The sequence below is a fragment of the Gossypium hirsutum genome, chromosome A02 (assembly GCF_007990345.1).
Source record: "Gossypium hirsutum isolate 1008001.06 chromosome A02, Gossypium_hirsutum_v2.1, whole genome shotgun sequence".
Taxonomy (NCBI): Eukaryota; Viridiplantae; Streptophyta; class Magnoliopsida; order Malvales; family Malvaceae; genus Gossypium; species Gossypium hirsutum.
In genome coordinates, this window is record NC_053425.1 from 69,394,397 (window position 1) to 69,466,485 (window position 72,089).

Below are 72,089 nucleotides of genomic sequence, written 5' to 3' on the forward strand. Positions count from 1 at the left end.
TTTCGATAACTATTATTCCTATGCTTCTTTTCATCCTTTTGCTCTTTTGTTCATTGTTACCTATCGAACAGTAGTATAGTTAGGGTGAGATCGGAATATCGTATACACGAGGACTAAAAGTACTAGTAGTTACTCTCTTTTTATTATCAAGCTTAAGAATTTAAGGGTGTTTTTAAACTAACTAATTTTCTAATTTATCTAAGACCACGACAGAGGTGAAAGTTGGAAAATACTTTAGGAAAACCAATTGAGAAGACAATACCCAAGAAAGAATCCACCTAGACTTCACTTATTACCTTTGACTTAGACGATTTATTCACTTGACTTATTCCATAGAAATCCCTAATTTATGTTAATATCTCTCTCGAGACTAAGAAAAACTAACTCTAGGTTGATTAATTGAAATCCTTTTCTAATTAAAACCCCTATTGTCGCATTAACTCGATCTATGGATTCTCTTATTAGATTTGACTCTAATCCAGCAGATTTATGTCGTCCTATCTCTAGGATTGCATTCAACTCCGCTTAATTATGAATAATCTACTCTTAAACAGGGACTTTTGCTCCACTGAATAAGCACATCAAAAACCTGGATTAATATCTTGAAATATTAAAGCAAGAATTAAAACTCATAATTAAGAATAAGAACAAGTATTTATCACATAAATCAAAGCATAATAAGATTCGTCATAGGGTTCATCTCCCATAGGTATTTAGGGAGTTTAGTTCATAACAATAATGGAAAACATCTCAAAGTTTAGAAAACAACAAAACATAAAGAACGCAAGAACTTCTAGGAAATTGGATGGAAATCTTCAGTCTTGATGTAGATCCTGGCTCTGAGGTTATTCCAATGGCTAGTCGCGAGTATTTTCTGCCTCCAACTCTGTGTGTCACTCTCATCCTCTTCTAAGGTCTTTATATAGACTTTTGAATGCCCAAATTAGCCCAAAATAAGCCTTTTTCGAGTAGAACTAGACTTGGGCTCGACAGGGACACGGTCGTGTGCCACGCCCGTGTGCAGATGCTCTCGCCGTGTGCAATTCTGACTTGGATTAATGTCGACATGACCATGACACACGGGCATGTGGTCTACCCGTGTGCCACACACGGACATGTGGATTACCCGTGTGGAACTGCCTAGGCCATGTGAAACATTGATTTAGGCCCAATTTGTCCGTTTTTGGCCCATTTCTCGCTCTTTTTGTTGTCCTAAGCTTGCCTGAGTATAACACATGAATTTAAAGGATTAGGAGTATCGAATTCAATAAAATCAAGGAAAAAATCATCCATAAATATGCCAAGCATGGGGTAAAAATATGTATATATTACGGTTTATCAAATATCCCTACACTTAAGCATTTGCTTGTCCTCAAGCAAAATCCTCAACTCACAATTAAACTAAATACTTCTCAACTGATAATTCTCATCAATAATGTTCGAAATAATTCATAAGTAATCATAAATTAAGAGCTTAACCATAAGAACATCAAAGTTTCAAACAATCCAAATTGAGCATTTTAATCCTAAAATCATAGGCATCCCCTTTTATCTAAGTAGTTATCTTTAATTCCAATTTGGCAAAGGTTGAAATCCTCATTAAAGGTTCACTGAAATTATTCAAAGTGTTTAAGGTTTAACAGATAAGCACTCAATAGTCAAACATGAAAAGTTATTACCATAAGCTGGCATGAAAATCAAATCTCCACCACTATAAATGAGATGATACACAAATCAAAAGGTCTTTAGTAGGGTTGTAATAGGGCTTGGGTTAAAGGTGTGGATAAAGGCTGAAAAAGAAGGTTAGACTCGAGATTAATTTAAATAAATTACCAAACTTAGAAAAATGAAGCTCATTGCTGGATTACAAGAAGGTGCCAGAATTTGGACTATCTAAAGCAAAAAATGTAAGCTTCTTTTTCATAACATAACAACTTTAACTCATCCAAGCTCTTTAGAATATGTAACTACATGAATATAGATATATATATTTTTAAGAATAAGAATAATAATTGAAAATACATAATAAGAAATAATTCAGCAACTGGAATGAACAAAAAAAGAAAAAAAAGTAACTAATCAAATTAAATCTCGATAAAAAAGGGAGTCAACAAAAAGGTAAAAATTCTTAATGAATCAGAAAGGGTTAAGTTATGGGTTAATATTAAGGGAAGAATTCAAGAAATAATAGCTAAGGCTCAAATGGGTTCACTAGGGGTCAATTATGTGGGTAGGCTTTTTATGGGGTAGATGGTTAAAACCTAAGTGCCTTTATCATTTTCGTATATCAAATCAGAGGTGTGGTCTCGACATGTATAATCAATGCAAGTTCTAAAATAACAAATCAATGTTGACACACTCATAACCAATAAAATCAGTGAGCAAGAAAGATATATGCTCTAAAAGGCTCAAAACCTCATGAAAACTATAGGTATTTGATGTCGATCCTATAAATTCAAAACTTCAAGATAATACCTCAATTCAGGGAAACAACCTAGCAATTTTATTTCTCAAAAGCCAATTCATCATGCTTGATTCCCTAATGTCTTAAAATTTAAACAGTCAAAGCATAATTACCTATGATTTAATTCAAAACATATCAATAAAAGTCATAAATCAATTAGAATTCACTCTAATAATGATATGAGAAAATTATTTGAGAATAAGATAAAAATTCAGGGATTTTCAGATATTCACATAAATATTCTCCCCACACTTAAGATGTACATTGTCCTCAATGTACAAAGATAGATAATAGCAATATAAGTATAATATCAGAAGAGAGGGAGAGAAACGAAACTGCCCTAAATTTTTGGATGTAATCCTTGAAAGAGCGGAAACTGGTTTAGAGGCATTTGAAAGTGATGTGTAGATAGAGGTGAAGGTGGTGAAAGAGGTTGGGTTCCACAATCGCAGTGTCCAACGTAGAGGTTATCGTGGTGGTCGGTGTCATGGTGGCTATGGTCGTGGTCGAGCAGGACATTGCAGTCATGGATGATTGTATGTTTATGCCTTGGTAGTACCCATCGACTGAACCTTTTGAAACTGCGATGCCATCCATAATTTTTAAGGGAATTATATGTATATGGTTATTAAGGTTAGTAATAATGAAATAACTAGATAAAATAAAACTCAAATTATACAAATAAAAGTCTTGTAAGTAATTGATTGTAACACCCCTATCCCGTAACCGTCACCGGAATAGGTAAGGGGCATTACCGGACTTGTAACTCATGTCAGAACAGTAAAATTTTGAACTTTTTCTTGAAATAAAGATCATTCATTTAAATAAGTACTAACCACAGCCAGGGATAAAATTTAAACTTCTCTAAGTAAACATTCAAAAGATGCCATTTTCGCATGGCTTATATACATTAACCAAAAATATTCTTCCGCCACTAGTCTATTCTATACATGCCATAAGATAATCCAAAACGTAGCAGTACCAAACAATGGATAGTGATAGTGTGACTAGTTGTTGATGATCCCCGAGCCTGTAGCTTCCAAATGAGATCTATAAAACAGAGGAAATAGAGTAAACAGAGTAAGCATTACAATGCTTAGTAAGTTTTAAGCAGTGTCAACAGATAACAATCAAATTATAACATAGTTGTTCGTATTTTTATTTCACTCTTCCTTCGGGCATACCATCCCTTTACCGAATATGCACATCTCATCATATACAATAGGCAGATAAACTTTCACATAAAAGTGAGCTCATGTGACATAGATATATCGTATGATTTCACATAACCTCTCACACTGATCCGATGTCACATAATCATAGGAATAGTCTCATAGATTGCTCTCGTATGCATCACATAACTACCTTATGATTTAGTGCAAATCAAGCTCACATATAAACTTGGAGTACATACCTGTTTAACCTTTCGCATTGAATATATTTATAAGCAATTCTTATTACGAAGTCTTATAGCTTTAACCTCTACTCGGATTATCGGTAAGACCTTTAGCTCAGACGAAATCTCCACACGAAGTTATCGGGTCTTACCCGGACAAAATCTCCACACGTAGTCATCGGGTCTTTAGAGCTCGAATATAGTACGAGCACGAAGCTTACGGACATTAATCAGTGATAATATTCTCGCATAAAGCCTGCGGGGTTTTAACCCGGATATAGTACTGACACAAATGCCCTTCGGGACTTATCACATTTATACACTTTCACATCCATCACGTTGGCCACTCGGCCCTGTCACATATATACACTTTCACATTCATCACATCGGACATTAGGCCTTATCACATATATACACTTTCACATTCATCACATCGGCCATTAGGCCTTATCACATATATACACTTTCACATTCATCACATCGGCTATTAGGCCTTATCACATATATACACTTTCACATTCATCACATCGGCCATTAGGCCTTATCACATATATATACACTTTCACATTCATCACATCGGCCATTAGGCCTTATCACATATATATACACTTTCACATTCATCACATTGGCCATTCGGCCTTATCACATATATACACTTTCACATTTATTTAAATATACTTCACATATCACATATACTATCATGTACACACTTTGTCTTGGCCGAATCTACATTAATCATTTCCCAATGAATAATTCAATTTTACGCCATACTATCATTTCATATTTGAATACTCATAAGCTTACAATATCATGATTTAGAATTCAAGTATGGGTTTAATCAATAGCTTATGAGCAACTAAAACAAGTTTTATCCATGTTTACAACAAAATCACATATTCACTACGAGCTGTTTTCCTGAGCAATGGTCACTAAATTATTTATAACCAGAGCTACAAAACTCCAAATAACTTGCCGTTAATTTTTCCTAAATATAGACTCGTATATCTTCCATCCATAAAATTTCCAGAATTTTAGGTTTGGCCAATCAATACCAGATTTTTCTTAAAGTTTCCCCTGTTTCACTGTTTGACTAATCTGACCACTCTTCACTACGAATCAAATTTCTCATTTTACAGAATTTAAAATGTGTTGTATTTGATTTCATTTGAAACTAGACTCATTAAGGAGTCTAAGCATATAAATTTTATCTTATAACCATTTTCTTACAATTTATAATGATTTTCTAAAAACAGAACAGAGGATTACAGTGTCATTCTGCACTGTCTCACACAACTTTAAATATCTCATTATCGGAAATTAATTTTCTTACAGGGTTTCTTTTATAAGAAACTAGACTAATTAAGCTTTAATTTCATAATTTATTCAGCCTCTAATTCAACTCCAACAATTTATGGTGATTTTCTGAATTCTTGTTACTGCTGCTGTCCTAAGCAGGTTTATCACAAATTTACTCTTCTGACATATTCTTTTAGCACTTCATAATATCATATCCATTTGGCAACATATCATATCAATAACTTACCTATACTTCATAATAGCCATTAGGCTATATGCATAAAAATTTACAATAGAGTTATGATTCTTTTAATATGTGCTTAACATATCATACTCAATCACATTATAGGCTTTAATACTTAAAACTTACCTCGATCGCTAATGTACGTCAATTCCGACTATTCGACCAATTTCCCTTCTTCCACGATCCGACTTTGTTTCCTTGAGTTCTTGAGCTAATGAACCAAATTTAAACTTATCACATCACTATTGTGTAAAACCACATTCGATTATATTATAATTCGGTTAGCAAGAAATACACTTATTCCTTATAACATTTAGCTTCAATTTCTAAAATAATTAACTAAAGCCGAAATACCATGTAAGGGTTCCAAATATGTAGCATTTGTCTTATTTACAAGTATCTATGTCAAAAACCCTTATTAATAACTTACAAACTATTTTATTAGTATCATTATTCACAATCTTGTTCGGTAATACGCATATAAGCATATAAGCATGTCTCTCATCTTTCCTCGAGTAGCCGAATGCCCAAAATCTTTTATAACCACAAACATAATTTTCTTACTTCTCATCATGGCCGAATACTAACCATGCCTTAAGCTCTTTCTCTTTCCATTTTTTAGTACTTTATACCTCATCTAAGAACTATTTCAAAGCTAAAACTCCAACATCCAAAATTTAACACATAAAATCCTTAATTATTACATGGTTCTATTAATTGTAAGCTCTATTTCAATATTTAAGCATGAATTACAAATTTTGGACATCATTGCATAATTCCAAGCAAGTTGCCAAATGCAACCTTACTAAATTTTCATGGATTCAAATCATGGATTCAATATACCATTACCATGAAATCAACAACCAAAAATTCATAGACAATTTAGGAAAATCACATTACAAATCTCAAATTCAAGCAAAGACCATGGCCGAAATGCACATATAACCACATAACAAAAAAATATTGAACCTTTGGTTGCCTAACTAGCTTAACATCCATCCCAAAAACATCAAATTTCCATCAAATTTTAATCAAGAAACTCACCTCCTGAAGAATATCAAAGTGCCGAATGGTTTTAGACTTTTCTCCCCTCTCTTATTTGATTTTTGGCTAAAAAGAACACAAAAGAGCTACCTTGTTCTTTTCACCAAATTCTTTTATTATTTAATTCACCATTATAATAACATTCCACTAAGCTTTATTTTACAATTAAAATACAAAAAAAAAACAATAATTCCATTCAAAGCATGGCCGGCCACTAACCTTAGAAAATGGATATTTGACATGCAACTCCATTTATTTTATTACTAACTTTATTTTATTGTTTCCTCCCATGATGCACCAACACAACATGTCTATGACATGTTTTTAGCCATAACATCTTGTCCACCCATGCTCATGGCCGGCCACTACATATTAGGGGGGAAAAATTGACGTGCAAGTCCTCCCTTTTGATTACATGCACTATTAGGTCCTTGTAGATTAGCCTATCACATTTCAAAAATGTCACCCATAAGTCCTTTTGACTAAATTCACATGCAATTTACTGAATCGAAGCCTAAAACTTTCACACCTTCATAATCACATATTTTAGACAATAAATATCACATTCAAATAATTTGTTGACTCGGTTTAGCGGTCCCGAAACCGCTTTCCGACTAGGGTCATTTTAGGGCTGTCACAACTCTCCCCCACTTAAGAAATTTTCGTCCCCGAAAATTTCTACCGATGCATAGTTTAGGATAACGTCCTCTTATTGAATTATATCCACAAAGACATTAGCTCATTGATAGCAATTGTAATTCATTATTGATTTCGCATCGATCTATAAAATCATTTTCTTATCTTAAAACAAATATATAAACATTTCTACAAGTATGCACATATATCTCATTTTCTTGATTTGATAAGTAATAATCACTTAATTTAATTCACAAATGCATTTCAAACACATATTAAGCACATATTAACATGTATAATTCACATCATCAACCCACATATTTGTAACCCACATTTTCATTCATGAATAAGCTGTAACCTAACCGAAAGTACACATATACTCAAACATCCCAATAAATATCCTTTATAACTTTATCACATCTCAATATTCAACTTAACTCATTTCCAAAAGAAAAGTCAACTTCCACGTACCTAAACATTTAGTTCATTTAGCACATTCAATCATAGTTAACGTTACCCGTATACAGTCGAATAGGTATAAAGCCTAATATAATACACTGGCATGAGATTTATTCTAGCGCATAACTCGTATATCCAAAATTATCAACATTCATCAAAAATTCTTTCAAACTTTCGAATGTCGAAACTTAATCAAAATAATTTCTTGAACAAGATTAACAAAATAGTGTCCATTCAACAATAGCACATGTAGCTCTTACAATGCCATATCGAGCGATGCCATGTCCCAGACATGGTCTTACACACTATCTCAAATCAATGCCTTCGTCCCAAACGAGGTCTTACATGAATTCCACTTCACACACTTAGTGCCCACTGACCGATCTCGCACTCATAGTGCTCGGTTAAAGGAATTCGCACACACACAGTACCTCTAATCATTCACATACATAGTGCTCTTATTCATTCGTTAATACACATTGATATGACTTAACCAAGTCTATAAACATCATGTATGTACACTTTTAAACATATCATCTCATTTAAATTTGAATTCGTATAGTAATGAGCACTTAAACTTTGCTCAAATTACCGGCACGAAGCCTACTAGGCACGAAGGCCCGAATACACGTCACCAGCATGATTACTCTTCGGGACCTAGCCCGGATATAACACCAGCACAAATGCTCTTCGGGGTTTAGCACGGATATATCACTAGCACGAATGCTCTTCGGAACTTAGTCCGGATACATCACTAGCACGAATGCTCTTCGAGACTTAGCCCGGATACATCACTAGCACGAATGCTCTTCGGGACTTAGCCCGGATACATCACTAGCACGAATGCTCTTCGGAACTTAGTCCGGATACATCACTAGCACGAATGCTCTTTTGAACTTAGTCCGGATACATCACTAGCACGAATGCTCTTTGGGACTTAGCCCAGATACATCACTAGCACGAATGCTCTTCGGAACTTAGTCCGGATACATCACTAGCACGAATGCTCTTCGAGACTTAGCCCGAATACATCACTAGCACGAATGCTCTTCGGGACTTAGCCCGGATACATCACTAGCACGAATGCTCTTCGGAACTTAGTCCGGATACATCACTAGCACGAATGCTCTTCGGAACTTAATGCTCTTCGGGACTTAGCCCGGATACATCACTAGCACGAATGCTCTTCGGAACTTAGTCTGGATACATCACTAGCACGAATGCTCTTTGGAACTTAGTCCGGATACATCACTCTCAATTCTCATGTACATATACACATATAGCAATACACATTAGTATATCATTTACATTACTTGAATACAAACACAACATGCTTATCGACCATTCAACTTCCAGTTCCATAGCCACATACAAAAATCACATTTATAGTCATAACACTCTTTCAAAATTGCATCACTTATACCCTTATAATTCAATCCAAATCGAAATTCAAATACGAGTACATGATACGTACCTGATCAACTTAATAATTTAGGCATATCTAAGTGAAGTTATATCGCAAATTCTCATAGTCAGAAGCTTGCTACAGCTCGATCGGGATCAAGATTCATTGCAATACAGCAAACACATTTTAATAGCCAAAAATCATCACACTATCATTTTATCACTTTATGGCATGTATAAATAGACTCACGCGTGCTACGTTAGTCCTAGAATCGACTAAACCGTAGCTCTGATACCAATAAAATGTAACACCCCTATCCCGTAACCGTCGCCGGAATAGGTAAGGGGCATTACCGGACTTGTAACTCATGTCAGAACAGTAAAATTTTGAACTTTTTCTTGAAATAAAGATCATTCATTTAAATAAGTACTAACCACAGCCAGGGATAAAATTTAAACTTCTCTAAGTAAACATTCAAAAGATGCCATTTTCGCATGGCTTATATACATTAACCAAAAATATTCTTCCGCCACTAGTCTATTCTATACATGCCATAAGATAATCCAAAACGTAGCAGTACCAAACAATGGATAGTGATAGTGTGACTAGTTGCTGATGATCCCCGAGCCTGTAGCTTCCAAATAAGATCTATAAAACAGAGGAAATAGAGTAAACGGAGTAAGCATTACAATGCTTAGTAAGTTTTAAGCAGTGTCAACAGATAACAATCAAATTATAACATAGTTGTTCGTATTTTTATTTCACTCTTCCTTCGGGCATACCATCCCTTTACCGAATATGCACATCTCATCATATACAATAGGCAGATAAACTTTCACATAAAAGTGAGCTCATGTGACATAGATATATCGTATGATTTCACATAACCTCTCACACTGATCCGATGTCACATAATCATAGGAATAGTCTCATAGATTGCTCTCGTATGCATCACATAACTACCTTATGATTTAGTGCAAATCAAGCTCACATATAAACTTGGAGTACATACCTGTTTAACCTTTCGCATTGAATATATTTATAAGCAATTCTTATTACGAAGTCTTATAGCTTTAACCTCTACTCGGATTATCGGTAAGACCTTTAGCTCAGACGAAATCTCCACACGAAGTTATCGGGTCTTACCCGGACAAAATCTCCACACGTAATCATCGGGTCTTTAGAGCTCGGATATAGTACGAGCACGAAGCTTACGGACATTAATCAGTGATAATATTCTCGCATAAAGCCTGCGGGGTTTTAACCCGGATATAGTACTGACACAAATGCCCTTCGGGACTTATCACATTTATACACTTTCACATCCATCACGTTGGCCACTCGGCCCTGTCACATATATACACTTTCACATTCATCACATCGGCCATTAGGCCTTATCACATATATACTCTTTCACATTCATCACATCGGCTATTAGGCCTTATCACATATATACACTTTCACATTCATCACATCGGCCATTAGGCCTTATCACATATATATACACTTTCACATTCATCACATCGGCCATTAGGCCTTATCACATATATATACACTTTCACATTCATCACATTGGCCATTCGGCCTTATCACATATATACACTTTCACATTTATTCAAATATACTTCACATATCACATATACTATCATGTACACACTTTGTCTTGGCCGAATCTACATTAATCATTTCCCAATGAATAATTCAATTTTACGCCATACTATCATTTCATATTTGAATACTCATAAGCTTACAATATCATGATTTAGAATTCAAGTATGGGTTTAATCAATAGCTTATGAGCAACTAAAACAAGTTTTATCCATGTTTACAACAAAATCACATATTCACTACGAGCTGTTTTCCTGAGCAATGGTCACTAAATTATTTATAACCAGAGCTACAAAACTCCAAATCACTTGCCGTTAATTTTTCCTGAATATAGACTCGTATATCTTCCATCCATAAAATTTCCAGAATTTTAGGTTTGGCCAATCAATACCATATTTTTCTTAAAGTTTCCCCTGTTTCACTATTTGACTAATCTGACCACTCTTCACTACGAATCAAATTTATCATTTTACAGAATTCAAAATGTGTTGTATTTGATTTCATTTGAAACTAGACTCATTAAGGAGTCTAAGCATATAAATTTTATCTTATAACCATTTTTGTACAATTTATAATGATTTTGTAAAAACAGAACAGAGGATTACAGTGTCATTCTGCACTGTCTCACACAACTTTAAATATCTCATTATCAGAAATTAATTTTCTTACACGTTTTCTTTTATAAGAAACTAGACTCATTAAGCTTTAATTTCATAATTTATTCAGCCTCTAATTCAACTCCAACAATTTATGGTGATTTTCTAAATTCATGTTACTGCTGCTGTCCTAAGCAGGTTTATCACAAATTTACTCTTCTGACATATTCTTTTAGCACTTCATAATATCATATCCATTTGGCAACATATCATATCAATAACTTACCTATACTTCATAATAGCCATTAGGATATATGCATAAAAATTTACAATAGAGTTATGATTCTTTTAATATGTGCTTAACATATCATACTCAATCACATTATAGGCTTTAATACTTAAAATTTACCTGGATCGCTAATGTACGTCAATTCCGACTATTCGACCAATTTCCCTTCTTCCACGATCCGACTTTGTTTCCTTGAGTTCTTGAGCTAATGAACCAAATTTAAACTTATCACATCACTATTGTGTAAAACCACATTCGATTATATTATAATTCGGTTAGCAAGAAATACACTTATTCCTTATAACATTTAGCTTCAATTTCTAAAATAATTAACTAAAGCCGAAATACCATGTAAGGGTTCCAAATATGTAGCATTTGTCTTATTTACAAGTATCTATGTCAAAAACCCTTATTAATAACTTACAAACTATTTTATTAGTATCATTATTCACAATCTTGTTCGGTAATACGCATATAAGCATATAAGCATGTCTCTCATCTTTCCTCGAGTAGCCGAATGCCCAAAATCTTTTATAACCACAAACATAATTTTCTTACTTCTTGTAACACCCCGTACCCGAGACCGTTGCTGGAGTCAGACACAAGGGGTTCACAGACTAAGTTCGCTTACTATTGCAGTCCATTTTAAAATTTTTCCAGGCAGTCGGCTAACTGCGTCACTGTCACCTTAAAAATCATATCTTGAGTTTCACAACTCGAAAATCAGTTTCGTGATTTTTCCCTGAAACTAGACTCATATGCCCATCTAACTATTTTTTTCTAGAATTTTTGGTTGGGCCAATTAATACAGTTTATTAGTCAAAGTCTCCCATGTTACAGGGATCGACTACACTGACCTTTGCGCATTACGACTTGGATATCTCCCTGCACAGAGCTTCAATACTGATGCCGTTTGTTTCTCTAGAAACTAGACTCAGAGAGGAATCTATACATATATGGAATGACTCCTAATTATCTCTGGTTAATTTGTAATGAATTTCCAAATTCGGAACAGGGAGTCCAGAACCCGTTCTGGCCCTGTTACACGAGAACCTGAATATCTCTTAACATACTGTCCATATGATCGTTTCGTTACTTTCCTATGAAAATAGATTCATTAAGGTTCGTTTAAATAATTTATTCATTATTTAACTCCAATCCTACTATTTTTAGTGATTTTCCAAATCTACATCACTGCTGCTGCCAGCATCTGCCTTTAAGGTAGACTTTACCTACTTCATAGTTTCCATGATTCAACTAGCCCTTTTAGCATAAATAGCACAAATTATGATAGTGATTAACCATTCCATACCAAATGATTATAACATTATGCTCAAACATATATAAGCCATTTTCGCATGGCTATATACATTAACCAAAATATTCCTCCGCCACTAGTCTATTTTATACATGCCATAAGATAATCCAAAACATAGCAGTACCAAACAGTGGATAGTGATAGTGTGACTAGTTGCTGACGATCCCCGAGCCTGTAGCTTCGCAATGAGATCTATAAAACAGAGGAAGCAGAGTAAACGGAGTAAGCATTACAATGCTTAGTAAGTTTTAAGCAGTGTCAACAGATAACAATCAAATTATAACATAGTTGTTCGTATTTTTATTTCACTCTTCCTTCGGGCATACCATCCCTTTACCGAATACGCACATCTCATAGATTGCTCTCGTATGCATCACATAACTACCTTATGATTTAGTGCAAATCAAGCTCACATATAAACTTGGAGTACATACCTGTTTAACCTTTCGCATTGAATATATTTATAAGCAATTCTTATTACGAAGTCTTACCCGAACATAATCTCCACACGAAGTTATCGGGTCTTACCCGGACAAAATCCCCACACGTAGTCATCGGGTCTTTAGAGCTCGGATATAGTACGAGCACGAAGCTTACGGACATTAATCAGTGATAATATTCTCGCATAAAGCCTGCGGGGTTTTAACCCGGATATAGTACTGACACAAATGCCCTTCGGGACTTATCACATTTATACACTTTCACATCCATCACGTTGGCCACTCGGCCCTGTCACATATATATACTTTCACATTCATCACATCGGCCATTAGGCCTTATCACATATATACACTTTCACATTCATCACATCGGCCATTAGGCCCTATCACATATATATACACTTTCACATTCATCACATCGGCCATTAGGCCTTATCTCCTATATACACTTTCACATTCATCACATCGGCCATTAGGCCTTATCACGTATATACACTTTCACATTCATCACATCGGCCATTAGGCCTTATCACATATATATACACTTTCACATTCATCACATCAGCCATTAGGCCTTATCACATATATATACTTTCACGTTCATCACATCGGCCATTAGGCCTTATCACGTATATACACTTTCACATTCATCACATCGGCCATTAGGCCTTATCACATATATATACACTTTCACATTCATCACATCGGCCATTAGGCCTTATCACATATATACACTTTCACGTTCATCACATCGGCCATTAGGCCTTACTATCATTTCATATTCGAATACTCATAAACTTACAATACCACGATTTAGAATTCAAGTATGGGTTTAATCAATAGCTTATGAGCAACTAAAACAAGTTTATCAAGGTTCACAACATAATCTCAAATTCAGCACAACCTGTTTTTCCTGAGCAATAGTCACTAAATTATTTATAACTGGAGCTACAAAACTCCAAATCACTTTCCGTTAATTTTTCCTGAATATAGACTCGTATATCTTCCATCCATAAAATTTCCATAATTTTAGGTTTGGCCAATCAATACCAGATTTTTCTTAAAGTTTCCCCTGTTTCACTGTTTGACTAATCTGACCACTCTTCACTACGAATCAAATTTCTCATTTTAAAGAATTCAAAATGTGTTGTATTTGATTTCATTTGAAACTAGACTCATTAAGGAGTCTAAGCATATAAATTTTATCTTATAACCATTTTTGTACAATTTATAATGATTTTCTAAAAACAGAACAGAGGATTACAGTGTCATTCTGCGCTGTCTCACACAAATTTAAGTATCTCATTATCGGAAATTCCTTTGCTTACACGGTTTCTTTTATAAGAAACTAGACTCATTAAGATTTAATTTCATGTCTCAATCAGCCTCTAATTCAAGTCCATGAATTTATGGTGATTTTCTAAAGTCATGTTACTGCTGCTGTCCGAAGCAGACTATTTCAAATTACCCTTAAATTCCCAAGCTCAAACACTTAAGAACTTACCATTTGAGCTTAGAACATATCATGGCCACATCTTATCTTATTAAATCAACTCATCATGTCCTATTATAATTGAATTTACTTAACGTTTAAACACTTAAAACTTACCTTGGATGTTGTTGAACGATTTCGGCGGCTATTCGATCACTTTTTCCTTTCCTTTATCCAACTTTGGTCCTCTAAGCTCTTGAGCTTAATTGAGTAAATAAAGTATATCAACTTCATATACTTCACTTAATCAAAGCAAGAAATACAATTATCCTCACTATCTCACACATATACGTTCAGTCAATCATTACTATGTTACAAGTCAAGCCTAACTTAGGCTAGATCGAACATATATAATCTTTTAACTCAATTTACGAATCAAGGCATATTAGTTATCAAAGGTTGACCATGATACACATAGTGAGCTCCATTTTTTTAACTCACATTCAGCACATAAAAACATACACAAAATTTTCCACACAAGCTAGTATTTTAGCAATTAATATGACACAAGTTAAACCAAAAGTTTACAATAACATTACAAGGTACATACATAGGGTCCATATACATGTTTATTTTAAAACACCACCCTTTAAACCCTCTAGCTCTACTTACAAAAGACTCTCATAACTAAAATCCATAAGTAAGTCATCCAATTCAACCATTTCAATAAGTATTTTATACCAAATCTAATAACTAAATGTTATTAATGAGATTCATACCAAGACCGAATATTCATTAACAACCAAAGCATATATTCAACAATTTAACAATGTGTTTAACCTCCATGGCCGAATAGATCCTTTCTATTCCATTTAACTACCATAAATTTAAAATATTTAAATCAAGTTCATGAGTTTCTAATTTCATTACTTCAACCATTCAAAGCCTATCTAATTTCTCAAATAGATTTCTAATACAAGAATTAAGCCAACCTACTAATCTTGACACCCACATTCGGCAAGTGACCACACACACTCTCATAACCGAATTTCCATACTACTAAAACCTCTATACACATATTCCCCTTATTCATCTTCAATTTAAGCTCCCAACTCATAAAACATAAGGAATAGAAATCATCTTCTAAGTTTCCTACCTTAACCGCATGCCCAAATCACCACAAGGATCAAAATTCACATATGGGCTCAATCAAAGACCTATCCATCAACTAAAATTTCATAAAATCTCAAAGAATTTACCTAAAACTTACCTTAATTAAGCAAGTAGAAGACCGAATGCCTAGCTTCTTCCCTCCTCCTCTCAATCCGGCCAAGAAGAACCAAAGAACACAACTTGTTTCCTTTCCTCCTTAGAACATTCGGCCAAAGATGTTCAAGGATGAACACTTTTTTTTCTTTGTTTCCTTTCTTCCATTCACGGCAAAGGGGGGGCATGGATGAGACCATTTTTTTTCATCACTCCACCTTTTTGCATTACTTTAATCCTAACCCCTTTTTTTTTATTCTTTCTAACATAACTCACTAACACAACATGTTTGCAACATGTTTCCACCCATAGCATGGCCGGCCACTATGCTTTAATTTTGGGTAATTTGACATGCAAACCCATCATTTCACAACATTCATTATTAGGCCACTTTACATTTGCCTAGCACATTTCCAAATTTTCTCACATAAGTCCTATTTGATAAAATTCACTTACTATTAACAAAATTCAAACATGAAATTTTCACACATGCATATGTACATATAATGAGCATCAACTATGACGGTTAATTATCTTTATAACTCGGTTTAGTGGTCCCGAAACCTCTTTCCGACTAGGGTCACTTTAGGGGTGTTACACTTCTCATCATGGCCGAATACTAACCATGCCTTAAGCTCTTTCTCTTTCCATTTTTTAGTACTTTATAACTCATCTAACAACTATTTCAAAGCTAAAACTCCAACTTCCAAAATTTAACACATAAAATCCTTAATTATTACATGGTTCTATTAATTGTAAGCTCTATTTCAATATTTAAGCATGAATTACAAATTTTGGACATCATTTCATAATTCCAAGCAAGTTGCCAAATGCAACCTTACTAAATTTTCATGGATTCAAATCATGGATTCAATATACCATTACCATGAAATCAACAACAAAAAATTCATAGACAATTTAGGAAAATCACATTACAAATCTCAAATTCAAGCAAAGACCATGGCCGAAATGCACATATAACCACATAACAAAAAAATATTGAACCTTTGGTTGCCTAACTAGCTTAACATCCATCCCAAAAACATCAAATTTCCATCAAATTTTAATCAAGAAACTCACCTCCTGAAGAATATCAAAGTGCCGAATGGTTTTAGACTTTTCTCCCCTCTCTTATTTGATTTTTGGCTAAAAAGAACACAAAAGAGCTACCTTGTTCTTTTCACCAAATTCTTTTATTATTTAATTCACCATTATAATAACATTCCACTAAGCTTTATTTTACAATTAAAATACAAAAAAAAAACAATAATTCCATTCAAAGCATGGCCGGCCACTAACCTTAGAAAATGGATATTTGACATGCAACTCCATTTATTTTATTACTAACTTTATTTTATTGTTTCCTCCCATGATGCACCAACACAACATGTCTATGACATGTTTTTAGCCATAACATCTTGTCCACCCATGCTCATGGCCGGCCACTACATATTAGGGGGGAAAAATTGACATGCAAGTCCTCCCTTTTGATTACATGCACTATTAGGTCCTTGTAGATTAGCCTATCACATTTCAAAAATGTCACCCATAAGCCTTTTGACTAAATTCACATGCAATTTACTAAATCGAAGCCTAAAACTTTCACACCTTCATAATCACATATTTTAGACAATAAATATCACATTCAAATAATTTGGTGACTCAGTTTAGCGGTCCCGAAACCGCTTTCCGACTAGGGTCATTTTAGGGCTGTCACATTGATAATGAAAGTGTAAAAGAAATGTCAAAATAAAAATAAAATAAAAAAAGTAATGTAAAATTAGATGGACTTAATAGTCCTCGTCGACAGCTGGATCGTGAGGTGGTGGTGCTCGAGGTGATATGTGAAAATGTTGGCAGATTTGTTATAGTGTTGCCTCGATGCTGTCCAATCGCTAAGTGCAATACTACTCAAAGCGATGAAGGTGGTCAAAAACTTCAGATATTGAAGCAGCTGTATGAACTGGTCAGTGGCTCGGTGGTGGCTGTGATGGTGGGTCCTCCTGAAATGCAGGGATATCGTCAGGAATATCCTCGGCGTCATCCTCATTGGTAACTCATGCAAGTCGGTACTGAGGAGGGCTAAACCCACAATGACGCTCAATCATCCGCATATGGAGCATACTTTGGATGCCCTGTGGGGACATTTGGCCAATCAGAGTGAGCGATGAAGACTGTGCCACTGTATTAAGGAGCCCGAAGTAGCGCGCTAGACGACTCACATATGGGCCTAGGCTAATGACTCCCTTCCGGTGTTGCTCGGTTTGATGGCGAAAGGCAAGGGCAATGAAGTAGGCGAGGTCAAAAATGTGCCCCTGCCTCATGCTCCACAGGAAATATTCGTCGTGAGTGTTAACAACACCAGTGCTCTCTTGCCTCCCTGTTAATGTTTGTGCCAAAATGGCATGTAGATAGCACAGAGCTGGAGGTAGAGCCAATGCCTTTGATCGGCTAGGATCATAAATGCCTGTAGTAGGGTGGAGCTTGACCCAACATGATGCAGGTGGATGATGAATATGGCGGTAGATCTGGGGGAAATGGTTGGTCTCCATAAACTCATCTGTATACAACCCCAAGGCCATACAAAACTCTGGCACACTGAACTGACGAACGAGACCGCCAAGTCGAAACTGAACAGTGCTTGGGCCGTTGAACTCTATCATGACGACCTGGAGATGAAATGTTGAGCATAGTTCCAGGGTGAACTCCAGATAAGCCAGCTCGACGATGTCGAAGAATCGGTCCTCAGGGGTGGTAGCGAAAAGAGATCGAACAGTATCAGCTAGGTGTATCTGTTCCAATGCAGCCCATTCGATGCATCAGCCTACACCACGGGGTTGGGCTCGTAATATCTGAAATAGTTCTTCCTGAGGGCCCACTGGGATTGGAGAAAAGGGTAGCACACTTCAGTGTTTACGCTCGAGGAGGTTGTACTTGCCCCTTTCTTTTCTTATTGACTAGGATGACGATCTTTTTCCCACAAGTATTTGTCAAGGTGTACTTGAAAAAGATAGAAAAGTGATACGATGAAATTTGGAATAGCAATCAAATACATCGTGGGATATGATATGGGGATAGGATTAGATGGTTTAGAGAATAAATATTAATAAGAAAAATGATCAAAGTGTAGAATCGAGTCCTATATGTGCCACCTAAGCCATAAGTATATTAAGTAAATTAGCCATAATAGAGGATTAATAACTAGACTAAACTAAACTACTAATTCAAAGCAGCTAATAGTGAGTAAGGGTAATCCTATAAGCAGAATAAAACATGGCAATGAATCTCACTAATAAACTTAATAAGAAGAATCGGCTAAACTAAATAAGAATCATATATTCAAGTGCATGTGAATAATAAATAAATAAGAATCATATATTCAAGTGATGAATAAACAAAGGAAGAGTAAAAGAGATAAAATTAAACTAAAATAAAAAATAAAATAAAATAACAGTAAAAGAAAATAAAGAAAAGAAGCGGAGGTTAGAAGGTGTAACCGATGAGGGTGGGTGGTGATTTGGCTGGGGGGTAGAACTGGTACGACGGCGGCGGCCTGAGGGCATTGCTGGCTCAGCTTAGGGGGTGGTCAGACGGTGGGTGGGTTGCAAGGGGATGGGCTGTTGTTGGAGATGAGGGAAGAGGGGTTTGTGGTGGTTGGAGATGAGGGAAGAGGGTAAAGAAAGGAGGGATGAGGGAAATGGTTGTTGCCAGTGCCTCGTCAAAGGTGGTGACCGGAGTAAAGGGGGTTGTGGCGGTGAGGGGTGAATAGGGGAAGAAGATGATGAATAGGAGTTTAAATAGGAATGGTTTTCGGATTTAGGGATTTTAAAGGGAAAGAAGGGGTTTTAAAAAAGGGCATAACCGTGTGAAACCCTTGTTGGGACACACGGCCGTGTGGCTCGAGTTTAGCCCGTGTTTATCGTGAAATTGAATGCCCAATCGTCACACGGCCTAGGGACACGCCCATGTGTCCCGACCGTGTGCGATGTTGTTTGTTTCTCCCACGCCCGTGTTAGGTCCTCCACGTCCGTGTTCCTGGTTTAAGCTTATGGGTTGATGTTCAAGTCAATGTCGCACACGACCTGAGGACACGCCCGTGTTCCTAGGCCGTGTGACCCACACGGCCACATCGCATGGCTATGTGACGCTCCCTTCATTTCTCCCATGCCCGTGTCCCCTCCAACACGCCCATGTCCATTAGTCAGGATTGTGCACGGCCCTTAAGCACAGCCGTGGCTTTCAACTGTGTTCTATCCTGACTTCATTTATTATTTTGATTTTTGGGAAATTCCTCACACGGCCTCACGCACACTCGTGTATCAGGCCGTGTGTCTCCTACGATCGCGTCGCACAGCTGTGGTATTTTATCGTAGGCCATGTCTCTACAAAATATTTGTAAAAATTAAGGTGTAGTTTTACCACGGTCTAGGACACGCCTGTGTCCCTTAATCATGGGCTTAACACGGCTGTATCGCACAGCTGTGGCTCTTTTGTCACAGCCCGTGTACCTCTATTTTGGAAAAAATGTGAGTCCTATTTCAGTACGGCTTTGGCCACGCCCATGGGCCAGGCCGTGTTCACCCCTGTCAAATGTCAAAATTTCCTGCAGTTAAACTATGAACAATTAAAGAAAAATTAAACCCTATTTAGTGAGGTTAGTGCTTGGGCTGCCTCCCAAGAAGTGCTTATTTAAAGTCTAAGCTCGACTTTACCATGTGACATATTTAGGTAGGTTCGTGGTGCTGTAGCTCCTATCTATTATCCTTAAAGTCCTCACCGTTATAAAGTGATGTCCATATACCTTGAAGGTGTCGTGAGTTGGATGACTTACCTCTATTGTGCCATATGGAAAAATAGTTTGGACGACGAATGGACCTGACCAACGTGATTTTAGCTTCCCAGGAAACAATTTGAGCCTTGAGTTGTATAGCAAGACAAGATACCCAGCTTCAAATTGCTTGTGTTTCTTTAATCGAGCATCATGGCGGCGTTTCATGGCTTTTTTGTATAGGCATGAATTCTCATATCATTGGTTCGCCACTCATCTAACTCGTTTAACTGCATCAACCTATTTTCACCTGCAAGTTTGAGATCAAGGTTTAGAAACTTTATAGCCCAAAATTCCTTGTGTTCTAACTCAAACGATAGATGACAACTTTTTCCATAAACAAGTCTGTAAGGGGATGTTCCTATGGGGGTCTTAAAAGAAGTTCTATAAGCCCATAAAGCATCATCTACTTTCATCACCCAATCCTTCCTGTTTGATTTTACTCTCTTTTCTAGGATACGTTTAAGCTATCGATTTGCTACTTTGACTTATCCACTAGTTTGAGGATGGTAAGGGGTAGCGTTCTGTGGTGAACTTCGTATTTCTTAAAGGTCTTATCAAATTGGGCATTACAAAAATGAGAACCCCTATCACAGATAATTACTCTAGGTGTTCCAAAATGAGAGAAGAGTTTCTTAAGGAATCATACTACCACTCTTGCATCATTAGTAGGTAAGGCTTGGGCTTCCACCCATTTAGACATATAATCAATGACTACTAATATGTATTTATTCCCAAATGAGCTGGGGAATGGACCCATGAAATCAATACCCCATATATCAAATATTTCACATAATAGCATATACGTTCGGGGCATTTCGTCACGTTTAGAGATATTACCTATTTGTTGGCATTTGCCACAGGAAGTAACATACCTGTTGGCGTCTTCGAATAGCATGAGCCAATAAAAACCTGATTCGAGTGTTTTATGTGCGGTCTTATTTCCACTGTAATGTCCTCCAGTCGATCCTGAGTGGCAATGCTCCAATATTTTAAATGCTTCTGACCTTGTAACGCATCTCCTAATGACTTGATTTGCACATATACAGAAAAGAAAAGGGTCTACCCAAAAGTAGTTATTCACATTAGTAAAGAATTGCTTCTTTTGCTGATGTGTCAACCCTTTTAGGATAATGTTAGCGGCTAAAAATTTTGTAATGTCTGCAAACCAAGGTACCTCAGAATCAGATGTAGAAAAAAATTGTTTTTCAGGGAACGAATCATTTATTTCAACTTCATCTAGCTCTTTGGTACTTGAATTTTCAAGCCTGGAAAGATGATCAACCGCGAGATTTTCAGCTCCTTTCTTATCCTAAATCTCCAAGTCAAATTTCTGCAATAACAGAATCCATCGAATGAGTCAAGGTTTTCCATCAGTCTTAGTTAAAAGGTAGCAAAGAGCAGAATGGTCAGTATAAACGACAACTCTAGACAATATTAGATATGGCCTAAATTTATCGAACGCAAAAACCACAACTAGTGCTCCTTCTCCATGGTGGTGTAGTTTTCTTTTATGGAGGTTAAAATTTTGCTGGCATAATAGATCGGTTGAAAATGATTGTGTAGCACCCCAAACCCGGCCCAGATGTTATGGCCGAATCCGACATGCCACATTGAAGTTAAAAACCCATGTTCCCATTTTAGTGTTTTAAAAGTCGACTTTTGTTAAACTAACCAAGTGAATGGAAGCTGGGCACTAGGTAGGTATCCGTAACAGAGGAGGTGAGCCATGAAGGCTACTTAAGTACCAAGCTCTTCGATTGGATCCAATCCTAGACATGCCCACATCCATTGCCACACTTGGTTATAACAAATTGAAATTTCTTTGGGTGGTTATCTTTGGTAAATCGAATATTCGTGACGTCGTGTTATTTTAAAACAAGCATTGTTTCGAAATCGCACCCTAAGTCTAGCCCGTTTGAATTATTATCCATCAATTTAAAGTTATTTAAAATAACATAATTCAAGAAAATCAAAGAATAAAATAAAGTTAAAATGGCCTTATTACAACCCAAAAATTAAATAGTAATTAAAAATAGCTTGAGAAAACCAGTCTCTTTTTCAAACCCAAAAGCGTTCACCATGGCCACTCTGAATCCCCTCCGACTCCAAGACACCCACATCAAGGCCCACCTACAAGGTTAAAGAAGGGGTGAGTTTGGAAACTTAGTGTGTAAGGAAACCCATCCAAAGCCCAAGTCAGCTCAAGCCCATTGGGCCTAAGCCCATTCAGATAACAGTGATACTGGGCCAGAGCCCTTTTCAGATTACATTAAACTGGGCCTTAGCCCCTTATTCAGATAACAGTATGGCCCATAGGCCCATTTCAAAATACATGCCACATCAATAAACATATGCAAGCCCATTTGGGGAGACTACTCAACCCACCAACCGCTACACTCCACCCGTACCAGCCCTACACTCCATGTGGGGAATAGCTCAACCCACCCAGCCCTACACTCCACAGTTGCAGCCTTGCTACTCAGTTAACAGTAATTTGAGGCAAAGCCTCCAGTACGTGGACAGGCCACTTTCAGTACATCCTCCATCAATATCCCAGTCCCATGCATCAGATAACAACATGGTATGCAGTAAATAACAACAGTCAAACATGCAATTAGGTCAATTTAACCCTAGGGGTATCTGTAATTTATCTATTTTAGGATTTTTCATGCATACTCCTACCTTCCACGTACTAACAGAATCACTTACCGAGGGTTCTTACAGAATTGGGCCCGTTGGCCCTTTATTTCAAATTTTGGCCCATTAAGCCTAAAAATATCGAGGGCACAGAAATCATGCACTTTACAGTCCAAACATTGCAACTTAACAAAAACATTAATCGATTTACCTCACGAGCATTCGCACACTCGCAAATCTATAAAATACCGGTTTTCGGCATTTTGGCTTTTTGGCTTTTGTCTATCTAGACTAAGAAAGGGTGTCAGTTACACACCTGTTTTATGATGATTCATTGACGAGATCCACGTACGAACTACTTAAAATTATATTACTACCATGTTAATCTACTACCGAAATGAACTACATAATAACTCCTTACCTTATTCGGCTATAACACCTTAGGCACTTGCAATCCTACCTTTTGCGAAGTTTGCGACTAGACTTAGATCTCGTTGCTCCACTTGTCCAAGCCCTTGATTAGCAGCCTCTATATCATATTATTATCAAGACAAAATAGTTATCAGAACCCCTTAGGGCTACAAGTCCAAGTCGACAGCCTCCCTAACCTTTAGGGGTTTCGATTTTTCTAAAATACGAAATAAAGACTAGATTGACAAGACTTACCACCGGTTCCTTCGGTCAATGATCCCAATTAATTTCTACTCAATTTTGATGCCGATCTAAGCCCTCAAATGATAACAAAAGTCGAGCCTTCAGTGGTCTCACTATTCGGCCAAGTCCCTAAGAGAGTGGGGTTTTCGGCTTTTGTTGAAGTTGTGTAAAGAAAGATGAAATAGGAGGGTTTTGCTATGGTCTTGTTGACAGAACCTTGAGGTTTAGAGAACTAGAGAATTGGTCAAGAATGATGGAAAAATAATAAAATTCGCTAGAAGAAATCGGCACAGAAGAAAGCATGGGTTTCGGGATTTCGGCTTTTTATGGCAATGGCTATGAAGGTTTTTAGAAACGTTTGAAGCAAAAGATGGAGATGCACAGGTGGTTAGAGAGATTCGACTATGGAGGAAAAGAAGAAAAAGAAAAAGTTGAAGAGGAGAGGAGAAAAGAAAGAAGAGGAGAATGGTCAGCAAACGGCTCAACTTTCCCCCTAATGCCGAATTTATACTGATACTTAACCTAGCCTTATTTTGCCCCCAAAAGAAACCCTTGGCCGACCAACTCTTGCTCCTCAAGAGTCCACTATTCGGCCATCACTACTCTCCCCAATCAGCTCCTAAATCCTCTCCCTTATCCCCTCCTTACTCAATCCCTTGAGCAATTTAAACTCCTCCTGACAATCTTTCACTTAGGTTCCATTACTTACCTTTTCTGTACATAAAAATTAATATCACTAATTTGGTTACCTTGTGACTCGAATCTTAGCTCTCCTTGGTCATCCACACACCACCTCTCAAGCCCCCAAGTGACGCCATAAGCCAACTTACCACAAGCTTCCTTGTGTTTTATTTTACCCAACTAATACCTTAAAGCCCAGCTAACTAGAACCCCTTTTTCTATAAAATTAAAATTAACTAAAATTACCAGATTTAACTTAAACTTGGGCCTTCTAGAGACCCACTAACCTGATTAAATCTACGCCAAGTAGACAGAACACCAAAATTTAAAATTTGCCAACACTCACAGAATTCCCGAAAATTGGGGCGTTACAACTCTACCCCCTTAAAAAAAATTTCAGCCTCGAAATTTACCTGATCCAAATAGTTGAGGGTATTGTTGACGCATAGTCTCTTCTGATTCCCAAGTAGCTTCTTCCCTTCCATGATTACGCCACAATACTTTTACCAACAGAACCGACTTCCTTCTGAGAACTTTAACTTCTCAATCTAAAATTTGTATGGGCTCTTCCTCAAAGGTCAAATCAGTCCTTACTTCAATCTCCTTTACTGGCACAAAATGCGAGGGATCCGATCGATATCGTCTTAACATAGACACATGAAAGATGTCATGGATTCTGTCCAACTCTGGTGGTAACTCTAACTGATACGCTACTGGCCCTACCCACTTAAGAACCCGATAAGGCCTTATAAACCGCGGACTCAATTTGCCTTTCTTGTCGAATCTCAAGATCTTCTTCCAAGGTGAAACCTTTAAGAAAACCATATCCCCAACAGTGAACTCTATCTCTTTGTGCTTTAGATTTGCATACGACTTCTGTCTATCAGATTCCTCCTTTAATCGATCTCTTATCAACTTAACCTTACTCTCGGTAACTGCCACCAACTCTGGTCCAAGCACTTGTCGTTCACCCAACTCTGTCCAACACGTAGGCGTACGACATCTCCGCCCATAAAGTGCCTCATATGGAGCCATCTGAATACTTGCTTGGTAGCTGTTATTGTATACAAACTCCGCCAATGGCAAGTAGTCCTCCCAACTCCCACGAAAATCGATGATACAACTCCTTAACATATCCTCCAAAATCTGAATAACCCTCTCTGACTGTCCATCTGTCTGTGGGTGAAAGGCAGTACTGAAATCCAAGCGTGTACCCAATGCCTCCTGCAACTTCTTCCAGAACTGAGATGTAAACCTAGGGTCTCGGTCGGAAATAATTGACACTGGCACTCCATGTAGTCGCACTATCTCTGCCACATACAACCTAGCCAACTTTTACAGGGAGTAATCAGTACAAACTGGTATGAAATGGGAAGATTTTGTTAACCTATCCACCACTACCCACACAAAATCTTTCTTGGTGGGTGTCAAAGGTAGCCCACTCACAAAGTCCATAGTGACTCTCTCCCACTTCCACAATGGAATTTTCACCGGTTGCAGTAATTCAAAAGGAAATTGATGCTCAACTTTCACTTGCTGGCATGTCAGACATTTCCCCACAAATTCCGTTACTTCTCGTTTAAGCCCAGGCCACTAGTACAGTTCTCGCAAGTCGTGATACAACTTATTCCCTCCAGGATGCATGGCACAAAGTCCCCCATAAGCTTCCTTCAATATTGACTGTTCAAGTCAGAGTCCTTTGGAACACAAATTCTTCCTCGAAAGCATAAAACTCCTTCAGTATTCAGTCCAAAATCCTCATTCTCACCCTTCTCAACTTGCTGAAACCGAAGAACCAACGAATCATCCTTCAACTGTTTTTCTTTAATTTGCTCAGTCCAAGTAGACTTCACTTGTAATTCCGCTAGCAGACTTCCATCGTCAAACAGACTCAAACGTGCAAACAAGGCTCTCAAATCAGAAACAGCCCTTCGACTCAACGCATCAGCCACCACGTTAGCCTTGCCTAGGTGGTACTTAATCGAACAGTCATCATCCTTAAGCAACTCTACCCATCTTCGTTGCCTAAGGTTTAACTCCTTCTGACTTAACAGATACTTTAGGCTCTTATGGTCTGTGTATATGATACACTTTTCTCCATATAATTAATGTCTCCAGATTTTCAACGCGAAGATCACTGCTGCTAGCTCTAAATCGTGTGTAGGGTAGTTCGCTTCATAAGGCTTAAGCTATCGCGAAGCATAAGCGACCACCTTACCCTCTTGTATTAGTACACATCCTAACCCCACATGCGACGCATCACTGTACACAGTGAAGTCATTCCCAGACTCCAGTTGAATCAGCACTGGTGCTTCAGTCAATACCTTTTTCAAATGGTCAAAAGCTTTTTGCTGTTTCTCAGTCCAGACAAATGTTACCCCTTTCCTTAACAGTTTCGTCAATGGTGCAGCAATCAGAGAAAATCCTTCTACGAACCTCTGATAATAGCCAGCCAAACCCAGAAAACTCCAGATTTTAGATACTGATTTTGGTGGCTTCCATCCCAGAACTGCCTCAACTTTTCGAGGATCCACTCTAATTCCTTCAGTAGAAACCACATGACCTAGAAAAGCCACTTCTCGCAACCAAAATTCACACTTACTAAACTTTGCATACAGTTGCTTCTCTCTCAGCACTTGCAGCACAATACGTAGATACTCCTCATGTTTCTCCTCAGTTTCCGAGTATACCAAAATATCATCGATGAAAACTACCATGAATCTGTCCAAGTAAGGTTGGAACACTCGATTCATCAGATCCATGAAAGCGGCAGGTGCGTTCGTCAACCCAAACGGCATAACCAGGAACTCGTAATGACCATATTGAGTCCTGAATGCTATCTTATGAATATCCACTTCCTTTACCCTTAACTGATGGTATCTAGATAGAAGGTCAATCTTGGAAAATACCGAAGCTCCTCTAAGTTGGTCGAATAAATCATCAATCCTTGGCAGTGGGTATTTGTTCTTTATCGTCAGTTTGTTCAACTGGCGGTAATCGATGCACATGCGCATTGTCCCGTCCTTTTTCTTCACAAACAGGACCGGTGCTCCCCATGGAGACACACTAGGTCTAATGAAGCCTCTATCTAACAACTCTTGGATTTGAGCTTTCAGTTCCACTAACTCCTTCCGTGCCATTCTATAGGGTGCAATGGATACTGGAGCTATTCCAGGCAACAAATCGATTCCAAACTCCACTTCCTGATTCAGAGGCAATCCAAGAACTCCTTTGGGAAAACATCTCAGAATTCCTTAACAGTCCTGACGGTATCCACAGTCAGATCCCAAGTTTCAACTTGATTTACAAAAGACAAGTACGCCTCACATCCTTTACGCATCAGTTTCTCAGCCCTTAAAGCCGATACCACTTGGACAAGTAATCTCTTCGTTCCCCAATAATCATTACCTCCTTATCCTCAATAGTCCTTAACACCATCCTCTAAGCTGCACAATCCAGCATTGCCCTATGCCTGGTCAGCCAATCCATCCCTAAGATTAAATTGAATTCTTCGAACGGTAACTCCATTAAGTCTCCATAGAAAATCCTACCTTGAGTCTTTAAAGGCACCTCCCTAAAGAGTTTTTCTACTTTAACTGAGTAACCTAACAGACTTATCACAGTTACCCCACACACAATCTCCTCAAATTGAACACCCAATGCCCTAGAAATATCACATGCTACATATGAATGAGTTGACCCCACATCTATTAGAGCAATATAGGGTACGTCAAAGATAAAAATGTACCAGTTATGACATCAGGTGCGTCACCCTCCTCGCGGCGATGAGCAGCATATACCAAAGCTGGCTGACGAGCCTCAGTGTTAACAGTACCCCTACCAGGTGCCCCACGCCCATGGCCATTGCCACCACGACCTTGGCCATGACCTCTCGACGGCGGCGGTCCACCTCGCGCTGGTTGGACAGGTTGCACAACCCTTTGTTCAACCACATGAGCCTGAGCTGGCCTCCTAGGGCAATCCTTGATCTTATGTTCCTTTGATCCACAACGAAGACAAGCCCTAGAACATTTCCAACATTCCCCTAGATGCATTCTACCACAATCTCCACAAGCTTGTGATCTAACAGTGTTCACTGGAACCGCTCGAACTGGTTCCTCTATCCTAGCTCTCTTAACATTCTGGTTTACAGCACCAGTTGGTCCAGCATCTCTCCTGAACCGGTTTCGATCCCTATTGCGGTTCCTTCGATCAGATTGCTTCACCTCTTCGGCTATCTTAGCCTTTTCTACCAGTGCAGCAAAATCGCACTCTCTCTGCAAAGCTATGAGTACCCTTAGCTCATCCCTGAGGCCATCCTCAAAGAAAACACTGCGTTCGTATTCGGTAGAGACAATACCACTAGCATACCGGCTCAATCGCAGAAACTCTGCCTTATATTCAGCAACGGTCTTTCCACCCTGAGTCAGGTTCAAGAATTCCTTTCTTCGTGCATCCACATAGCTAGCTCCGACATACTTCACCTTGAAGGACTGCTTAAACAACTCCCGAGTTACCTTCTCAGCTGGGGTACCCTCTCTCTAAGTGATCCACCACTGATATGCCTCGTCCCGCAGCAAGGACACCACCCCTTTTAACTTTTTCTCCACTGAGCAGTCCAGGTCATCCATAATGTGCTCCGTGGCTTCCAGCCAGTACTCAGCCACATTTGGGGCTACTCTAGATATACCCCTAAAGACCTCCGCTCCATTGGCCCGGAGTCGCTCAAAAGTGGACCCTCTATTCATGGGCCCGATATTTTCCAAAACTCTTAACATGGCCTGGGACAGAGCGTCATCCCCCACGGCTCGATCATACGACCCATTCTCATCCACCGGTGGTGATCGTGCTACCACAGCGGGTAAGTGATCAGAAGACGAAGATCTAGCTTAAGTACTACCTCGACCTCGACCACGAACTCTTCCCCGAGTAGCTCTCATACTCATATCGATTTATCTGATTACGAATTTTATGCAGTTAGTTTACTGTTTCAACTGTTTATTATAGAATATCTTATGATCAGATAAGGTTTTAGAGTTGTTCTCGCGTAACCACAGTTTAGCTACTGTCTCGGTTTCCTAAGGCTTAGTTTACCCTACAGTCTCAGTTTTGTAGCCTTTACGCTACATTATCTATAGTACTATCTCTAAGGTTTAGTACTAACTACAGTACAGTTCAGTATGTAAAACAGAAAGGTACTTACAGCCTTGGTGCTGGGGATTCAGTGTGCCACCTCATCAGTTTTCAGGTAAACCCAAAAGATTTAGGCTTTTTGAAATCCATTTTTCAAACATTTGATTTTTTTTTAAAAAAAGTTCGGAGATTATCTCCTCTAAACAGAAAATTTACTTTCAAAAGTCAAGTTTTTCCAAAAATACTTTTTTTGGCATAAAATTTTGAAAATCCCTTTTCGAACCCGATCCACAGCTGAGTTGTTGCAACCCAGGCTCTGATACCACTAAATGTAGCACCCCAAACCCGGCCCAGATGTTATGGCCGAATCTGACATGCCACATTGAAGTTAAAAACCCATGTTCCCATTTTAGTGTTTTAAAACTCGACTTTTGTTAAACTAACCAAGTGAATGGAAGCTGGGCACCAGGTAGGTATCCGTAACAGAGGAGGTGAGCCATGAAGGCTACTTAAGTACCAAGCTCTTCGATTGGATCCAATCCTAAACATGCCCACATCCATTGTCACAATTGGTTATAACAAATTGAAATTTCTTTGGGTGGTTATCTTTGGTAAATCGAATATTCGTGACGTCGTTTTATTTTAAAACAAGCATCGTTTCGAAATCACGCCCTAAGTCTAGCCCATTTGAATTATTATCCATCAATTTAAAGTTATTTAAAATAACCTAATCCCAGAAAATCAAAAAAGAGAATAAAGTTAAAATGGCCTTATTACAACCCAAAAATTAAATAGTAATTAAAAATAGCTTGAGAAAACCAGTCTCTTTTTCAAACCCAAAAGCGTTCACCATGGCCACTCTGAATCCCCTCCGACTCCAAGACACCCACAACAAGGCCCACTTGTAAGGTTAAAGAAGGGGTGAGTTTGGAAACTCAGTGTGTAAGGAAACCCATCCAAAGCCCAAGTCAGCTCAAGCTCATTGGGCCTAAGCCCATTCAGATAACAGTGATACTGAGGCAGAGCCCTTTTCAGATTATATTAAATTGGGCCTTTGCCCCTTATTCAGATAACAGTATGGCCCATAAGCCCATTTCAAAATACATGCAACATCAATAAACATATGCAAGCCCATTTGGTGAGACTACTCAACCCACCAACCGCTACACTCCACCCGTACCAGCCCTACACTCCATGTCCCCAACCCATCCAGCCCTACACTCCACAGTTGCAGGCTTGCTGCTCAGTAAATAGTAAATTGAGGCAAAGCCTCCAGTACGTGGACAGGCCACTTTCAGTATTTCCTCCATCAATATCCCAGTCCCATGCATCAGATAACAACATGGTATGTAGTACATAACAACAATCAAACATGCAATTAGGTCAATTTAACCCTAGAGGTATCTGTAATTTATCTATTTTAGGGTTTTTCATGCATACTCCTACCTTTTACGTACTAACAAAATCACTTACCGAGGGTTCTTACCGAATTGGGCCCGTTGGCCCTTTATTTCAAATTTTGGCCCATTAAGCCTAAAAATATCGAGGGCACAGAAATCATGCACTTTGCATTCCAAACATTGCAGCTTACCAAAACCATTAATCGATTTACCTCAAAAGCATTCGCACACTGGAAAATCTACAAAATACCGGTTTTAGGCATTTTGGCTTTTCGGCTTTTGCCGATCCAGACTAAGAAAGGGTGTCAGTTACACACCTATTTTATGACGATTCATTGACGAGATCCACGCATGAACTACCTACAATTATATTACTACCACATTAATCTACTACCGAAACGAATTACATAATAACTCTTTACTTTATTCGACCATAGCACCTTAGGCACTGGCAATCCTACCTTTGCCGAAGTTTGCGACTAGACTTAGATCCTGTTGCTCCACTTGTCCAAGCCCTTGACCAGCAGCCTCTAGATCATATTATTATCAAGAAAAAATAGTTATCACAACCCCTTAGGGCTACAAGTCCAAGTCGACAGCCTCCCTAACCCTTAGGGGTTTCAGTTTTTCTAAAATACGAAATAAAGACTAGATTGACAAGACTTACCACCGGTTCATTCGGTCAATGATCCCAATTAATTTCTACTCAATTCTGATGCCGATCTAAGCCCTCAAATGATAACAAAAGTCGAGCCTTCAGTGGTCTCACTATTCGGCCAAGTCCCTAAGAGAGTGGGGTTTTCGGCTTTTGTTGAAGCTGTGTAAAGAAAGATGAAATAGGAGGGTTTTGCGATGGTCTTGTCGACAGAACCTTGAGGTATAGAGAACTAGAGAATCGGTCAAGAATGATGGAAAAGATAATAAATTTGGCTAGAAGAAATCGGCACAGAAGAAAGTATGGGTTTCAGGATTTTGGCTTTTTATGGCAATGGCTATGAAGGTTTTTAGAAACGTTTGAAGCAAAAGATGGAGATGCACAGGTGGTTAGGGAGATTTGGCTATGGAGGAAAAGAAGAAAAAGAAAAATTTGAAGAGGAGAGGAGGAAAGAAAGAAGAGGAGAATGGTCAGCAAACGGCTCAACTTTCCCCTTAATGCTGAATTTATACTGGCACTTAACCTAGCCGAAGTTTGCCTCCCAAAAGAAACCTTTGGCCATCCAACTCTTGCTCCTCAAGAGTCCACTATTCGTCCATCACTACTCTCCCCAATCAGCTCCTAAATCCTCTCCCTTATCCCCTCCTTACTCAATTCCTTGAGCAATTTAAACTCCTCCTGACAGTCTTTCACTTAGGTTCCATTACTTACCTTTTCTGCACATAAAAATTAATATCACTAATTTGCTTACCTTGCGACTCGAACCTTAGCTCTCCTTGGTCATCCACATGCCTCCTCTCAAGCCCCCAAGTGACGCTACAAGCCAACTTACCACGGGCTTCCTTGTGTTTTATTTTACCCAACTAATACCTTAAAGCCCAACTAACCAGAACCCCTTTTTCTATAAAATTAAAATTAACTAAAATTACCAGATTTAACTTAAACTTGGGCCTTCTACAGACCCACTAACCTGATTAAATCTACGCCAAGCTGACAGAACACCAAAATTTAAAATTTGCCAACACTCACAGAATTCCCAAAAATTTGGGGCGTTACAAATTGTCTCGTCGCTATCCTAAAATTGCACCTACTGCAAAATCACTTGCATCGCACATTAGTTCGAAAGGTAAATTCCAATCTAGTGCGATCATAATTGGAGCATCAATCAATTTATCCTTTAAATTATAATTGGAGCATCAATCAATTTATCCTTTAAAGTATTAAACGCTTCTAAACATCCCTAATCGAAATTAAAGGCCACATCTTTTTCTAGTAATTTAGTCAAAGGCTTAGCTATTTTAGAAAAGTCTTGAATAAATCTTCTATAAAACCCAGCATGTCCTAAAAAGCTTCTAATAGCCTTAACCGAACTAGGGGGAGGTAGTTTTTCAATGGTTTCAATATTGTATTTATCAACCTCAATCCCTTTACTAGAAATTTTATGTCCTAAAACAATACCTTCTTGAACCATAAAGTGGCATATTTCCTAGTTAAGTACAAGGTTCGTTTCCTCACATCTTATTAGAACTCGTTCTAAATTTTTAAGGCAAAGATGGAAAGAGTTATCGAATACTGAGAAGCCATCCATAAATACCTCCATGATATCTTCTACGAGTTCGTCAAAAATGGCCATCATGCAGCGCTGAAAAGTAGCAGGAGCATTGCATAATCCAAAAGGCATTCTACGATAAGCAAATGTAGTGTACAAACATCTAAATGTCGTATTTTCTTCATCTTTAGGAGCTATTGGGGTTTGAAAATAACCAAAGAGTCAGTCTAAAAAGCATTAGTACATGTGCCCTGATAATCTTTCCAACATTTGGTCAATGAATGGCAGGGGGAAGTGATCTTTTCTCGTGGCATCATTCAGCTTCCTATAGTCAATGCAAACTTTCCAACCTATGACTGTCCTTGTTTGGATTAATTCATTCTTCTCATTGGCTACAACAGTCATGCTTCCTTTCTTAGGAACAACTTGCACTGGACTTACCTAAGAATTGTCAGAAATAGGATAAATAATTCCAGCATCTAGGAGTTTAATTACCTTAGATTTAACAACTTCTTCCATGTTGGGGTTTAGTCATCTTTGAGCTTGCATGCATGGCTTATATTCATCTTCCATTAAAATTTTGTGGGTGTAAAAAGAAGGGCTGATCCTTTTAGGAGGTTCTTCAATAGAAGGTTTTTACTTAAGTTCATCATTTGCCTTAATACCCTTATATTTCGCTTGTCTTGGGAAGGGCTTATTGGAATTTAGTTCAGCTTTTATCTTTCCTATCTCAGAATCATCATCATTTACCTCCTCTCTTTGAGCAAAACACAATTCCAACGTGTCCTTATGTACAGTTTCCTAAAAAGAATCTTGAGTAGCATGATCAATAGAGTCAATAAAAAAACATGAGTCATCCTGTTCCCTAGAAAATCTCATGGCATCATAAATTTTAAAAATAATCTTCTCGTCACCTACTGTAAGCACAAGTTTACCATCACCCACATAAAAAACAACCTTAGTAGTGGCTAAAAATGGACAACCTAAGATTAAAGGCACTTCAACATCTTCATCCATGTCAAGCACAACGAAATCAATAGGGAATATAAATTTATCTACTTTTACAAGTACGTCTTCTATAATACCCCTAGGATATTTAATAGATCTGTCAGCTAGTTGAATACTCATCCTAGTGAGTTTAGGTTCCCCAAGACCAAGTTTTTTAAACATTTTATATGGTATCAGATTAATGCTATCGCCTAAATCAGCTAGTGCCTTATCAACATTCAAACTACCAATTAAGTAGGGAATAGTAAAACTTCCTAGATCTTTCAGTTTGGTTGGCAGTTTATTTTGGAGTATGCCCATGCACTCATCGTTAAGTTCCACTGTAGATAAGTCTTCAAACTTTCTTTTATTTATTAGATGCTCCTTTAAAAATTTTTCATATGTAGGCATCTGCGATATAGCTTCAATAAAAGGTAAGTTATTATACAGTTGTTTAAAAAGTTCAAGAAATTTACTGAATTGTGCATCCATGCGGTCTTTCTTCAACTTTGCTGGATATGGGATTGGTGGTTTGTATTCTTTTGGCATTGGATTGTCATTGTTTTCGGGTTTTCCCTCATTTCCTTCGGTTCTGTCAGCTTCTTGTGGTGGTTTCTTTTTAGATTCAGCTAACACTTTCTGACTCCTTAGTGTAACTGCTTTCACATGTTCTTTTGGATTGGGTTCGGTGTTACTAGGTAAACTTCCTGGTGGTCTCTCTAAAATCATCTTAGCCAACTATATAATTTGATTCTCGAGCCCTTGGATTGATGCTTGCTGATTTTTAGGTGCAGTTTCAGTGTTTTGAAAACGGGTTTCCACTACTGAAATAAATTTTGTCATCATCTCCTCAAGGTTGCTTTTTCTCTTGCTGGTAAGGTTGTTGTTGGAAGCCTGGAGGGGTGGTGGTCTCTGATTCCCTTGGCCTTCCCATGAGAAATTTGGGTGGTTCCTCTAACCTACATTGTAAGTATTACTATAAGGATTATTTTGAGGTTGAGGATTATTACCCATATAATTCATTTGTTCATTCTCCATGTTGTGGCTATAGGGTGGGTATTCTGAATTGCTTTTCCACCTCCACTTGCATCGCACTGCATTACTAGATGAACCTATGAAGAACCAAGTAAACCATCAATTTTTCTATTAAAAAGTTCTACCTGATTAGAGAGCATAGTAACTGAATCGACGTTAAACATGTCGGCTGCTTTCGTCGGCTTTGTCCTCATGACTTGTCACTGATAATTATTTAATGACTTCAGGTGTCTTATTATTAATAGTCCCACTAGCAACTACGTCAATTATCTATCTAGACGAAGGATTCAAGCCGTTGTGAAAAGTTTGAACCTGTAGCCAAAGTGGTAGCCCATCGTGAGGGCACCTTCTCAATAGATCCTTGTATGTCTCCCATGCATCATAGAGTGTTTCTAAATCCATCTGCACAAAAGAAGAAATATCATTCCTTAGTTTAGCTATTTTAGCCGGCGGGAACTATTTAAGCAAAAACTTTTAGGTCGTTTGTTCCCAAGTGGTGATTGATCCTTGTAGTAACGAGTTCAACCACTGTTTAGCCTTATTCCTCAATGAAAAAGGAAATAAACGAAGACGAATGGCATTGTCAAAAATGCCATTGATCTTAAAGGTGTCGCAGAATTCCAAAAAGTTTGCTAAATGAGTGTTTGGATCCTCATCCTACAAACCATCAAACTGAACAAACTGTTGTATCATTTGAATCGTGTTAGGTTTTAGTTCAAAATGATTTGCAACAATAGTAGGTCTAACTATGCTCAATTCAGCTCCTGTTAAACTAGGTTTAGCATAATCATACATAGTACGAGGAGCAAGATCCTGATTTACTGGGTTCGCAATAGCCACAGGAGGTAGTAGATTATTATGATTATCAGCCATCTCCTCAGTTGTGGGTTGAATATCGTCCTCTTGCCCTTCCTCTATGTATCGTAGGCTTTGTCTTATATCTCTTCGATTTCTGTGAGCTGTGCTTTCAATCTCACTATCAAAAAGTAGAGGTCCTGACGGGTTCCTTCTAATCATAAACTATAAAACCCTGCCATAAGTAAATAAAAGAAAATTTAGTGATATAAACAAAATTAAAATTAAATTAAATTGCAATAAAAAAATGGCTAAAGTAATAAAAATTAAGTGTTCCTAATATCTTAGTCCCCCGACAACGGTGACAAAAACTTGATGGTCGTGAAACTAACTAATAATTCGACTTAAGGCAAACGCACCTATCGAACAGTAGTATAGTTATGGTGAGACCAGAATATCGTATCCACGAGGACTAAAAGTACTAGTAGCCACTCTCTTTTTATTATCTAGCCTAAGAATTTAAGGGTGTTTTTAAACTAAACTAATTTTTTAATTTATTTAATATCACGACAGAGGCGAAAGTTGGAAAATACTTTATTAAAACCAATTGAGAAGACAATACCCAAGAAAGAATCCACCTAGACTTCACTTATTACCTTTGACTTAGATGATTTATTCACTTTACTTATTTCGTAGAAATCCCTAATTTATGTTAATATCTCACTCGAGACTAAGAATAACTGACTTTAAGTTGATTAATTGAAATCTCTTTCTAATTAAAACCCCTATTGTCACATTAACTAGATCTATGGATTCCCTTTTTAGATTTGACTCTAATCGGGCGGATTTCTGTCATCCTATCTCTAGGATTGCATTCAACTCCGCTCAATTATGAATGATCTACTCTTAAATAGAGACTTTTTCTCCACTGAATAAGCACATCAAAAACCTGGATTAATGTCTTGAAATATTAAAGCAAGAATTAAAACTCATAATTAAGAATAAGAACAAGTATTTATCATATAAATCAAAGCATAATAAGATTCGTCATAGGGTTCATCTCCCTTAGGTATTTAGAAAGTTTAGTTCATAATAATAATGGAAAAAATCTCAAAGTTTAGAAAACAACAAAACATAAAGAAACACAAGAACATCTAGGAAATTGGATGGAAATCTTCAGTCTTGATGTAGATCTTGGCTCCGAGGTGATTTCGATGGCTAGTCGCGAGTATTTTTTGCCTCCAACTCTGTGTGTCACTCTCATCCTCTTCTAAGGTCTTTATATAGACTTTTGAATGCCCAAATTAGCCTAAAATAAGCCTTTTCTGAGTAGAACTAGACTTGGGCTCGACAGGGACATGGCCGTGTGGCACGCTCGTGTGTAGATGCTCAGGCCGTGTTCAATTCTGACTTGGATTAATGTCGACACAGCCATGATACACGGGTGTGTGGTCTACCTGTGTGTCACACACGGGCGTGTGGATTACCCGTGTGGAATTGCGTAGGACCTGTGAAATTTAGGCCCAATTTGTCCATTTTTGGCCCGTTTCTCACTCCTTTTGTTATCCTAAGCTTGCCTAAGTATAAAACATGAATTTAAAGGATTAGGAGTATCAAATTCAATAAAATCAAGGAAAAAATCATCCATAAATATTCCCAGCATGGGGTAAAAATATGTATATATTATGGTTTATCACCTTCCAATCGGTTATCAACTTTTACCTTCTCCTTGGGTCATTGGCCGAATACTCCCTTCCTCTTTTCTTCTATTCCTTCGGCTTTTATTGAGATTTCCCCTTAAATTGGTAAAACTTAATATCTTGTTCTCTTTCCCTCATTTTTTTCCTTCGATTCTCTTCTCTTTCTATGTTCTGTATTAGCCGAATATTTTCCCCTTTACTCTTTTATTGTTATTTCGATTCAGTATGTGTTCTATGATAAAGCGATATGTGCTCATGTTTTCCCTCTTGTTTCTCTACCGTTAGGATATTTCTTCTAACAATTATTTTCTCTATCGATTACTGTTAGGGGTGTGATTGTTCCATCTCGTGCCTCCGGTCAAGGGACTACTTTCGTTGTTGGCCGAATACTGCTACCCTCCACTCTTAGTTCTACATTTCGGTAAGTGGTTCACTTGGTTCAAGTTATTTTTGTTTAGGGTCTCAGTTAACAAGAATAAGTTGTAATACAAATTTTTCCAAGGATCTTAAAGTCAATCTTGGTCAGCAGTTTAAGTGGGTTAAACTGCATTTCCTCAATCAAGGCAGGTAACAATTAACACTTTGGGACTAGGTGTTAATAAGAGGGACTTTTAACCCTAGTGATTAAAGACTGATTTAATACCTTGAATGAATGTAGGCTTGGAGCATGGACGTTTGGCACTTTTTCACAAACAGGTGTGTAATCACACTACAACAACTGTTAATCAATAAAAGCCGAAAAGTATGTCTACTGACGCTACACGAGTGTACGCTCACTCGTGTGCTGATCTGAATGCATAAAATGTGGGTGTTTGATCGTAAAGGCCATCATGAGCGATTTCATAGGTATAGGTCGTTTTCGGCCTCGTCGTACCGAAATGCGCCATATGGGTCCCACAGGCTCATGGGCCCTACACGAGTAAACCACACGGACATGTGGAGATTATTGGGCCAGGCTGTGTAGTTCACACGGCCAAGGTCATTTTTGGGCTTTATGGGCCACACGGGCGTGTGGGCCCACATGAGCCGCATTATGGGCTTTGGATCCATTATCATTATTTGACTATTAAGGTTGCACGGGTCGCTCAAGACGACTGTGGACCTACTGTTGGGTCAGTAAGTACACCTCAACCCCATACTGATGAAATGACTATTATACCCCTATGAGGTAAAATGATTGATATACCCCTGTGATATGTATGACTGTATTCAAGCATGACATTCTTGCATACACGTATGATATTATGACATGACATGTTGCATGGGGGTGGGTTTGATATATTCTGAGAAAGTGTACTGTACTGCCAGCTCTGCTACAACTACTGTTTAATGCCGTAATCGGTGCTATATTTTGGAGTGTAGGGATGGGTGGGTCGATTTTATCCCCACATGGAGTGCAGGGCTGAACGGAGTGGAGTGTAGAGGATGGATAGGTAGGATTTCTGATTTCACTTCTGTTGCTTACTGAAATGGGCTAAGGCCCACACTGATACTAAAATGGGCTATAGCCCTAACTGATACTGGACTGCCATTGAAACGGGCTTAGGCCCGAACTGTATTTGCCTACTATTTGACTGACTATTGTAAAGGAATTGCACACTGAGTTTTCATAAACTCACCCTTTTGCTTTCCTGTGCAGGTAATCCTTAGGCGGATTGGTGCTGCGAAGGACTCGTTGAAGGCCACACAACTGCTTTTGTTTCTGTTTTAACCTTTTAATCTTTAAGCCATTTAACTTGGGGTATTTGTTATGTAAAGGCCATTTTAATGTTTTACTTTTGATTTGTGTTTTATTTATCTTGGATCATGTCCGTTAGAAGTAGGTTGCGGTTTTTCATAAGATTAAATGCTTTCAAAACACCACGCCATTGCAACATACTTTAAAAGCTTCAGCAAGAAAACTTTGTTTTTAAGGTGCAATAACAATCTAAAATGAATAAACTTTTTGCTAAACCCACTTGAGCTTTTAACAACGAACAAGATACCCTAAAGTTTTGTAAAAGATCACCACGAGGGTTTTTATATATAGTATGGATTTTTCAACAGAATGATGCTTTTCAACTCACACTTCAATGTTACATCACAGATTCGACCATAAGGTCTAGGCCGGGTTTGAGGTGTTATAGACATGGTAGATTGTTAAATTTTTTACTATGGTTTTTCAAAAATTAAATCAATTTTTGAAAAATTTTTAAAGACTTTTAATTTTAAAAATTGGACTGATTTATAAAACTGTCAAAATTGTTAGTTTTTAAGAGGCAGTTAAGCCAAATTTTAAAAATCACCCTAATAAACACCCACCTACAATTTTATTCACGTAAAAGCTTATCTTTTGTTTTGTCTTTGTCTTCCTTTTGCTCTCCCAACTCTCCTAAATGATTTTAAATTCCAACTCCTAATCTCTTTTGATTTTTATCATCCCTCAAGCTATAAACCTCCATTGAAACCAAGAAAAAAAAAAGCAAAAACACTTCTCCATTGTCAAGTTTTCAGGTTTTTCGGGTTTTCGATCAAAAGCTTGATTTTCATCAAGTAAGGTAAAAATTCATCTTCCCATTAGTTTTAAATGTTTATTTAGTCTTTGAAACCATTTTTTTAGCCATTAAATTGCATGTTTTGAATAAAACCCAAAATTTAGCTCGTTAATGGTGGATTTTAAGATTTTGAGTAAAAATGTGGTTTCAAAGTATTTCTTTAATTAGTTTTGACATGATTTATAGGTTTCCAAATTTACTTTGAAGTTTCGTTAAACATTTCTTGAGCTTTAATGAATTTTCAAGAAATAGCCATAAAACATGTCAAAAAAGTTGATACCATGAATTGAGTATTTTATTGTAGTTTAGAGGTTTAGATTTAGTTTTAGGCGAATTATAAGATGAACAAAACTTGTTTTAGGTGAAAATATTAAGTGTAGATTGAGATATTCAAATTTAAATTTTTCTATGTTATAGGTTTTGGGTACATGGGAACGTAAGCTTATGTTTTTTTTTGGCTTGTGGTGAGTTCTTAGCTGCTTATTGAATGCATTGTTGTGTGAATTGTTTTGTTGAAGTTTTGGATTTTATAGGACGTTCTATGAATAGATATAAAGGCAAGGAAAAACTAGTTTGGGATTTTGACTTTTTGACGAAAGCGTAATCTGTGAGTGTTTGGAATAACTGCTGGTGGACATGATTCAATGTGTTATTTCGAAATTTAGTAGTAGCCTAAACCCCTATTCAAAATTTTGAGTGTAAGCTTTCTAATACCTATTGTAACACCCCATACTCGGCCTAGAAGTTAGGCCCGAATCTGGCATGTCACATTGAAGTGTTTTTTGAAAACCATGTTCTCATTGAAAACCTTTCTTACTATTTAAAACCTCTTGGATATTTTAAAACTTGTGAAACGTTAATTCCCTTAAAACCTTACTTGCTGCAGAAGCTTAATTTTAAACAGTTGCGGAAACGTGATATTTTGAAAACCAATTATTGTTTTGGAAAACTGCGTCCTACTTCTAACAGATATTAAGCATACTAAATAAATTTTCTAAAAATAAAAAGTTAAGAAAATAAAGAGGCCTTAATACAACCCAAATCAAAAACCAAAGCGCATAACTAAATAAACGAAATAGAAAAAATGTGCAGTTGTGTGGTCGTCTCCGAGTCCCTCTACAACACCGATCCACCTAATGCTGGGGATAACCTGCACAGTTAATAAACGGGGTGAGTTTATGAAAACTCAGTGTGCAATCCCCTTACTAGAGTAACAGTCAGTAAACAGACAAAATTCAGAATCAGTCTGGGCCGAAGCCTATTACAATAATAGTGCATACAGTAACGGTTGAGCCTGACCCCTATTCAATAACGGTGGCCTTTGGGCCTTAGCCCATATTAGCCTCAGTTAGGCCGAAGCCCACATCGCAATAATATCACAATAATATCATACATGCAATGTTGTGCAACCCACCCCAATAATCCAACCGCTACACACCAACTCCGTCCTCCGGTACACATCATGTGGGGATATAAATATCGACCCACCCATCTGATACACATCAATGGTAGCCCAGTTACGGTACTACCTTCATTGCAGCAAGCTGCTAATCAAATATTGGCACATAGCCTTAGGCAAATACGTTTGGCACACAACCATAATCTGGTTGGCACAGAGCCATTTGTAGGTTGGCACAAAGCCATAGTCAGAATAATTGGCTTTAAGCCATCGATAGCTATATCATGTTAGGCACATAGCCATCAATGATGTTAATATAGTCAGCACACAGCCTCGGTTAATTATGATCGACACAGAGTCATCAATAATCATATATTGGGCTTCAAAGCCACTTGTGGATCCACGGTCGTCAAGCAACCATGCGATCCTTAATCGGTGGATCCACGATCATTAAGAAACCATGCGATCCTTAATCGGTGGATCCACAGTCGTCAAGCAACCATGCGATCCTCAATTTCTTCCTCCGTTTCATAATCCCCACCCATGTACAACATAATATTATATGAATGCAACAAATATACACACGACATACAAAATCATACAAATCACAATCACAAAGTCCAATCACAGTCATACATTTTCAGCCAAAACATAGTCAAATCAATCAAATTGTATTATCAATGAGTCATATACCCTAGAGGGGCAGAACGATCTTTTTACCTATTAGGGGTATTTTAGTCATTTCACCTTACAAGGGTGTATTGGTAAATTTACAAACCAAGGGTATTTCGATAATTTTGCAAACCAATGGTATTTTTGCAATTTTTGAAAGTCAAAGGTATTTTTGTAATTTTGTAAATCAGAGATATTTTTGTAATTTTCCAAATTAAGGGTATTTCGGTAATTTTCTAAATTAGGGGTATTTTGGTAATTTTATAAATTGAGGGTATTTCGATAATTTTACAAGTCCATGGTATTTTGGTAATTTTACAAGTAGAAGGTATTTCGGTAATTTCACAAATCAGGGGTATTTTGGTAATTTTACAAACCAAGGGCATTTTGGTAATTTTGTAAACCAATGGTATTTCAGTAATTCTACCCTACAAGGGCATTTCAGTAATTCTATCCTATAAGGGCATTTCAGTAATACTAGCTTACAGATATGAGATTCACGTAGACCAATCCAATATTTACTACACAATCATACAATTTATCCACTTGGGCCCATGGGCCCATTGGGCCCACATGGCCTATCCCGACCCATCGTTGCCCAAAGCAAGCTAAGCCCATGAGAGCACTCATGATGGTCTGAACCATCACGTCAAAGCTCCCATACGTGCGCTCGCACTCTTGTGCAGCTGCCATCGCTATGTGACCGGCATTTCGGCATTTGCCGTTCTACAGCTAGAATAGTGCGAAATACACACCTGTTTATGAGAATGTGCCGAAGTCCACGATCACTAACCTTGGCACATTCTGCGTTGAGTCTTCATCACTTTTTCCCTCACCAACTCATCTTCTTCACTCTATTTAAAGCCAGCTTCTCACCAATACCCATGTTAGCTTCCCGATGTGGGATTACATTCAACCATCAGGAAAATTCCTTATTTTTTTATGACCACTTCAACCACAGAGTTCCAGTCCAACTCCAACTCCTACACAGCTCAAACAGCAAACTAAATACTCCATTGCGCATCCCATGACTTGAACCTTAGACCTCACAGTTACACAACACGCCACCTTGCCACTACACCACAAGGCTCTTTGTGTCACCATTTTAGCCTCAATTAATTATAAATTCTATAGGCCAAAGTCAAGGTTCCTTTAAAAGAAAAACCAAAATAAATTGCAAGAGCCAAGACTTGAACCCAGGCTCCCTTGCAACCTTAATGATGCCACAACCACTAGTCATTTATTTACCACAATAATTTAAAAGGCCTTCAACCAAGCACCCAGGGTTTTATTCACTTAAAACCAAAATTTTTGCTAAAGCCTAGGTTTGAACCAAGACTTCTCCAACACTTCTCAGGGCCATTTACCACCAAAGCAGACATTTAATTGTGTCATTTCCTTGCACAATTAAATACTTATATACAACCTCTTTACGGACCCATACTCAAGGCCCAATACTTCTAGGCCCAAATTTGAGGCGTTACACCTATACTATATTATGCACAATGTGCTTATGTGTTTGTGAATATGTGAATTGAGATAAGATGCTATAACATGTGATATGTGGTTGTGATAACCGTTGTGAAAGTGCAAATGTGTACATGTTATGTATATGTTAAAAGTTAGTGACAGTGTTTTGTTAAAGATGCAAACATGTTGTGATAGTGTAAGGATAATCGGTAAGTGATATGTGTTTGATTTTAGATATTTTGGCCTTGTGATATTGAAACCATTTAATATAGTTGGCATGCCATTGTATTGTGAGTACTCACCTATATGTACAATGATTTTGGGTGCTGAGGCTTTGGAAAATATTGTCGAGATAAGGGAATGTGAGTTAAGCTCTATTCAATGGGACATGTGAGGGGAAATAAGGAGAGTGTTAGCTTTATGCTTTAATTTTGGGACATGTTTGACACTATGAGTCTATGCGGTGTGTTGGAGATCAGTGTATTCGATGAGTGATGATAGAGCTCACTTTTTATGTTTCAGAGCTCAAGTACCAAATTATCTTAAATTATGAATATGTGTGTATTGTGATATAGGTTTATATGACATGTGACAATTATGCAATTTATCTATAAAGATGTTTTTGAGTATTGTGATATATGTTTAAAGGTTATGTGATTATATGAGTATGGTGGTATATGCTTGAATGTTATGTGATTATACGAGTATTGTGACATATGCTTAAATGTTATGAGATTATATGAGTATTGTGACATATGCTTGTATGTTAGGTGATTATATGTGTAATATGGTATATACTTAAAAGTGAATATGTTTACCATGTAAAAGAACTAGAAAATAATGCATGAGTAAGTATATTATGATACTAAAGTTGAAACTGTTAAGGTTGTGCTATATTGTTGTTTCATTGATTCTTGATGAATTGTTTGCATGGTAGTTGTTCTAATCATTCATTAAGCTTGTTAAGCTCACCCAGTCCCTTCTTTACCCATTGCAAAGTATTTGTGTGCCACTGTGAGCGGTGAGGTTTTTGAGAGGTGATCAAAGCAATACTTTGTTAATTCTTGTAGGTGTTCGTTTCTTTAATTACGTATTAGGGAATAAGGCAATGAGGTAGATTTTTGGTTGACTATTGCCATGATGTTCTTGGTCTATTCCTAGGTTTTTTGGCTTTAGTATTTGAGATTTACACATTTATCTTATGCTCGGTTCTATGAACATTGAAGTTGATATTGTGTTTCTTACTTGGACATGTTTTAACATATTGAAGAAATTGTCAACTTAACCGTTTGGATGATTATTTACTGAAGTAATTCATGCATGATGTTTAGAAACTAAATTATAATGGATTACTTGCATAAGTATGTTTCATTTTTCTGGTCTGAAGTAGAGGTATCGATATTCGTATGTTAAAAATGATACCTCTATGTTTTGAAATGTTCAGGAAGCCAGAATCATAAATTGGTATCGATACCCTTTCACAAGTATCGATACTCGGGGTGATTTTATCGATACTTTTTCAAATGCATCGATATTTTCCAGGTTTGAATTTTTGGACGAAAAGCATTAATGCTAGTTTGGTATCATTTTTCCAAGTGGTATCGATACCACTTAAAGAAAATATTGATACGCATATTGTAACACCCCAAACCCGGACCAGACGTTATGGTCGAATCTAGCGCGGCACATTGAAGTGTTTTAGCAAAAACATTGTTTTCATTGGAAACACTTCCTTAAAATGAAAAACCTTAATTACTTTCTAAAATCTCTTTTCAGTTGTGGAAGCTTTATTTAGAACATATGACTTTATGAAAACTCGTCATTTAAAAATTGAATTGCAGAAACGTAGTATTTAAAAACAGTTATGAAACCACGTTCTACTTCTAATAAATATAAAGCATAAAAAAATGATAATAATCCTAATTTGAAATATTAGCTAGAGGAATGACCATGTTACAACCCAAATCAAATAGAAATAATTTAAAGTCAATATATTAAAAATTACATAAAGACAAATTATAACTTTTTATGCTAGTTGGCCACCTCCGAGTCCTTCCATTTGTCGAACCGCCTACTGAGGATCACCTGAAAAGTTTAGAAGGAGGGGATGAGTTTCGAAAACTCAGTGTATACAACCCTCAACGAGTATAAGGCAATTGTTAGTCATTTTGGGCCAGAGCCCAATTCAATAACGATGGTCTCTGGGCCTTAGCCCAAATTAGCCTCGGTTGGGCCAAAGCCCACATCACAATAATATCACAACAATATCATACATGCAATGTAATGCAGTGCAATCCCATCCCAAAAATCCATCCGCTACACACCAGCTCCGTCCCCCGACAAATCATGTGGGGATATAAATATTGACCCACCCAACCGATACACATCCATGGTAGCTTGGTTGCGGAACTACCTTCATTTACACATGGGGCCTAAAAGTCGTCGGTGGATCCACGATTGTTGAGAAACCATGCGATCCTCATATACTTCCTCCGTTCCATAATACCCAACCCATATGCAACCTAAGCAGAATATCATATGTATGCAGCAGATATGCATGTCACATCCATAAAACTTAACTAGGGGTATTTTAGTCATTTTTTCCTTTAAGGGCATTTCGGTAATTTTTCCTTTTATTACGGTTTTCACTTACCTTGGCCTATTAACAAATCCCGTGAGCTAAGATGAACAAATACTATGCACCAAGTAGGATTCCAGAGAAGAGGAGGTGAGTCATTAAGACTGCTTAAGTACCAAGCTCTCCCCAGATCCAATCCTAGATGCATATACCCGTTGCCACACCTTAACCCTATGACTTGTCCATGGTCACAATATATTAATTAATTTTATGTAAACATCATATACTAGGCCCAAAATCCCTTACAAAGCCCAATCAGGTTCAAATACCTGTATATGGCCAACTAGGCCCAATCACATTTATATGGCCCATTAGGCCCAAATTCAAATTTATATGGCCCATCAGGCCCAATTCACATTTATAGTCATGCTCACATACAATTTTTCATCACATAGCATACATTATCAATTTTTGCGTATTATGGGCCCAACAGCCTATCAGGCCCATTAAGCCTATTTTGGCCCGGTTGGCCAATTCACAGCCCAAGCCCATGGAATCGCTCATGGGGCCTCAGACAACCTATCGGTTTCCATCTCATGAGTGTTCGCGCACTCGCAAGACTGCCGTAGTCAAACTTTTAACTTTTCGACATTTCTACTTTTCGGCAGTTCGGGTTTTGCCAATTTACTTGTGTGTGCAGTGTGTGTACACATCTTTGGCTTTATATCAAGTTATCATAGGGAAGAAGTACACACCTTATCACCTGGAGTACTAAGTATTCATAATCGCCTGAACCTATATTCAACGTTATTTTCCATTAGTCACATTCCATTAATTCAAAATAAATCTACTACTTACCGAAGAAACACTTATACTAGCCTTGACTAGATTGATCGACTGCGATCTGCCTATGTAACTTGAAATCTAATGTAGTCCCCCTTCTGCATCTAGGGTGAAAGTCCCTAATGGCTGACACCTTACGTCACTTAAACTTAGGAGCCTCTATCCCAACCTCTCTACTAGAACCCCCTTTTTCCATCAGCGAAATAAATATTTTAAATAGACTTAAACTTAATTTTTTGATCGTGGACATGTAATAAGCTTAAAGTGTGGCATTGGATGTGTGCATGTCTAGGATTGGATCATGGAAGAGCTAGGTACTTAAGCAGTCTAATTGACTCACCTCCTCTTTTCTTGAATCCTACCTGGTGCGTAGCTTCCATTCACTTTAATTTAAAACAAAAATGTTCTTTAAACACTAAGAAAGATTTTAGATAAAAACATGGCTTCTCTAATAACGCTTCAATGTGACACGCCAGATTCGGTCATAACGTCTAGGCCGGGTTTGGGGTGTTACATAACCGATCCCAAACTCAAGGCCCATTACTTCTAGGCCCAAAATTAGGGTGTTACACATGTTCTGATATCGATACCTACGTAGCCAATTTTGAGATATTTCTTATTGGTCCTTTTGCATGCTTAATTATTATATAAGACTATTTGATGTATGTTTAGCATGTAATGATGATAACTAAAGGTAAAGAATGACTTAAAACCTTTGAAAATACTAAAATGGAAGATGTTTCTTTTTGAATGAACTTTTATCTGTTGTATATGACATAGGACGGTGGTGTGGCATCTTGATATTTGGGCTTGGTGACCAGGCCTGGTGTAGGGTGTTACAATTAAACATGTCATTTTCTATTATAAATGAATAATTGAGTAATGTTGTGTTTTGTATAACTTAAATTGATTGTAAGTTGTTAACTAGTGTGTTACACTAAATTGTAATAATAGTGTAATTGGTGGTTGGTTACATGTGGAAAATGTGAACTTTATGGATTCATATGTTTGAAATGGTTTAATGGAAAGAAGTTAAAGAATTTGACATGGAATATGTTCTGTTTGAACCATACGAATACTAGGATACAAATGACATTTCATAGGGATTATATGGTTTCAGGTGCTGGTCCTAGATGTCTTACCGATGGCTGAGGTCCTGCATTTGTTGTGGATTCTCCATCTCGTATGAGTAGTATCATGTAGCTAACATCCTGATCTACAGATCGTGTAAGCAAGCCCATTTCATAGATCATGTGAGCACTATTGGAAAGGTTATGTTTACATGGAAAGGCACACTTTGTGTGAGCATTCTTGAGTATCTGACGTTATTCTATATGGGTCAATGGGTAAGTAAAGGCTATTAGAAAGGTATGAATACACACTGATGGTTGTTAAAGATCTTATGAAATGGACAAATTGGTATTGGAAAATGAATGGAAAATTTTATTATTCAAACATGTGAGAAAAGATAAATGTATGCAATTCATTTCATGATATATGCTATGTTTCATTGATGATATATTTTTTGTGCTATCTACTAACTATGTGGATTGTTGTGAATAGGTAACTAAAGTATCTATATGATTTAATGAGCATGGTTGAATGATATAATGTTGATGTTCAATAAGTTTAAGTTTCTATTATACGAGCTTACTAAGCACTAGTTACTTACGTAATTGCTTTCTCTTTATTTTGTAGATTGGAAGCTCGAACGGTTGAAATCTTATCAGAGTCTTGTCACATTATTCAGCAATTACTTTGGTAGTTTTTGGTTATCTTGGCTATGATTATAAATGACATGTATAGGGCTTATATGAAATAGGTGTTGTTAATATGTTATTTAGTCCACTTGGTTTGTTATATGTCTTTTGAGTATATGTTGTTGGACTTGAAATTCTTAGTAAGAATATGTACTTGGCCACATTTGAGTGATATGAAAATACATGACTTGAGGTATAACAATATGTGATGTTTAGGTTATAATGTGATTTTGAATTGGTGTGAATTGAAGTGCCTTTGAATGGCATATTGGTTTTGAGTATGTTTAGAGAGTGTTTTAGTCAAATGAATGTATGTGTAAATGGTGTATCTTGTTGGGCAATGATAGGTATCATAATAACTTGTTTTAGGGGCTAAATTTGGAGCACACGGTTGTGTGTCATTAAAATTTTAAGTGTAGGTTTCACACGGTCTATGACACGACCGTGTGTCATTAAAATTTTTTGTGCAGGTTTCACAAGGTCTAAGACACAACCATGTGTCTCAAAATAGTTTGTTACATTTTCTAGCACACAGTTTGCAACATAGCCGTGTGACCCAACTTCGAATATTCACATGGTTTGACACATGGTCTACGACACGACTGTGTGGCCTTATTTCGAATGCACACACGAGGGAACATACAGGTTGGAACATGGCCGTGTGTCCCTACTTCGAATATCCACATGGTTTGGGCTATTCACACGGCCTGAGTACATGGCTATATGACCATTGTTTTCTAATTTTTTCATGTTTTTCCAAAATCTTCTAATTTGTTTCAAATTGAACCCTGATTTTTTTTAATTTTTTTAGGGCCTGAAGGTTCGATATAAGTCCCACATGTGTAAGTTTGCTATAATAGTGATGAGTTTTTACAATTTAATACGAAGTTGAATTGTTATTCTATTTTGAAGGTAACTATTTTGGTTTGTACAATAATGTTTCGTAACCCTAATTTGACGACGACAGGTTAAGGGTGTTACACTACGAAAATGATTTTCTTGATAATACCGACTTAAATACATTTAGAAACATAAAAATGGATGATGTTATAGAACACAAATCTTATGCAACCGTATTTCACCTGCTTTAAATTGATAATACCGACTTAAATACATTTAGTACTCTCTGAGCTATTATGTTGTATGGTGTATTTGTAACAGCCCGGTTTTAGCTAAATCGGAACAGTGGTTTTTGTACCGCAAATTCGATGTCAGAAAATTGAATTGAAGTCAGTATGCTCCACACGGTCTCACACACCAGTGTGTGATTGGTTGTGTGGTACAAGTCAGTATACCCCCTAATTGGCACACGGCCTAGCACACGAGTGTATGACTTGGCCGTGTTGCATAATTCAGTATACCCTACAGGTTTGGAACAAGCTAGACATACGAGCGTGTGGTTGGCCGTGTGATCCAAGTCAGTATGTATGCCCTATTTCCACATGGCCAGAGACACGAACATGTATGGAGCTGTGTGAGGCACACGACCTGTTCACACGGGCGTGTGACCCCTGTGTGGTTGAAATTTTTCTATGTTTCCAAAAAATTTCATATGTTATTGGTTTAGTCCCAAACCACTTCTAAAGCATGTTTAAGGCCACGTAGGCCCTTATAAGGGACAATGTGGTTATGTTGAATGATTTATGAGAATGAATGCTTTATGTATGAGTTATGTATATTAAATGAAGTGTATTGATTGGTAATACCTCGTAACCTACTCTAGCGACGGATACGGGTTAGGGGTGTTACATTTTATTGGTATCAGAGCTACGGTTTACTCTATTCTAGGACTACCGTAGTGTATGTGAGTCTAGCTATACATGCCATATATATAAACTGAGATAGTGTGATGACTTCTGACGTTTTAAATTATGTTTTCATATAGTAATCGATCCCAATCGAGCTATAACTGATAAGGTTCAGAGTAATGTGCCTACTCCCGCACAAGGGATAGAGCCATCTGATTCTAGACCCGTGACAGGAAGTCAGGGAGGATAGACTAAAGAAGTCTTCTTCCAAATGATGAATAAATGGTTCACTCAATACATTCGTATGAATCCAGCTTCTCAACAACCTCCACTCCCATCTATTCCTCAACAAATTCCTATTATTCCTCAAGTTATAGATCCGATACTGTTAAACACACCGCCAGTAGATAAGATTCGTAAATATGGGGTTGAAGAGTTCTGGGCTACTGCTGATGATGATGCTGAGAGAACAAAGTTTTGGCTTGAAAATACGATTGGAGTATTCGATGAATTGTCTTGTACTCCTAATGAATGAATTAAATGTGTTGTATCATTGCTAAGAGACACCACGTATCAATGGTGGAACACATTGATATCTGTGGTTCAGAAAGAATGGGTTACTTAGAAGTTCTTTTAATCTAAATTTTGAAAGAAATATAGCAGTCAAAGATTTCTCGATCAAAAGCACAAAGAGTTTCTAGAATTAAAACAAGGTTGAATGACTGTAACCGAGTATGAAAGAGAATTTGTACGGTTGATTAAGTATGTCAGGGAGTATGTTTCTAACGAAGAGATTATGTGTAAGCGATTCGTTGACGGGTTGAATGAAGATATAAAACTATAAGTCAAAATTCTAAAGTTGAAAGAATTTTTCGTTCTGGTTGAAAGGGCTTGTAAAGCTGAGGATCTTAGGAAAGAAAAGAGAAAAATAGATTCAGAACTTAGAGACTCGAGAAAAAGATCAATGAGTAACCCGTATCAATCTTCATCAAAAAAATCCAGAGATTCCTACACTCGCCCAAATGCTTCAAACAAATACTCGAACAAAGATTCTAGAAAACAATACTCAGGTTCTAAAGCTCAAGCTACATTAGTATCGAGTGTTGGTAGTGTGAGAGACAACAAACCCGAATGTCAACAGTATGGGAGACGACATTTTGGAGAATGCTGGAATAAAAGTAATAACGCTTGTTACAAATGTGGTTCAGTAGATCACTTCATCCGAGATTACCCTGAGCTGGATGAGAAAGATAAAGTTCAGAATGTGAGACCAAGTAACACATCGAATAGTGGTAGACCACCTAGAATTGCCAGAAATGTAAGTGGTGGTAGAGGGGTGACAAAGGATTCAGCTATGAGATCCGAGGCCAGAGCACCTACTAGAGCCTACGCTATTCGCGCTCGCGAAGAAGCGTCATCTCTAGATGTTATCATTGGTACTTTCACTCTCTATGATACTAATATGATTGCATTGATAGATCTAAGATCAACTCATTCTTATATATGTATGAATTTAGTATCTAGCAAGACTTTTCCTGTAGAGTCTACTGAATTTGTGATTAGAGTATCGAACCCCTTAGGCAAACGTGTTTTGGTTGACAAAGTCTGCAAGAATTGTCCGCTAATTAATCGGGATTTATGTTTTTCGGCTAATCTGATGTTGTTGCCATTCGATGAATTTGATGTGATTTTAGGTATGGATGGCTAATAATGCATGATGCTATAGTGAATTGTAGACGAAAGACAATTGAACTGAAATGTTAGAATAATAAGACTATTAGAATTGAATTTGATGATCTGAATAGTTTGCCAGTTGTGATCTCGTCTATGTTAGTTTAGAGATTTGTGAGAAAAGGGTGAAGCTTATCTTGCTTATGTACTTGATACGAAAGTGATAGAAACAAAGATAGAATTAGTACCAGTTGTGTGCGAGTATCCAGATGTATTTCTCAAAGAGTTACTAGGTTTACCACCTATCAGAAAGGTTGAGTTTGGTATTGAATTAGTATCGGGAACAACATCGATATCGATAGCTCCGCATAGAATGGCTCTGACAAAATTGAAAGAATTGAAAGGTCAATTGCAAGAGTTAACAGATAGAGGTTTTCCTAGACCGAGTTTCTCTCTCTGGGGTGCACCAGTGTTATTTGTGAAAAAGAAAGATGGCACAATGAGAATGTGTATAGACTATCGACAGCTCAAAAAAGTGACGATCAAGAATAAATACCCTTTTCCATGAATAGATGATTTGTTTGATCAGTTAAAAGGGGCAACAATGTTTTCAAAAATTGATTTGAGATCGGTTATTACCAGCTGCGAGTTAAAGATTCAGATGTGCCAAAGACTGCATTTAGAACAAGGTATGGACACTACGAATTTCTTGTTATGCCTTTCAGACTAACAAATGCACCTGCTGTTTTTATGGGCTTGATGAACTGGATTTTTAGACCGTACTTAGACCGATTCGTAGTTATGTTTATTGATGACATTTTGATTTACTCTCTTGATGAATCTGAGCATGCTGAGAATTTGAGAATCGTATTACAAACTTTGAGAGATAAAATAGTTGTTTGTAAAGTTCAGAAAATGTGAGTTTTTACTATGAGAGGTTGGTTTTCTAGGACATATAGTTTCAGCCATGTGTATTCGAGTTGACCCGAGCAAAATTTTTGTGATTATAGATTGGAAGCCTTCGAGAAATGCATCCGAAGTTCATAGTTTTTTGGGACTAACTGGCTATTATAGACAAATTGTGAAAGGTTTCTCGATGATTGCAACTCCGGTGACACGATTGCTTCAAAAAGATGTTAAATTTGAGTGGTCAAAAAAGTGTCAGCAGAGCTTCGAGCAGTTGAAAGCATTATTGACAAAGGCACCAGTGTTAGTTCAGCATGAGTCGAGTAAAGAATTTGTAGTTTTCAGTAATGCATTATTAAATGGCCTGGGTTGTGTTTTGATGTAGGAAGGAAAAGTTGTAGCTTATGCCTCGAGATAGTTGAAGCCACACGAAAAGAATTATCCAACGCATGATCTAGAGTTAGCTGCGATAGTGTTTGCCTTGAAAATTTAGCGTCATTACTTGTTTGGTGAGAAATGCCATATTTATACCGACCAAAAAAGCTAGAAATATCTCATGACTCAGAAATTTTTGAATTTGCGACAGCGGAGATGGTTAGGATTACTAAAAGACTATGAATTAGAGATTGACTATCATCTGGGGAAAGTGAACGTAGTTGCTGATGCTTTTAGCTGAAAGTCCTTATTTCTATTGCATGCTTTGAACACACAATTAGCTTTGTCTGACGATGGTTCGATAGTAGTCAAGTTGAAAGCGAGACCGTTATTTTTACAATAGATTTGTGAGGCTCAAAAATTTGATAATGAATTACAAGCAAAATGAGCTCAATGTGAGTTGACTTTTGATTCAGTGTTTCGAATAGGGCCTGATGGCTATTTGATGTTTCGTAGTAGAATATGTGTACCAAGAAATTCTGAGCTCATTTGGAATATTCTAAACGAAGCACGCAATAGTTTTTTATCAATACATCCAGGAAGCACGAAAATGTATAACGATTTGAAAAAGCTTTATTGGTGGCACGACATGAAATGAGATACCTCAGAATTTTTTTTAAAATGTTTGTTTTGTCAGCAAGTCAAAACTGAGCATGAAGTGCCATCAGGTTTATTACAGTCTATTAAGATTCCTCAGTGGAAGTGGGATAGAGTAACAATGGATTTCGTATGTGGTTTGCCCTTATCTCCAAAAATCAAAGATGCGATCTGGGTTGTTGATGAAAAATTGACGAAGTCGGCTCATTTTATTCTGGTATGTAACACCCCAAACCCAGTCTAGACGTTATGGCCGCATCTGCGATGTCACATTGAAGTGAGTTTTGAAAAACATAGTTCTATTAGTGAAGTCAATTTGTTTTAAAACCTCGTTTATGATCCTTATGAAAAGCTGTCTTATTTTATTTATTTGTTATATTATGAGTTCATTAAGCAAAACATGACTCATAAAAATTCATTATTATGCTTTAAAACATTGTTCGTTGCGGGAGCTTTTGAAACCAGTTACGTGGCATAGCACTGAAAACATTTTACCTTCTTAAAACCCGAGTCCAACAGCTAGTAGATATAAGTCAATTTAAATAATACTCCAAATAAAATGAAACTTTAAAATGACCATACTACATAAAATTTACCCATATAAAACTACTTTTACTAAATTCAAACAAAAACATAATCAGTAGTGTGGCCATCTCCGAGTCCCTCACAGCACCAACCCACCTAAGGATTACCTGCACAGATAGGCAGAAAAGGTGAGTTTTTGAAAACTTAGTGTGTAATCCATATCTATCAAACAGTCAAACATACAGTGTTGAATAGTCTCGGCTTAAGCCCATATCAGTCGCGGTATCAGTGTGGGCCTTAGCCCAATACAGTAACAGTATCAGTGTGGGCCTCAGCCCATTTCAATATAGTACCAGAAATGTATACAAAGATCCTACCCATCGATCCTCTACACTCCACTCCGTCCAGCCCTACACTCCATGTGGGGATAAAATCGACCCACCCATCCCTACACTCTAGAATATAGTACCGATCTCGGTACTAAGAGTATTTGCAGCAGAGCTGCCAGTATAGGCTTATAGCCTTTCAGTACACTTCCTCCAATATCATATGTCCCACCCCATGCAATGCAACATAGTATAAATGTTCATAAAATAAAGATGGCATGCTCAATAGTCATACAACATGCAGGGGTATATCCGTCATTTACCTCATAGGGTATAACAGTCATTTCATAGATTAGAGTCTAGATATACTTACCGACCCACCAGTAGGTCCACAGTCATCTCGAGTTACAGTTTAAACAGCGAAAATAGGCCCAAGCCCCTACTACAGCCCATGTGGGTTGGCCTACTCGTGTGGCCCATTAAGCCCAATAATGGCCTTGGCCTTGTGAACTACACAGCTTGGCCCATTATACTACACACATTCGTGTGATTTACCCGTGTGGGACCCAGGAGCTCGTGGGGCCCACACAGCCCATTTTAGCCCAACGTGGCCCAAAATGACCTATGCCCACGAGATCGCTCGTGGTGGAATCTATAGTCACATGCTCGCGCTTATGTATTTAGATGACCACTCGAGTAAACGCACGTTCGCATGGCATCAATGGCAATAGTTTTTTTGGCTTTTCTCGTTTAATAATTTTAGCAGTGTGATTACACACCTGTTACAAAACGTGCGCTACGACCAAGAGTTTCCCAAACTTACATTCAGTAACGATAATCCATTAGTCGATTAATACTAGGGTTAATCACCCTTTCCTATTCCCAACTTAATTTCATCCAATACTTACCTTGAACAGAGAAGTGATTAGCCCTGTTAAAACTGTTGATGAAGGTTTGATAAAAAACTCCTTGGTGAACACTGCGTAATAAATGGTTTTTATTGATCATGTTTACTTATACATGATCAGTTACAGAGATAAGGGAATTCGACAAATACTTAGGATTCCTAGCCAAAATACCCTATTCTAAAATAACAACAAAGAAAACACTACCTTCAATGAGAGATAAGCGAAAGATTCTGATCGCTTCTGTAACACTTGCGTACTTCTCTACTCCTCAAGAAGTATTACCCCTAAAGACTACCAGAATTATTAGAGAAAGAGATTTGGCATTAAGAGAAAAGAAGGGAAAACTAAAAGAGCAGAAACAACCAAGGACTTACTAGTCGATATTTGACCAACCACCAAAGAAGGGAGGAAGAGTTGAGATAGAGCCGAATAGAGAAGAGAAGAAGAAGAGGCAAATACTCAGTTTAAAACAACAGAAAAAGCAGATGCTGGTGGCCGACAGAAAGAAAAGAAGAAGATGGGGGTTCGGCAAGGGTAAAGAAATACAAAAGGAGGTGAGGAAGAGGGAGAAAAATCGATCTAGCAACCTACACAATTGAAGAGCCACCCAAAAAGTCTTATACGAAAATGCTCACAAGTCACAAGTAGCATTCGGCTACCAAAAAACAACAAAACTGACAGATGATGAAAAAGAAAAGAGAAGAAAAACTGAAAAGAGGTGGAACTATCGAATTGAGAGCGCAAAACCAAAAGAAATTTCGGCACCAAGTTGCCAAACCATCCTATGACCGAATGGCTTAGGAGAGTCCTCATTTGGCACCACTACTATCACAAGTTCCCACTTCTTCGATTCTCTCCTAATTTCCCTCCTCACCAAACTCAAACCGATAACTCCCTCATCCAATCCCACTATTCTCTCCTCAAATTCGGCTATTCACTCCCACACAACCACTCCATCCTTAGAGTTTCGGTCAACCCCAACCACCTACCCTACGAGAGCAGCAAAATATTACTCCCTTGCACTTAGGGTAGTTCGAACTCAAGACCCCTAGGCACACACCACACGCCACATGCCACCTGACTAGCAAGCCCTTCATGCCATGCAACATTCATATTAATTTAAAAGTCCATTAACAGTAAACAAGGGTTTATTCAAAAAGAAACCAAAATTTTCTCTAAAACCCAGGTTTGAACCCAGGTCCTCTCACACTACTTAGGACCCTTAACCACCACAACACGTAAATCACATGCAACATAACACGTCATTAAAATACTAAAGATTTGGGGCGGTACACGGTACGTACAGATTTCTCTCTTGATAAATTAGCTGAGTTGTATATTTCCAAAATTGTGAGATTACATGGTGTTCCACTATCTATTATATCCGATAGAGATCCGAGATTTATGTCACGATTCTAGAAGAAATTGTAAGAAGCTTTGGGTTCAAAGTTTTAGTTTAGCACTGCATTTCACCCGCAAACGGATGGTCAATCGGAACGAGTTATTCAGATACTTGAGGATATGTTTTCATCCTTGAGTTTGAAGGTAGCTGGGAGAAATATCTACCGCTGATTGAATTTTCCTGCAATAATAGCTTCCAATCGAGTATAAAGATGGCATCGTACGAAGCTCTATATGGTCGTAAATGTCAAACACCATTGTTTTGGAGTGAGGTCAGTGAAAATAATATTCACGGGATTGATCTGGTTAGAGAGACTGAAGAAAAAGTGAAAGCAATTCGTGATAGTTTGAAAGCAGCTTTGGATCGATAGAAATTGTAGCAGACTTGAAACAAAAAGAGATTGAGTTCCAGATCAGGGATAAAGTGTTTTTGAAAGTTTCACCATGGAAAAAAATATTGCGGTTGGTCGGAAGGGGAAATTGAGTCCGCGACTCATCGGACCGTATGAGATTACTGAGCGAGTTAGGCTAGTGGCATATCATCTATCTTTACCACCTGAGTTAGAGAAAATACATAATGTGTTTTAGGTATTGTTGCTATGAAAATATTGATCCGACCCTTCACATGTCATTTCCCCGACCGAGGTTGAAATTAGTCAGATATGCCATATGTTGAAGAACTGATTCGAATTTTAGCTCGTGAGATCAAAGAGCTGAGAAATAAGATAATCACATTAGTGAAAGTATTATGGCATCGACACGGGGTTGAAAAATCTACTTGGGAACCTGAGGATGCTATGAGAAAACAATTCTCGAACCTATTCACTGGTATGATTTTCAAGGACGAAAATCCCTAAGGGGAAGAGTTGTAACAACCCGGTTTTAGCTAAATCAGAACAGTGGTTTTGAAACCACAAATATGATGTCATAAAATTATTTTTAATATTATTTTTGGTATTTACAGTATGTTATTTGATATGTGTAAAAATTTTGTGAGCTAATTTTATCGTTTGGTTGGTCAATTTGATAAAAAAAGACTAAATCGCATAAAATGTAAAAGTGGAGTTCTATTAGCTAAAAGTATCTAATAGCTATAGAACCTTTAAGTTAAGGTCCTTATGTTGCAAATGTTTTAAATGATTTTTATAAGGTTAATATGGTAATTCATTAAATAAAGGTTAAATAATTAAAATAAAAGACAAAACATTTCATTCATCTTTCTTCCTAACCGAAATTAAGAAAGAAAAGAACCCATGCATAAGCTTTGAAGGTTCGGCTAATGCATGCTTCAATTTGAATCAAGGCTAGCTCAGATCCAAGAGTCGTCGGGAACGTCATCACACTATCAATCATCTAAGTTGGTTTTTGAATTATACATTTATGGTATATGGCATGTATAGGCTAGATGTCGTATTTTGTTTTGTGATTATAGCCATGAGATTTGGCTTGTAAATGATGTTAATATTTATGTGTGTTTGGCTATTAGAAATGGCTTGTAAAAGTATATGTTTTGGTTTGTATATATATATAGCCATGAGTGATGGCTTATTTTGATATTCTTTTGGCATGTATGTGGTTAAGTAAATGGTAGTGATTTGAGAATTGGAATAGATGAAATTATAATGGTATGAATTGTGCATTTGGTTGATGATTTTGGCTGCCTAATTGTATAATGAAATGGTACCATTTTTCCCTTGTGTAGGTACTTTGAAGTTGGGTGGCACATTGGCCTTACGAATGGCCTATTTTTGTCCACACAGGCAGAGGCACAGGTATGTGTCTCAGCCGTGTGTGACACACGGTCATGTTACATGGTCGTGTGTCCCCTGGTGTTGAAATTGAATTGAAGTTAGTATACTTCACACGGTCTCACACACCGGCGTGTGACTGGTCGTGTGGTACAAGTCAGTATACCCTCTAATTGGCGCACGGCCTAGCACACGAGCCTGTGACTTGGCTGTGTTGCATAAGTTAGTATACCCTACAGGTTTGGCACGGGCTAGACACACGGGCGTGTGGTTGGCTGTGTGACCCAAGTCAGTATGTATGCCCTGTTTCCACACGACCAGAGACACGGGCGTGTCTGAGCCGCGTGCCTGTTCACATAGGCCTGTGACCCTTGTATGGTTGAAATTTTCCTAAGTTTCCAAAAATTTTTGTATGATATCGGTTTAGTCCTGAACCATATCTAAAGCATGTTTAACGCCTCGTAGGCCCATAAAAAGGACAACATGATTATGTTGAATGATTTATGAGAACGAATGCTTTATGTATGAGTTATATATATTAAATGATGTGTATTGATTGGTAATACCTCGTAACCATACTCTAGCGATGGATACGGGTTAGGGGTGCTACATTTTAATGGGGGAGTTTGATCTATCGTAATCCGATGTAGCAAATTAAACTAGTTTTCTTGCTTACGATGCTCAAATATAACCAATTCTATTATGTTTTAGTTAGTTTTTTCATTTTAGTTTTAAGTCAATAAAAAGTGTAAATTGAGTCATTTTACGAATTTAGGCTGAATAAGGCCTAAGGGTGAGCTAATCTACTTAGTGAGTGAGCAAGACACCATTCAAAGGCATAAGAGTACAAAGTTGGTCGTTGAGTTGTAGAACGGGAAGCCTAATGTCACAACATAGCAAGTAGAATGCAAGAATACTAATATTGCCTTTAGTGTCGTGACACACCCTTAAAGCTGAGCTTGAAGCGAAAGTATATTGCCTTCAGTGTCTCAACACAAGCACTAGGGTGTCATAGCACTGACTCTGTACCGGAATGATTAATGAGTTGAAGGCTAAGGATGAAGACTAACACTAACTTTATAAATAGGCTTATTTAACACTTGTTTGAGAACAACTTTCATATTTTAGAATTTTCTCTATAATTAGTTTTCAGTTATTTTTTTCTTTTAGGCTTTAGGTTTATTTTTAATTATTTTCATTTATGTTCTTTAGAGAATTTAATTTGTAGATTTGACCAAACTCTCATGGGCTCTACGCTTCATAAATCAATATAAACTCAGGATTTTTTTTAAAATATATTGTTGATTTGTTATTAATGTTTATTTAATTTATCAAGGATATGTTATTTATGGATTCCATGAGGAACTAATCCTCTTATGGGGGTTTAGCGAGTTAAGGTGTGATTAATTAATTGCTATGTAGGGTTTTTGTAGTGGATCAACTATTTGGGAGAGGAAGAATTTAAACTCTCGGCTTGACGAACCTAGAAAGTTATTTAAGTGAGAATTAAACTAAACTTGGTATGGCCTATCCGTGAACATCCTAGCCCTGAACTTGTATGGACTGTAAGGTCGAGAGATAAGTAGTTATTGTCGACTCGTTAGTATAGTGGAAGAGCAAGAGAATCTTCTAGGTAATGACTAGGTGATTGAATCGAAACCCAAAATAGGAATTAGTTATGACCAATGAAGTGATCTAATCACCTATGCCTAGATTGGTTAAGTTTAGATTTTAGTATCTGAAGTTCATTTTATTTATGCAATTTTTATTTCTTTATTATAAAAACCTAAAATCCTTTATTTATGTTTAATTGTACTATGATTTATTTAAAGTACTAATTAGATCTATATTCGTTTAGGTTAAAGTTAATTTAGTATTAGCCTCCCTTGGGTACTATTCTTGGAGTACTCACCTACTTCGTTGTAAGCACTATATTACAACCTGACCCGTATACTTGCTGACGTTGCCCCAATTCCATTTATTTAATTGCAGTATTTACACTCTAACCGTTAGTATGTCTAAAGGTGGTCACTTTGTTTAAGATTAAAATATTGCAAAATAAACATTTTTTAGCATTCTTTTGAGTAAGTTTACCTAATTAGGCCAATATTGGCCTTAAGGATGTTGTTTCTATCCAACAATACATCTTTTTATGTAATTAAGGATGGTTTTTACCCTAATTAAAGCTGTTAAACTCCTCTATAAATAGCTAAGTTGTGGAAAGCTTTGGGAACTTCTTGCCACATTAGTTTTAGGGTTTATTTTAGTAGATTTAGGTTAGTTTTGGTTTTACTTTGTTTTTCTAAACAATTTTTATTTATTGTTCTTCGACTTCAATTCTATTTGAATCTAAGTATTCATAATTCAATAGTTCAATATTTTCTTTTATTCTTTGGTTGCAACTGACGGCATCTCTTGTATTAGCCCAATTTTAGCCTAATTAGAATAGTAGTTTTGGGACCACAAATCCGAGGCCATGAAATTATTTTAATATTATTTTTTAGGTTTATGGCATGAGATTAGATATGTGTGAAAGTTTCGTGAAATAATTTTATCGTTTAAGTGGTTAATTTGAGAAAAGGACTAAGTCGTGTAAAATGAAAAAAGTTGCATTCTATTTGATAAATGTGTCGAATTGCTATGGTTTATTAAATGAAAGGTCCTTATGTTGTTATTAAACCATTTCTAGTGGAGATGGACATAAATGACCTTATATTAAGTGATTTATATGTTTATTATTAAAGGTTAATATTGGTAATTGATAATTATGTTAATTATAATAAAACATAACAAAATGGTTCATCATTTCTCATGTTTTTGAACCGGAGATAAGAAAATAAAATAGGGTTTGAAGCTTTGAAAATTCCGGCACTCTCCTAGCTTGATTGAGGTATGTTTCGAGCTCGGTTTTTGATGATTTCTATGTTTTTGTGATTTTTGCTTCATGTTCTAGCTAGCCCATGCTTTAATTTTTGAAAGTGTTAATCATTTTGAAAGTTGACATTGATGAATTTATGTGTTTTTGGATGTTTGATGATGAAATATGAAAGCTTGGTGTTTGATATGCATGTTTTGCAAAGTGATTTTGAGTAAAAATGCATATTAGGGAGTAAATTGAGAAAAATGTAAATTGAGGGGTTAAATTGTGAAATAGATGAAAAATATGGGCAGTTAGGGACCTATATAGAAATTAGCTAGCATGAAATTAGAAAGAAATTGTGTAATTTATGTTTTTGCGAAATAGGGACTAAATTGAATAAATGTGAAACTTTAGGGGCTAAAGTGAAAAAATGCCCAAATATGTGTTGTGGATAAAATTGATTGAGTTGGTGATTAAATGGATTGATTTTGAATATATATAGATCAAGAACGAAAGAAATCAGATTTAGATCGAGGAAAATGGAAGGTTATCGAATAGTCGATTCGGTCCCTCTATTCTGACTACGAGGTAAGTTCATATGAATAAATGTCTGTAAATTGAGTTATATGTGTTTATTTGTCATTGAATTGTTATAAATGTTGAATGAGCAAATACGAGCAAGAATTGACAGAGTTACAACATTCGAAAGTCCCGTACGAACCTTAGGAATAGTATAGGATACGAATGTCATGACATTAGGTTATCGAGATGAGATTACTTGTAAGACCATGTCTAGGAATTTGGCATTGTATTGTGATTACGTGTAAGACCATGTCTGGGACATTGGCATCGTTAATCGATTACGTGTAAGACCCTATCTAGTAAAATGGCATCGATATGTGATAACATGTAAGACCATATCTAAGATATAGCATTGTACGAGATTATGTGATTTCCGGGTATCCTTAATGATTCTGAATGGCTCAACAAGCAAAGTCAAGTTGAGAAAGAATATGTGAAAGAGCTAAGTGACTTAGGTACGTACGAAATTCATGCGAGTATTGAAAAAGGGGAAGTATTTGATGAACTTGATTAAGACATTGAATATATGTTCAATGAGAAAGGTTTGTGAATTTGAATGTGATCAGATATGTTTAGCATATATGAATTGATATGCAAATGTTCATGTGATAACTTTATTTGTATATGGCTTAATAAGCTTTTAAAGCTTACTTTGTATATGGCTTAATAAGTCCTATTTACTAAAATTCACCTACAATTAAACAAAATTCAAATATGAAATTTTCACACATGCATATATACATATAATAAGCATCAAATATGACAGCTAATTATTTTTACGACTTGGTTTTGTGGCCCCGAAACCACTTCCCGACTAGGGTCACATTAGGGCTGTGACAACTCTCCCCCACTTAAGAAATTTTCGTCCCCGAAAATCTTACCGGTAAATAGGTTTGGGTATCGTTCTTTCATGGTATTCTCGGTTTCCCAAGTAGCTTCTTCGATCCCGTGCTTGAGCCATAACACTTTCACTAACGGAACCCTTTTGTTTCGCAACTCTTTCACTTCTCGAGCAAGGATACGAATCGGTTCTTCTTCATAACTCATATCAGCTTGAATTTCGACCTCGGAGGGGTTTATTACGTGAGTAGGATCGGATCTGTAACGTCGAAGCATCGAAACATGAAAAACGTTGTGGATCCTTTCGAGTTCAGGGGGTAAAAGAAACCTATATGCAACTGGGCCAACTCGTTCAGAGATCTCATACGGCCCAATGAATCTCGGACTCAATTTGCCCTTACGGCCAAATCTGAGTATCTTTTTCCAAAGCGATACCTTAAGAAACACTTTGTCTCCCACCTGATACTCAATATCTCTTCGTTTTAAATCCGCGTACGACTTCTGACGATCTAATGCTGCCTTCAGACTTTCACGAACTACTTTTACTTTTTGTTCAGCATCTTTAATCAAATCCACTCCGAAAATTTTGCTTTCACCGAGCTTGGTCCAAAACAATGGTGTGCGGCATTTACGCCCGTACAAAGCCTCGTAAGGTGCCATCTTAATATTTGATTGAAAACTATTGTTGTAAGCGAATTCAATCAAAGGTAAGTACCGTTCCCATGAACCACTAAACTCAAGGATGCAGCATCTCAGCATATCCTCGAGTATTTGAATTATCCGCTCGGATTGACCATCGGTTTGGGGATGAAAAGCGGTGCTAAAATGCAACTTGGTACCCAAAGCTTCTTGCAATTTCTTCCAAAATCGCGAGGTGAATCTCGGATCTCTATCCGACACGATAGAAATAGGTACCCCGTGTAATCTCACAATCTGAGAAACATATAATTGGCTAGTTTATCCAATGAAAAATCCGTGCGTACAGGGATAAAGTGAGCCGACTTAGTCAGTCTATTAACAACAACCCAAATCGCGTCTTTCTTACTTGTCGACAATGGCAACCCAGATACAAAATCCATCGTGACTCGATCCCATTTCCATTCAGGTATCATGATCGGCTGAAGTAAACCCGTAGGCACTTGATGTTCCGCCTTCACTTGCTGACATATTAAGCACTTCGAAACAAAATCGGAAATGTCTCGTTTCATACCATGCCACCAAAACTGACGTCTCAGATCGTTGTACATTTTCGTACTCCCCGGGTGAATTGACATTCGGCTACAATGAGCTTCGTTCAGAATCATCGAAATGAGTTCTGAATTTCTTGGAACACACAACCGACTTCTGAGCCTCAAACAATCGTCATCATCAATTTGAAACTCTGATTCCATATTCGGAACACATTCAGCCCGTTTTGCAACCAATTCATCATCGACTTTCTGAGCTTCACGAATTTGATGAATCAACAATGGTTTGGCCTTTAATTCCGCCACTAACACATTGTCGGATAGAACAGACAAGTGTACATTCATCGCTCGTAAAGCAAACAGTGATTTACGACTTAAGGCATCCGCAACCACATTAGCCTTTCCTGGGTGATAGTCAATGACAAGCTCATAATCTTTTAACAACTCGAGCCAGCGTCTTTGTCGCAGATTTAAGTCTCTTTGAGTCATCAAGTGTTTGAGACTTTTGTGGTCCGAAAATACATGGCACTTCTCACCAAATAAGTAATGTCGCCATATTTTCAAAGCAAATATGATGGCAGCTAATTCGAGATCATGGGTCGGATAATTTTTCTCATGTGGCTTTAATTGTCTCGACGCATAGGCCACAACTCGGCCTTCTTGCATCAATACGCAATCCAACCCAAGTAGGGAGCCATCACTATAAATGACAAATTCTTTGCCTGATTCGGGTGGTACTAGAATTAGAGCTTAAGTCAAATAAGTTTTCAGTTGATCAAAACTTTTCTGACATTTTTCCGTCCATTCGAACTTAACATCTTTTTGAAGTAGCTTCGTCATTGGTGTGGCTATCATCAAGAAGCCTTTTACAAACCGTCGGTAGTAACCGGCAAGTCCCAAAAAGCTCTGAACCTCAGTAATATTCCTCGGAGGCTTCCAGTTAAGTATGGCTAAAATTTTGCTCGGGTCAACTCGAATACCCGATGCGGATACCACATGACCCAAGAAGCTAACCTCTCTTAATCAGAACTCACACTTACTGAACTTAGCATATAACTGCTTATCCCGTAAAATTTGCAACACTAACTCAGGTGCTCAGCATGTTCGGTCTCATCTCTTGAATAGACCAAGATGTCATCAATGAACACAACTACGAACCGGTCCAAATACTGTCTGAAGATCCGATTCATCAAATCCATAAATACTGCAGGGGCATTAGTGAGACCAAACGGCATCACTAAGAACTCGTAGTGGCCGTATCTCGTTCTGAAAGCAGTTTTGGGTATATCCGAATCTCGAATTCACAACTGATAATAACCCGATCTCAAATCTATCTTTGAAAACACTGAGGCTCCCTTTAGTTGATCAAACAAATCATCAATACACGGTAACGGATATTTATTCTTTATTGTCACTTTATTCAGCTGACGATAGTCGATGCACAACCTCATGGTTCTGTCCTTTTTCACAAACAATACTGGTGCACCCCAAGGTGAGAAACTTGGTCGAGCGGAGCCCCTATCCGTCAACTCTTGCAATTGAGCTTTCAATTCTTTTAACTCGGTTGGTGCCATACGGTACGGAGCTATCGAAATCGGTGTAGTCCCAGGTACAAGCTCAATACCAAACTCTACCTCCCGAACAGGTGGTAAACCCGGTAATTCTTCGGGAAAAACATCCGGGTATTCGCAAACCACCGGCACAGATTCGAGTTTCTTTTCTAACTCTTTGTCATCAAGTACATACGCAAGGTATGCTTCGCACCCCTTTCTTACATATTTCTGAGCCAACATTGATGATATTACAGCTGGCAACCCCTTTAAGTCCGTAGACTCAACCCGGATTATCTCGTTACTTGCGCACCTCAAATCAATAGTCTTGCTTTTGCAATTCACAACCGCATCATGCACGGTCAACCAATCCAAATCGAGAATAACATCAAATTCATCAAACGGCAAAAGCATCAAGTCCGCCGAAAAACAGGAACCTCGAATTACTAGGGGACATTTCTTACACACTTTGTCGACAAGCATTGTAACGACCCAAGGGATTTGACACCCGAATTACGAACTCAGTAGACTCAATAGGTAAAGTCTTACTGGATGCTAAGGTTTCACATATATAAGAATGAGTAGAACCAGGGTCAATCAAAGCAATCACATTAGTATCAAAGAGAGTAAAAGTACCGGTAATAACATCTGGCGAGGAAGCATCCTCGCGTGCGCGTATAGCATAAGCCCTAGTAGGAGCACGAGCCTCAGATCTGGTTGTAGCGTCTCTAGATTCTCTCTGACCACCACTAGCATTGCCCGTGTTTCTAGATGGTCTACCTCGAGCAGTGGTAGCACCCGGTTTCCCACTCTGACTTACATTCTGTTCAGACAACCTCGGGCAATCTTTAATGAAATGGTCAACTGATCCGCACTTGTAACAGGAGCGGTCATGGAATCTACAACTCCTCGAATGCCATTTACCACAATACTGACACTCCGTTCTATCTCGACGATCATTTCCCACACTGGCGACCGAAGTGACTCGTGCACTCGTAGGGGGTCGATCGCGATCTCGTCTAGAAAAGCCCGAAGTGTTTCTAGACCGGCCTAAGCCATCTCTAAATTTCTTCGATGACTGTGGGAAGGGCTTCCCCGAAGACCTCTTACGAAAATCCCTTGCTCCCACCTCAGCTTTTCTTTTCTCCATACTGAGCTCCTCGGCTTTGCAAGCTCGCTCGACAAGTACCACAAACTCTCGAATTTCTAAAATGCCAACATACAGCTTTATATCATCATTCAGCCCATCCTCGAAATGTTTACACATCACGGCTTCTGAAGAAATGCATTCTCGCACGTACCGGCTAAGCCTTACAAATTTTTGTTCATAGTCGGTAACCGACATGGAACCTTGTTTGAGTTCAAGAAATTCCTTCCGTTTTTGGTCAATGAATCTCTGACTGATATACTTCTTTCGAAACTCGGTTTGGAAGAACTCCCAAGTTGCTTGCTCTCTGGGCACAACAGAAGTCAACGTATTCCACCAATAGTAGGCAGAATCACGTAGTAAGGAGATAGTACACTTTAGGCACTCATCGGGTGTGCAAGATAGCTCATCGAGTACCCGGATAGTGTTGTCCAACCAAAATTCAGCTTGCTCAGCATCATCGCTGTCCGTAGCTTTAAATTCAGTAGCCCCGTGTTTTCGGATTCTATCAACTGGAGGCTTATTTGACCTTATTTGGTCAGTTACCGGAGGTATTGTAGGTGCGGGGGTGGTATTTGTCGGGAATGGAGGTTGTGGAACAGCCGTATTAGTTCGAATGTATTGGTTGAACCAATCATTCATCACGCTATAAAAAGCTTGTCTAGCTTCATCATTCGGATTACTAGCGTTAGGTTGAGAGTCCGCCGGCGCTGTCCCTTGTGTGGGAGCAGGCGCTACACTCTCAAGATCATCAGCTACCGCTCGGTCGGGATCGGGATCCATTACTATAAATAAACACGTTTGCAAATGTCAGAAATCACAACACTATCAAATAATCACATAAAATGGCATGTATAGCTAGACCCAAACGCATTACAGTAGTGCTAGAATCGACTAAACCGTAGCTCTGATACCAATAAAATTGTAACACGCCGTACCCGAAGCCGTTGCCGGAGTCGGACACGAGGTGTGAACGGACTAAATTCACTTATTTGCACAGTCCATTTTAAATTTCCAGACGAGCTGGCTAACTGCGTCACTGTCACCTTAAAAATCATATCTCGAGTTCCAAAACTCGAAAACCAGTTTCGTAAATTTTTCCTGAAACTAGACTCATATATTCATCTAAAATTTTTTTTCTAGAATTTTTAGTCGAGCAAATTGGTACAGTTTATTAGTTAAAGTCTCCCCTGTTTCAGGGTCTGACTACACTGAGCTTTGCGCATTACGAATTGGATATCTCCCTGTACAGGGATTAAATACTGATGCCTTTTATTTCTATAGAAACTAGACTCAAAAAGGCATCTGTACATACATGGAATGACTTATAATTATCTCTGGTTAATTTATAATGAATTTCCAAAGTCGGAACAGGGAATCCAGAAACTGTTCTGGCCCTATTTCTCGAAAACCTATATATCTCTTAACATACAACTCATATGATCGTTTCATTTCTTCCATGTGAAAGTAGATTCATCAAGGTTTGATTACATAATTTATTCACCATTTAATTCCACTCCTACTATTTTAGTGATGTTTCAAATCTACATCACTGCTGCTGTCAGCATCTGCCTTTAAGGTAGACTTTACCTATTTCATAGTTTCCATTATTCAACTAGCCCTTTAGCATATATAGCCCAAAATATAATCATGATGAACCATTCTAATGGCTAATCGTTGCCAAACATTTCCATGCCTCCTAATGAACATATACATTCAAGATGATTATAACATTATGCTCAAAATATATATAAGCCATTTTCGCATGGCTATCCAAATATATACAACACCAAAGTACTTGACTAATAACAAAAAAGGGGTGTCCTATACATGCCATTTCAAAGTTCAACCAAAAGTGTACCAAAAGGAGCTTTGATAGTGTGGGCGACTTCGACTTCAAAAATCCCGAGTCCGATAGCTGAAGAACCAAAATCTATAAAACAGAGATTTACAGAAGCGGAGTAAGCATTTAATGCTTAGTAAGTTTTGAGCCATAAAATTTGACACAACTAAAATGTAGCATTCATATGGCTAAATGGATAATTTGACATGCACAAATTCTCAATATCATACTTACTTTATATTACCAACCCTTATATTCATACACAAAAGATCAACATAGCCAAAGGCCGGTAGCTCATTTATCGACTGAGCGAATACTATTTGTAAGGGATCAACTAATTCGATGCATATACGAACATACCTCATTGTTGGGATTTTACGAGCGTATTAATTGAAACTATAACAGCAAGGTCGCTCATTCCCAAGCCAAGTACCTTCGGGATTTAACCGGATATAGCTACTAGCTCGAATGCCTTCGGGACATAGCCCGGATATAGTAACTCGCACCAATGCCTTCGGGACTTAGCCCGGACATAATAACTCGCACGAATGCCTTCGGGAATTAGCCCAGATATAATAACTCGCACAATTACCTTCGGGCTTAGCCCGGAATTAGTCACTAGCACAAATGCCTTCGGGACTTAGCCCGGTTATCATCCGAATATCTATGCACATATCAATAAATCATGACACATCTCTATTTCAATTTCATAACTAGAATTCAAACACAAGTCACGTATTAAGCAATCCCATTTTCGGCTCACTAGCCACATACAAACAGCATGGTTTAGTTTACTTTATGACACGATCTCTATGCACATACGGCTACCCGTCATACGTATAGACTAATTAACTCAACATATAATTCAAGTAGAATCATCATATCACCGTATATTTGTTATGCTCATGCGTCATGACTTAATCAAATCGTAAATTAAGTCTCGTTACTTGAAAACTTACCTCGGGTGTTGTCGAACGGTTTCGATGGCTATTCGACCACTTTTTCCTTCCCTTTATCGGATTTAGATCCCCTTCGCTCTTGAGCTTAATTTAAACAAATAAATTCATTTAATATTTTCACTTGGGCAATTCCATTCAATACATGTATGTCATACAATTTAAGTACAATGGCCTTGCTCAATACTATTTAAACATCATGCATTACCGAACTTCATCAACACCATCTAACTTCATATAGAAACACATATCGTCCTAGGTCGGTACACAAGTCAAATGCATCATTTAAATTGTCAAAGTCCAGAATTTAGTCATATTTCTCTATCATAGTTTCTTCACTTAAACCGAATTAACAAGCCCATATAGTCCTTGGCCGAATGCTATTTAACCTAAGTCATCAAGAATTTCATTATTTAACACCTTAGATATCCATAGCTAAATAGGTTATTTGTACATACGTATATATACATAAGTGCATAGATACTATGTTACTAACAATTATTTCCTTGCTTAGCAGCCGAACCAATATACACATTACTTCATATCTACCCGTCACGTTTTCTCTACTTAAACCGGATAAACTTGCACATAAGGTCCTTGGCCGAACCTTACTAAAACAAGTCAACCAAAATCTTAGTATTTATCTTGTGTATAACCTTATTTACCTTCCAAAAATCACAAAAAATCAAACTCTTAATGTTTATGTACAAGGCCGAATCTTAACATGATCCAACCTCCAACTCATTCCTTTCAACAACCAAAACTGAATGCTCAAGCCATCACCGAGATTTCGAAATTTTGCCATGGTTTGTGTAAGAAATTAGCTAATTAACTAGAAACAAGTTTAAAACTTAAGAATTTAACACAACATACTAACCTCCCCTTAAGCTCAAGGTGACCGAAACCTCTCTTCTTCCTCCTTTCAAACCGGCCAAGAAGAACCAAAGGATGAAGCCTTTCTTTTTTTTTCTAGTTTCGGCAAAATGGGGGAACAACCACACACTTTTTTTTGTTTTCATCATATTCCCTTTCATTATTTTATTCCCATGCTCCTTATTTTATCATACCTCCCATGAAACACTAACTTAACATGTTTATGACATGTTTTTGCCCATCACACTTGGTCCACCATACTTGTCATGGCCGGCCACTACTAATTAGGGGGGAAATTGACATGCAAGTCCCCCCTTTTTATTTCATGCACTAATAGATCCTTATGCTTTGACCTATCACATTTCAAAATTTTCTCACTTAAGTCCTATTTACTAAAATTCACCTACAATTAAACAAAATTCAAATATGAAATTTTCACACATGCATATATACATATAATAAGCATCAAATATGACAGCTAATTATTTTTATGACTCGGTTTTGTGGCCTCGAAACCACTTCCCGACTAGGGTCACATTAGGGCTGTCACAGGTCGTGTGTGGCACACGTGCTAGCGCATGGGCGTGTGGTCAGCCGCGTGACCCAAGTCAGTAACCTCTCTAGTTTTCCCACGGCCATGGCACATGGGCCTGTCTTCGGATGTGTGGTGCAAGTCAGTATGTATGCCCTGTTTTCACACTCCTTGTGACACAGGCGTGTCTGGTAGCCATGTGAGGCACACGACTTGTTAACACGGGCGTGTAACCCTAAAATGTTAAA

At 37.7% G+C, this 72,089-nt stretch overlaps 1 non-coding gene across 1 annotated transcript; it reads left to right on the plus strand.

The window, feature by feature from the left end:
* Positions 1-35,783: 35,783 nt before the first annotated feature.
* On the plus strand, positions 35,784-35,890 carry LOC121216924 (small nucleolar RNA R71). Its single transcript, XR_005913143.1, has one exon. It is a non-coding gene; the product is annotated as a small nucleolar RNA R71 (small nucleolar RNA).
* Positions 35,891-72,089: the final 36,199 nt, after the last annotated feature.